The sequence below is a fragment of the Ptychodera flava genome, chromosome 6 (genome assembly GCF_041260155.1).
Source record: "Ptychodera flava strain L36383 chromosome 6, AS_Pfla_20210202, whole genome shotgun sequence".
NCBI classification, from domain to species: Eukaryota; Metazoa; Hemichordata; class Enteropneusta; family Ptychoderidae; genus Ptychodera; species Ptychodera flava.
Window position 1 is genome coordinate 24,909,841 of NC_091933.1, and position 72,089 is coordinate 24,981,929.

A 72,089-nucleotide genomic window follows, 5' to 3' on the forward strand; every position below is an offset into this window, starting at 1 on the left:
CACCGCACCGGCGCAGGTGATCTGCGACCTACCCTACCTGCGATCTACTCTTCCACTCATGAATAATTAATTAGATTTATGCAAATATTGCTACTTATGCATGACAGCGAGTTCTATTCAGACTACACTGCCTATTTCAAAGTGGAGTCTGGTAAATACGAAAATGTAATGGGAGAAAGGTGGTTTTTACGATCACTCAATCACAGAGAGGTTATGCTTACGGATGTGATGAACTTCTTGTCCATGTTTAGTAACCTTTCCAATGTTAGAAAGGAGAAGAATTCTATTATTTTAGGCCGCCGTGGCGCCTGTCAATAGACAGAATCCGGCTATTGACAGGCGCCTGTCAACAGACAAAAGTTGGCTATTGACACGCGGGAGGTTTTTCGTCAAAATTCACCATATTTAAGCCTAATAAACTGTCCAATGCTTGTTAGAATGCTTGATAAAGCCTTTGTACACTCAATTATGGACAAAGTCGCTGCAATCTTATGTAATTGTAGACTTTACCGTGTACGATACGTTGCACCAACGCCGCGCCTGTCAATAGCCAGGATGTGGCTATTGACACGCGGGAGATTTTTCGCCAAAATACACCATATTTAAGCCTAATAAACTGTCCAATGCTTGTTAGAATGCTTGATAAAGCCTTTTTACACTCAATTATGAATAAAGTCGTAATTTTGAGTAATTGTAGAAGTTTACCGCGTACGATTGCACCTTGCAACGCCGCGCCTGTCAATAGGCTATTGACATGCGGGACTCGCTGTCCAATTTTAATGGATTTTTTATCGAAACATATATAGATGGCAATTGGAGTATAGATGGCAATGGGAGTATAGATGGCAATGGGAAAATAGATGACCTGCATAAGAGACGACGTCAAAAGTTCAAAATTTCTGACCCAACACCCAAACGCCCACCTCCATTGAACCTTAATTAATCAGAGGTTCCCATTTAATCTTCACTGTGATAATTCCAATCATACTTAAAACATTACCAGGACGGAAAGTTGCAAATAACGACAATGTTCTAATGAAAAAAAACCCATTTATTTCTGTTAAAAAGCTCATCAGTAAGATAAGTCCCTGTAATATAAGCAGGTAAATATAAGCTTATAAATGTCTTTCAGACAAATCAAACAAGAATATCGTTTTTGCAGGATGAAACTTTTTTGGGTTAAACCCCCTCACCACAAAACCCTCCCCGCCCCAAACTTAAAGAATTCGGATTTTTATCTTTTGACGTGGTCTCGAAGGGAAGTGTTATGGTTACCAGCTCAAGCTATACCTGCGAACTACACTCCCCGGCCCGGCGACCATTAACACTGGCTGCACTGAAGAGCTGTGACCCCGGGGCTGTGACGCCTGTGACTATTATGTCGTGAGGTTTTTGGCATCGATAACCAACCCCTTATTATTGTTTAAGAATGGCTTAGTATTGACTGGAGTCTATAAATTAAACGAAATCAGCAAATGAATTTGGGAAGCGTAGATCACAAGGGAAGTATAGATCGCAGAGGTATCGGCCAGGTAAACTTCCTGCGACCATTAACACTGCATGTCTTCTCCGCGGCGATGGATGTGAATTTTATGTTGCAGGGTTTGTGGTATCGAAAATTATTTGATCCTGTGTAATTGTTTTCGAACGTTTAGTATTAAGTTTGAATTATCAATCGAACGAAACAATTAAATGCTTCTGGGAAGCGTTGATCGCAAAGGGAAGTATAGATCGCAGGGGAAGTATAGATCGCAGAATTACCTGCGAGCTATACTTCCTGCAATCAACAATGGCTGCCATTGTGGTGATACTACTTAGTGAATCGTATGTTGCGATCTTTGTGGCATCGAGATCGATCAACGGTCACGGATAAATTGTTTTGGTGTGATTTAGTATTAATCGAATTTATAAATTGAACGGTAATAATAAAATACGTTGGAGAAGCGTACATAGCAAAGGGAAGTAGAGATCGCAGAGATACCTGCGAGCTAAACTTCCTGACACTACAATGGATCCCGGATAATTGTTTTGGTATGACTTGATATTACATCGAATTTATCAACTGAATAGTAATAATAAGATAGGTTGGAGAAGCATAGATAGCGGAGGGAAGTATAGATCGCAAGGGAGGTATAGATCGCAGAGCAGAGTCACCTGCGAGCTATACTTCCTGCGATCAACACTGGCTGCTATTGTGATGATAACAGTGAATCGTATTTTGCGAGGTTTGTGCCATCGACATCGATAATCGGTCCCAGATAATTGTTTTAGTGTGATTTAGTTTTACATCGAATTTATCAACTGATTAGTAATAATAAAATACGTTTGAGAAGCCTACAGAGGTAAAGGGAAGTATAGATCGCAAGGGAAGTATAGATTGCAGAGTCAACTGCGAGCTATACTTCCTGCGATCAACACTGGCTGCCATGTGCATGCCATTGTGGTGATGCCAACTAATCGTATATTGCGAGGCTTGTTGCATAGGCAATCGATCCCGGATAATTGTTTAGGTCTGATTTAATATTACATCGTTATCAACTGAATAGTAATAATAAAATAGGTTGGAGAAGCATAGATAGCAAAGGGAAGCGTTGATCACAAGGGAAGGATAGATCGCAGAGTAACCTGCGAGCTATACTTCCTGCGATCAACACTGGCTGCTATTGTGGTGATGCTAGTGAATCGTATTTTGCGAGGTTTGTGCCATCAACATCGATCAACGATCCCGGATAATTGTTTTAGTATGATTTAATATTAACTTGAGTTTATAAATTGAACTGTAATGATATAGTACGTTTGAGAAGCGTAGGTGGCAGAGAGAAGTATAGATGGGGGGGGGTCGCAAGGGAAGTATAGATCGCAGAGTTGAGCTATACTCTCTGCGATCACCACCGGCTGCCATTGTGGTGATGCCAGTGAATCGTATCTTGCGAAGCTTGTGACATCGATAATCGGTCCTGGATAATTGTATTTTGTATGATTTAATATTACATCAAATTTATCAATTGAACGGTAAAAATAAAATATATTTGAGAAGCGTAGCTCGCAGAGGGAAGTATTGATCCCAGTCACCTGCGTCTAAGATTATGATCATTGTTCCGCGATCAGACCGACACTGCCTTTAGATAGGCCGACTTCATTTATTAAAGTTAGATGTTGCGACATTCGCGGTACGTATCGAGGTGTGGCAGTTAGCTTGTGGCAATTCTTCTGTGAACCGAAAGAACAGATATGCGTGCTGTAAAGTAATTTGTTGGAGTGGCGTAGAAGGGAAGTATTGATCGCAGGTGTGTTTGACAGAAAACCATGCGATCTACCCAACTCTATCTTGTAGTAATTTGATCTATACTTGTAGGCCTACCGATTGGATGAATATTTTATTTATTTGATTTATTAAAGGATGGATGTGTCGATTATGCTTACATCTTCAACTTTGTCAGGACATTATTTATTCCGTCATGAGTTTCTTACGTTCACATCGCAAGTAATTACAACCATCTCACCATGGCTAATTTCTTACACCAAATAGTAAACAATACACATGATAAAACATGAATATTAATAATGCCGAAATAATACACAATCAAACCATACCACATGTACGAAACATTAAAATACACTAATGAGAATTGTGGAGCAACCTTCCTCTATTTTACTCAGACATTAGTATAGAGTTTTTGACACAATGCAAGGAAGTGATGATGGCTAGATGAAATTTTCAAATATCCCATTTTGAAGGTTTGCAGTCGTCATAACAAAATTACTGGCTGCAAACAGATTACAGCGAAACAGTGATTAGCGAAAAGCACGCAAAGTTTGCCGAATTTGTAGTTTGCTCCTAACGACGCTCGCGCTCGCTATAAGGATCTGAAGTAGAAAATGAAATATAAATCAGCTGAAGACCTCCACCGGGGGCCTCAATTACATCATGCACCGTAAACGGACCGAATGTACGGCTACATTTGGTTGAAAATCTGCAATCGTGGAGCGTAGATCGCAAGGCATTGCTCGCAAGTCAGCATAGATCGCAGTTTTTACCTGCGATCTATTCACCCATCTTTCACGGGCGCACAGGAAATTTGCATAAAACTACATTTTTGCATAAACCTAATTAATTATTCATGAGTGGAAGAGTAGATCGCAGGTAGGGTAGGTCGCAGATCACCGGCATGCGTTGGCTGCACGTTAAAGCAGCTCAACTTTCCAAGATCAAACGGTCAGTATCTCTTGAAAACAGCGACATTGCAATGAAAATTGTTTTAGTGTGTGCTTTTAATCAAATGAAAATGCATGTGGCCTCGGTTTTCAATTTCAACGGCCTAGGTCCGATGTTTCCTCTCGTCTGATCATCGTCGTAATCACGCGCCTCTTTACGGCAACAACTCAGCGCTACCCGTCAAGCGATTGATTTTTGCGTAGGTCAGCGGAGCGAAATTATTGCTCTGGCTCGCGAGAATGTCGTCTGATATACATTTCCGTGCGTTGTCGCCTCCGTATGTATCTATTGCGTTTTTTACCGTACATGTAGGCATTTGTAATCTGTGGACTGCCTTGCTTTTAGTTGTATATGGTGTTTACTGCTAGCAGCCCTAACTATGTAGGCCTACGTGCTTGAATATTAAAATCCAAAGCACTCTTTCATTCTGCACCTATCTTTGTCACACATTCTCTTGTTTCTTCCGCTGCTCTGGTCTCTGGAACTTCGCTTTTGCTTGCAAATGCTTTCTAGTTTTCATTTATTCCTACTCGGTCACTTTTACTTAGATACACACTTTTTATATTTTCGTTTACCTGTATCGTGCCGATGATCTGGATCAAAACAAGGATGATTTTCCTCAATTTTCATCATTCTTTCCTCCATATCAAAGTTAACTGACCGCTTCAATGCATTTACTAAACAGGTCGATGCTCTCTTATCAAAGAAATTGTGACCAAATCAAACCAGGTCGAATAAAATACAGCCCCCACCTACTGGTAGCAGGACAGTAGCTGTGTCATTCAGCTTTCTGTTCATGCGAAGTTTTCTTCCTACGTCATTTAATGTCCAGCAATGAATCCCTTTGATGATTCTTTTAGCTTGACCTTTAGCTTGACCTTTGAAAATATGACTAGAAACCCAATCACCCAATTCGTAAACAAGTTTCGCTTCCTCAACGGCTTCTAAAGGATCGACCATTCAATCTTTAGGGCGGAATAGGGTTAAGGAAGACGAAAAATGGTCAAACCCCCTGGAGCTTGAAAATTTGAATGTCGGCATTCTGACAACCCTCCGGAGAGTTGACGCATTCATTTATTCCAACTTGAGGAAAAGATGGAGATGGACTTGCGAACATCCAAGTTTGCCGTCGTCGTTTTCATGATAACTGTCAGTGGTGGCATTGTTAGATCTCAGGGGACCAGTGGTTCTGAACAGGTATTCAACATTCTTTTCTTTCATCATTATTAATATTAAGCAGCAAATATATCTGGAACGACAGATAAAAAAACCCGGGTGGCATGCGTACCATTCTGATGTAAACTCCAGAGGAGAACGCCCATTTTGATATTGTCTAAGTTTCCGTTTAAATTTCGTTAGTTGGGAATCATTTTCGAACACGAGACTTTGTAAGAGTTCAAAACAGACTACAGAAAACTGAGACAAATGAGACTGTGACTGAGTGTATGACAGAATATGATCTAATCACGATGATGTATTCCTAATTCCTCTAATCTCTTTCCACTGAAAACTTTGTTCTCAAATCCAGGTTTTTTTTCGTAGCCTGCCTCCTCCCCCCCCTCTCTCTCTCTCTCTCTCTCTCTCTCTCCTCCTCTCTCTCTCTCTCTCTCTCTCTCTCCTCTCTCCTCTCTCTCTCTCTCTCTGCAGCCTGCCAAATGTGTTTATACAAGGTACTTTGAAAAGACATTCGAGTTTTCATCTTGCCCTTGATTTTTGGCGATTTCCCTTTTATTGTATTGTTTTCGCCGGGCGAAACAGCAACAGTAAATATCTCCATTTTTATTTTGATTTCAGTCTCGTTCTCAAAGCTGTCCAGCCCCCGCTGGTATCCCGGGAATTCCTGGAACACCCGGAAGTCCAGGTCGTGACGGTCGCGATGGGTTCAGGGGTGAAAAGGGTGAACCTGGCCAAACAGGTCAAAAAGGGGAAGTCGGAGAGAGGGGCGAAGACGCCCTCCCCCGGAATATCAAGCAATGTGCTTGGGATAAAATAAGCGACGGTCGAGAAAATGGAATCATCAAGGTACACTCATATGTTGTCTTGAAATACTGTTTCCGTTTTGAAAAAAAAATAATGATGTTTGATCAATGTAAGGGAGAAGATATCTGTTTCCTTAGTCCTGAAACATTTATCTGCTGGCTCTCTGTATACTATGTACTGTACGATACAGTACAGTAGCAGCATCTAGTACGTTGAAGAATGATTGTGAATATAATTTTTTTAGGCCACCGAAACACTATCAAAGTGGATTATTACGAAAGAAAGACAGTGCTTAGTAGATAAATGAATGAACGAACGAAATATCCGTCGTAACGTAACTTTCAGAAATACAATGTAAGATGGTTAGGTCATTGAATGCTTTTTCAAGTGTTTTTTGCTCTGATTCCTGTGGTAAATTATATCCATTTAGGCAGAAATTTGTAAAACGGAACCATAGACTCTTGAACAAGACTAAAGAGCCGTAGGACAAGACAAAATGAAAAAGCAGACATTTTTAGGGGGATGGTGTCCTTATATCCGAATGGCGGTTTTAAATTTTTTAACGATAGACTTGTAAGGGATGGACCATTAGATCTTGGGAGGGGTGGTCAAAAACAGAAAAAAAAATTTCAGAGCAGAAAGTTAGGAAAAAAATCTTCAAACTAGTTTGCAAAATAAATAAAAAAATAAATAAGAAGACAAATGCGTAAAAAAATCTGCAAAAGTCTTTAAAATCTTGAATTTGTTTTAGATTTTACCGACAGGAAGCAGCTTTCTGTATTTTTAGTACATCCTCCAGGCACATTTTTAATTTTATTTATACATTTAGAGTGACTGTATCCCTTATACTGGAAGTTGTGATCATCTTATCTTTTCAGGACTTTTGTATTCTGATCATTTGAAAATTATAAAATTATAGAGCCTGTTTTCTACTTGTTTCCTGCGTACAAACCAAGCAGGTACACTAGGTAAACATTGAAACTATGGTATGGTTGTCAAGACAGAAAGTTATATTTGCCTTTTAAGATCAAGGTGAACAGATGCAGGCCACATCAGGTTCATTTTTTCACAGCATTTTATTGCAATGATGAATGCAAGAATGGGTGAACAAGTAGAAACACGTCAATAATGATAAAACAACATATCAAGTCATTATGTATTATTTTGCTTTTAAAAAGGCATTTTCAATTCTTTTTTCTCAAAAAACAGCCTCAAAAAACAACAGCAACACATTTTTTAACATTCAACAATACACTACGTAAAATGCCATCTATCCAACAAATCAAAACACAAAAACACACAAAAGGGTTGAACTTTGAAAGTTTCTCGATAACAAATACTGAATAAATCTGCATGAATAATCGTTTGTGTGTAGCAAATGCTGAATGACAATTATCTGAAGAATTTTTCCACCACAAAAAGAGCATGATTTAAACAAATCTTAAGGGACTTATGTAGCAAATTTCAAAGAAATTGGACAAGCCCTTTCAGAGAATACAGATTTTTTGACCATGAATGGCATAAATTGCCCTAAAAAGACAAATATTGAAATTTCACCACATCTATACACATCCAATCAATTTGGACATGCTGCTACAGAGAAATAGATGTTTGATCAAAAAGGGCAACAATTGCTCTAAAAACACAAATATGCAAATTTCACTATATTTTGCAAACAGCTTCTCAGCTTGTCAAAATCAATTGTAAATCATGAGATATGCATGATGTTTGGTAGGGTGAATGTAGGCATTTCACCACGCAGTAGAAAGGGAAGCCAGGAAACCAAAATAGTCAATTTTCAAAACTATAGAAAGCTACTGAGGAGCAAGAAGACCATGTTTCAGAGGAAGATGTGTAATCTGAAAAAAATGCTCCCCAAGTGCCACCAAATAACACCATTTTAATCTCTATTTTTCAAAAGCTCCAACGGCAGGAGGGGGGTGTCCCCCCTCCTGACCTCCCCCCGCAAAAATACTCCCCAAATGCCACCAAATAACACCATTTTAATCTCTATTTTTCAAAAGCTCCAACGACAGGAGGGGGGACAACCCCCTCCTGCCCTCCCCCCGTGACCACTTGCGCGGTCGCTTGTGGTGCTTCGCACCACATCTTTGCCCTCTTTATCCTCAGACAGCGACGAACTAAAAATAATTATAAATCTGAAAATTTACTCTGAAAAAAAAAAATTGCACAGCTAATCTCAATTGCAAAAAAAAATTTAGAAATTTACAATAGTAAAAAAACATTTTTCACATTTCATTGTGACCACCCCCCCTCCCAAGATCTAATGGTCCATCCCTAAGCATGCATGTTTATCAGGGTCGACGAGTTTAATCTTTGATTGGTCCAATTGCCTGAAGCGACGTACGTTCTTTACATTGCACCAATTCATCGTATGAGTCATATTATCGACCAATCATTTCTCTCGTCTAATCGATCAGAGATGGTCCGAACGGGCAGGTCTGACCGGTCACTGATAGGTCAATACTTTGCAGAAGGGACAAATTTTGATATGATTGTTACTATAATTAGATTTTTAGAGATTTCAAACAAAGGTAAATAGGGGAAATGAAGGTAATCAGGAGGAAAGAAAATATTACACACAATACAAAATTTGTTTTGATTTAACTTTCAGGAGTGTCAGTTTCACAAGTTATCGAGCACCACTGCACTGCGTGTCCTATGGAATGGTAACATCCGTGCCTTGTCATCCGGAGGAAGCTGCACTCGTTGGTATTTCACGTTTGATGGCGCTGAGTGCAGCGACCCTTTCCCAATCGATACGGTCCTTCATGTCCATAACGACTACAACATGCTTTTTGGAACATCAGGTTTGTACCTCAAATTCTTAACTTTCACGTGTATCCGGATCACGTGGTATCTGTCATACAACACGAAGGGTGCTGATTTCATTTCCGGTGGATGAGCAGTTTAGAATAAAGCCAATCAGTTTGGGTTCGCTGCACGGGCAACAAAACAGACCAACTAAGTTTTATGCGGATCAGCATGTTAATATCACTTGCAAAGCGATTCCACCATTATAATAATTGTCATATCATACCAGTATAATGATGGCGCAAATACTGCGATTTGACTGGTCGAGACGTAAATTTAACCGTGCTACATTCGCAGTATAGCACGGTTTGAGCAGGCATGAGCTCTCAGCCAGAGAAAAATTACATTGTTGTCGTTTCACGGCAGAATTTCAATTTAATATTATGATATAATTGCAATAATTCACTCCAGCAACGGGTATGCCACTCGATCTTGACCAGTTTACTACTTATATGTATTCGCTATCGCTCAAGCACCTATGTCATGACTGCTCAAAATATCGTGGCATACCGTCGTAGGATTCAATGGTAACTTGACATAAATTAATGACGTCGCGGGCCGCGTAGTCATCATTTCACTGAAAGTAACCCGGAACGATTTTCGACCCGACAACTTCGTAAATTAGAAATGATCAAATTACACATTTCTTGTCAGCTAAATATACGTGTTTTGTCTTTTGTTCATTTCAGTTGAAGGGCTGTGCTTTGGTATCGGAGCAGGGCGAGTTGACATCGAGTTTCGGGTAGCAACCGGTTGTTATGGTTACCAAGAAGCAAATGTCCACACCGGCTGGAATTCTGTCAGTAGAATGATTATCGAAGAAGTGTCAATGCGTAGCTAACCGAAACTATTCAGGCTTGATGTTGGTCTGAAGGGTTTGATAACACTGGCATGACCTTCCAAACTTCGACAAGGATCAGAATATCAGAGATACAGAAGTACATAATTTGACCAACGAGGTGCGCTGAGGGTGCCCACGGGGCACGAAACTATTAACCAAGCAGTTACTTGAAAGGGATACAGTCGTCGGAACTGCGCTCACAGGTCGTATAGGATCTATAAGACCAACGTAAATACATGTCTGTCATAATCGACATCGTATAACATAAATGTTGAAGCTATGATGATGAGGCGCATCTAGATATCGTGCACGAAATACATTGTTCGTAAACAAGAAACTCGCACAGGCGCAGTCCCGACGACCGTTCCCTTTAAATATTTGTAGCTCGTTGCATATATGTTAACCAAGTCATGTGGTACTGCAATGCATTGTGTACTCGTTAGTGGATGATTTTGAATCAGTTTTCATACATAAAGTATACCTTTTGCCAGATAATCGAGCTTTTAAAGGAACAAAGTCGCCCATTTTCCATTAATTCTGTTTGATATGAGATACTACTTAATTTTTTTTTGCATTTTGGAAGATACTGAATGAATGAGTGACCATACAATATATATTTGATCCCGATTTTAGACAAATTAAATGAAACCATCGCAAAAATGAATTAATGATCATGACCATTAATTCATTTTCGCCATGGTTTCATGTAATTTGCATGTCTAAAACGGGGGTCGAATATGTGTATGGTCACCCATTCATTTAGTATCTCTCAACATGTCAAACAATATGCTAGTAAGTAGTATCTCGTATCAAACAAAATCAATGAAAAATGGGTGACTTTGTTCCTTTAAGCGAAATCTACAAGTTGTCATTACAATTCATAAGTCGTTCTGAATCGAACTTACCGGAATGTAAAATTTGTAAATTCCAGAGTAAATAAAGATTTCTATTACGACTTAGTAACCGAGGTATGGTTCAAATTTCATTCTCACCCCCTCTTTTATATCCCCTGGCCAATATTACGGTCAACAATCTAGAAACTCTGAAAATACATGAAACACTGGTCTGGTCATTCTGCGGTGAAATGTCCATCCTCTCACAACACCAGAGTAGACTTTCAGGAGACCTCAGATCATTTTAATACATTTGCCTTCAAGTCGGATGAAAAAGGAAATTAAACACCCTCTCCTCCTCCAATGATCTCTTATCGAGACAATTCTTTCGTACAATTGAAGACGGAGCTGTCGCTAAATGCTTCTGAAGTGTTATTGAGGAGAACCTAGTCTCAGAGACTAAGACATTGCTTTATGGATTACGTCCAGCGCCGGTGGATTTCGGTTATATGAAGGTATCACATAACTTTAATTGGTGGAAGTGTGAGTATATCTCAACAGATTCGCAGTGACAAGTACTACTGTGAGAAATCCTAACCATGTGTCAATCTTTCTGGCTAGACCATGTGTAAGTTTTGGTGTAAATGTATATTCAATATCCGCGATTCGGGAAAGGTGAAGTTCCTACCATCTTTGGCAGGAACAAGTTCTGTGCTCAATGTATCATTTGCGTTGATGACCCGGATGATTTTCACATTTGATGTGTAAAAGATGGAAATATTACGGTGCAGAATGTATGTATTTCAGTTTCTCTCTACGATTGTTTAGGGGCCCAAGCCTTAAAAGATACAGTATTCTTGTATAGCAGGTTACTATGATAACAGTAATAGATATTAAACTGTATAAGTGTAATCATGGTAATTATATGTAGTGTACTTTGTAACACACCTCGTCCGAACTCTACGTTGTTGTGATTTATTTAATTTACGGTCACGTGGTATGTATCATTTTGACGCTGATACGTGCAAAGAGCAAGTTATGGGTTAACAGTTTCCAAAACTGTTAACATCATGCAAAGACGCCATGCCAACCGATTTGTGAACACCGTGGTACTATACATCACACATCAATCATTTCCTTGCATCTGGCACATTCCTTTCTAGCTTCAAAACTGCTCTTGTCAAACCACCATTGAAGAAAAAATCTCTCGACCCAAACTACCAACCTCTTCCAAACCTGTCTTTTTTGTCTAAAATACATGAAAGAATAATTCTATCACAATGAAGCGTTCATCTCATTTTACGAAACCCTTTGAACCCTCTTCAATCTGCATACAAACCACATCACGGCACTGAAACGGCACTATCGAAAATCGTCAATGACATGGCATCCTTCTCCCCCGTTCTGAACACACTTTTGGAATCTCAGGAACCTGGTTTCAATGTTACCTTTCAGGCAGAACTCAAATTTTAATTAATGACATGCGATCAACTCCATCATCTATCTCTCTTGGTGCCCCGTAAGGCTCAGCATTCAACCCTTTCCTATCTGTTTTGTACACTGACCCGTACACTGACTCTCTTTACAACCTGGTCAGAAAATACTCATTACAGTAAATCACTACGTCTTTGCCGATGACAACCAATTATAGAAGGATCAGCTTAAGCCAACCATAGAATCTGCTCAATCCAACCATAGAATCTGCTCAAAGTTGTATCACTGATATCAGACAGTGGCATCTAATAAACTCCAGTTGAATGACAGTAAGACAGAGGTAATACTAATATCATCACCAGACAAGCTGCGAAATCATCTCTTCGTTCGTCCGTCCATAAATCTGAGCGATTTGATACAATTTTCGCCTCCTGTGTCAAAACCTTTGGAGTCACAATCGACTCTAACTTGAATATTTGTTAACACGTGCAGAATATTTGCAAAGCTGCATGCATTCAGTGGCTCTATTCGTCACTTCCTATCTTCACAAGCTACTAAAACCTTTGTCTCCGCAATTGTACTTCTTGGGCTATTGTAACTGTCTCCTTTCTGGTTTCCCTAAACAAAGAGAAGAGTGCAAAATGCTGCCGCTCGTTTCGTCTGTAATGCTAAAACACAGGGGCTCACAAGTGGCTATTTAAGTCAATATTACAGCGTTTTTCTTTCTTTTCAATGTTACAAATAAAGCTGAAGAGCACAACATTTGTGTAGCTGTCTTTTGTGTAGCTTGTATTGGCATGTATAGTGCGCCCTCAATGGGGAATGTGATCATATGTAAATACGACCTTTAGTTCCGTGACCTCTAGCCAATTCCTCTGGCCATGCCTTCTGGACACGTGTACAGACGTCGCCGTGTTTACTGTACTATAAGTACAGTAAGCATAGTGAGGGCAGGGCAGGAAGTAGGCATGGCTAGAGCCGGGCCTAGAGGTCACGGAACTAAAGGTCACATTTACGAGGACTAAACTATACATGCCAATACACGCTACACAAAAGACAGCTACACAAGTGTTGTGCTTTTCAGTTGGATTATTTGTAACATTGAAAAAGAAAGAAAAACGCTGTAATATTGACTTGAGGGCAGGGCAGGAAGTAGGCATGGCTAGAGCCGGGCCTAGAGGTCACGGAACTAAAGGTCACATTTACGAGGACTAACTATACATGCCAATACACGCTACACAAAAGACAGCTACACAAGTGTTGTGCTTTTCAGTTGGATTATTTGTAACATTGAAAAAGAAAGAAAAACGCTGTAATATTGACTTAAATAGGCACTTATGCGGCCCTGTGGCTAAAAGTACGATGATGTCCAACCACTTTTGCAAAAGCTATGCTGGCTGCGTATTAGTTCTCGCATTCACTACAAAGTTGTATCTACTTGCTTCAATTCAGTTATGGGTACAGGACCGCAATATCTCTCTGAGCTTCTACATCAAACACTCCAAAGAGACAACTCCGCTCTTCCTCAGATTCTCGACTTCTCAGTATTCTAAGAGTTTCACAAAGACTTTTGGCTAGAGATCTTTCTCTTACATTGGCCCTTCATCATGAAATAAACTTCCCTCTGACCTTGGTCACTCAAACTCTGCCATTTCCTTCCGCCGTTCCCTTTAAGACTTATATCTTAAGACAATAGTTTAACATTTTTCGTTCGCCCAGTCTCCAGTCGAAGTGTTTCAATATTTCCTTTTACATAATGTACCTTGTCGTTTTTGCGTCTCGAGCTCTGTTCTCAGAGGTTAGGCGCATTACAAGCGCACTTCATATTATTTATTATCAACAGTTCGGAACAACTTTGGGCTGGGAAAATTTGAAAGTGCTGTCTACGCATGCGCACAATCTAGAACGTGCGAAGAAGAAGCACGGTCGCCTCGCGCCTGCGACCGAGACGAGTGGTGAAAGCTGATGAAATTCTAGATTTCTCAGGGAGAAAATTGGATAGGGAGTGTTATAAAGCACATATTGACTGGTCATATTCAGGAAACAGCATGCTTTTGTGTTCACTCGGGCCTGAGAGTCGCCATAAACTGTTTTCCTCGACCTACATCCCAGTGAGACTAGACTGCTTTGGGGTGACTCTCGGTCTTAGGCCCTAGGCCAGCAAACGTATGTTGTTACCCTGATGGCCAGTGTAAATGTGTATCTTAAAAAGGTCGTAATACAAAGAAACACTTACCCCAATGGAAGACCATACAAAACAATAACTGTCGTTCATTTTCAAATTCTGTACGATGATATGACATTGAGTCAAAATTTTTCACTCGATTTTGTGCAACTGAACTGCTTGGCACAAGTGTGTGTTTCTGTGCGCATTCCAGAACCATGAAATGCTTTCTACAGGGACTGAGCCCGAATATACTCTGACTTTTTTGATCGCTAACTTCGTCACGATAAGTTTGTGACGAAATTAAATATTTGAAGCATAGAAACTGCACAATAAATTGATAGTATAATTCCCCTTCTATCGGATACATCCACCAAGTGATTTCTTTGGGATGGGAAACCGAGATTAAAATATAATTAATTACAAATATGTGAATATGTACATTGTGAGATGAGTGCATCGAATCTATCAAAACTCTCCTGAAGTTTTATTAGTGCCTTCGTTAGAAGAAATGGCGTGAGGTTGTTGATCAATAAAAATCAGATGATCTTTCAAATTGGAGAACATGGATAGTTTTCGAAACGAAATCTCATCCGGCGGTGAGGCGTGTGGGGACATTTCAAAGCTAGAATACTACGTGCATTTTAGACAATATTACTCGAAAGTGTTTTCTGTGTCAATTTTTCAGAATAGGTAACATCTATGAATCTCTAGTTAATAACGTCTGATGCTCCACTGTTAAATTTAGTTTACAACAGTCTGACAAGCAGCCGACCTTTCTTCAAGAAGTGCAATTCTGATATGCATCCGGTTGTTGCTACATTCCAGAATGTTTGGTTTTGGTCTGTTCCCTTACCGATGGCCTACTTTTGGATGAGTTATACTTACTTCAAATCATGATCCCAGAAGGGTGATCACAATCAATGCTATAGTTATTTATTGTAGGTTTATAGCACACAGTCGCTTGTTGATATGTCCACGGCGGAGGCCCCGGTAACAGCTTAGAAAAGGGGGCTTTTCTTTGCCGTTGCAGTGTTCTTCGCCTGGTAGCTATTCACAAGCGACTGTGGGCATACACATTTTTTGAAACGATATCTTTTCAACCCACTGCGAAATAAGTCCGAGAATGATACATTCACTTGAGTCAACCTGTTTTGACTTCAGTATAGTCTTTGTTTTCCCCTTTTAACGTGAGAGGGGCAACCTTGTTCTGTATAAGAAGCTTTCTTCCTAGGTCATTGAATGACCAATAATGAATCCTGGGGGCATTAATTGGCTGTGCACGTGGCCATTCCAACCATACCATGATTCTGTAAACCAAACATATAAATTTGTAAACAACAGCGTCGTTTCCCCGGGGAAGTTCCTGGGGATGGACTCCTAGATAAGGAGAAGCTAATAAAATATTAAAAAACTACGATACTACAAAGCGCAGCCTTGCTTCTCTGACAAACATGTTAGACTCTCGTACAGAAGTGCAGAAGCCAAGGAAATTCAGCAAAAATTGTTATTGCTTGAAACATGGAAAATTTGCCTTGGATGTCGGCATTGCGACACCCCCTCCAAAGATCTAAGTGCGCATTCCTAGATTCTTAGTCGAGGGAAAGATGGAGATGTGCTTGCGGACATCCACGTTGGGCGCTTTAGTCATCTTGATAACGATCAGTGGCGGGCTTGTTAGATCGCAGGGGACCAGTGGTTCTGAACAGGTATTCAACTTTATTTCCTTTCGCTACAACTGCAACTGTTTTTTTTTATATCGTAAAATTCCGTTATCCCAAATCGAGGAAAACAAGTGGATGGAATGCATACAATTTGTAATGTTCTCTCTAAAGACAAACACCTATTTTGACATCTATCTGCCAGGCCTGTGTTAGTATTGTCGGAATGTTCGGCGAATGGACTGATACTCTTCAATAAATATATCCTGATGAATCCTTTATTGCTCGCTTGTACATTTAGATGTTCTGAGAGAGTAAATTAAATAACAGAGGGGGTGAGGGAAGATGATTGAATGACCAGTAAATCAAGGGGCCTAAAACTCTATTCTCAATCCACAGGCCTTGGTTATATATATATATATATATATATATATATATATATATATATATATATATATATATATATATATATATATATATATATATATATATATATATATATATATTGCTTTAGAGAACATTGTTGAGTAGGAGCAGCGGCGTGTAAGATACCCTGAGCGCTGGCGATTTTAAAGACATTCAGCTTGTTATTTTATTTGTTCATTTTAGCCTCGCTCACATAGTTGTCCAGCCCCTGCAGGTGTCCCAGGAATCCCTGGTACAGCCGGAAGTCCAGGTCGTGACGGTCGCGATGGGTTCAAAGGTGAAAAGGGTGAACCTGGCCAGATGGGTCAAAGAGGGGAAGTTGGAGCCAGGGGCGAAGACGCCCTCCCCCGGAATATAAAGCAGTGTGCTTGGGATAAAATCAACGACGATCGAGACAACGGAATCATCAAGGTGCACAACTAAGATATCGTAAAATGATGTTTTGTGGGGTTTTTTTCATAGAAATAGAAAAAAAACTGAAACATTCATTTTTTCAAATGATCTTCTTAAGGTAGACCGCGTCTCGGGGACAGATATTCAGACTCTCAAACTTTTACAATTTTTTATGAAATACCACTTGTGGGGGTTCATTTTAATGCTTTTGGTGTAAGAAAAAATTTCACCCCCTTAGTTTTTTTCAAAATTCGAAAATTTTATTTTTCTCCATAGAGTTAACACAGGGATGCGGCCATTTTGAATTTCAAATAGTGGTAAATCTTTGGTTCATTTTCACTTAAAACATTTATCTAGTCATTGGAGTCTCGTTGAAATGCGACTGTTAATATCTAAGCTTCAAGCCAACAAAAACTATCGAATGTCAAACATTCTTGATAAATAAAGAAATAGATAAATAGAAATAAACAAATTATTCGTTCCTCCTGACTCACCTTCAGAAATACTAAGAAGGTATTGTTTTTATTTCTTTGAATGCATTGCCCCAAACGTCTTTTTGCTCTTCATGTTCTGAGCAATTATATAATTATATTTTTGCGATGCAACTGCATTTGAGTCCTGACCGAGAATACTCTGAAAAAGAAGACATTTGAAGGGCATCATGTCCTCGAAAGCCCCATGGGACTGCCGTTTTGTCAATATACGTCATAGATTTGCTAATAGCGATCACAGGCGTACGGAATGTTTCCTAGATCGTCGTCGGATGGGAAGTGACTGACACTGCACTGTGAGGCCGAAGGCCGAACCTCGGTACAGTACCGAGGTTCGGCCTTCGGCCTCACAGTACAGTGTCAGTCACTTCCCATCCGACGACGATCTAGGAAACATTCCGTACGCCTGTGATAGCGATCATGCATGGGTATGCATGGGTATAGTTTAACCTTTTTCGTTTACGTAGTCTCCAGTCCCGGTGGTTCAACATTTCTCTGTTATATTGTATTGTCACTATTGCGCCTAGAGCTATGTTAAGAGATTAGGCGCACTACAAATGTACTTTATTATTATTATAGTCGACAGGTTTGAACTGGGATAGGCCAATAATACGTGAAGCATTAGACCGACGTCTTTTTCTTACTCATATCGGCTCGTCGTATGAATCACATGACGATCAATTATTTTATTTTTATTTAATATTTACATTTATTTTAAGTGATGATCTTAAAGGCCTGAAGATCTAGAACTAGTACAAATAGCTCAATTCTTTGCCAAAAGACGAATTATATTTTTGCTGGCGGGCAGTAGATATAGTTGAGACTTCTAAATACGGCAATAGTTGAAAATAAAGGTCATGAGGAGGTAGGCAATATCACATAAAACACAAAATAATTTTTTTCAACTTTCAGGAGTGTCAGTTCCACAAGTTATCAAGCACCACTGCACTGCGTGTCCTGTGGAATGGTAACATCCGTGCCTTGTCATCCGGAGGAAGCTGCACTCGTTGGTATTTCACGTTTGATGGCGCTGAGTGCAGCGACCCATTCCCAATCGATACGGTCCTTCATGTCCATAACAGTTACAACATGCATTTCGGCACATCAGGTTTGTACATTGCTATGTAGACTATTTCATGAATCCGGATCACGTGGTACCATGCGACACTATGGATACTGATTTCACCGAAAGCGGTGGACATAACTTCTGACAGGAGGCTGTGTAACCAACAGGCGCCCGTAGGCTACGTAGTCTGCGTGATCAATCGCTTGTCTGCTCGATCTATCTATCGGTCGCGAACTCTTCAGGTGCAGCCAACGAACAATGCACTTTTAAAAAGGTCCTTACTATGATAAGATATATTGTGCATGACAAATAATGTGAATTGACTAATTTTAAGTCAAGAGGGTAATTAACTAGCTGTTCATAATTTGCCCTCCCACAGAACATTTTTCGACTTACCCTCCCACACTCAAACTTCATTTTTACCCACTCCCCACTTATTTTTGCCTGTTTCCCCTCCCCACTGTGAATTTTTGAAGCTCCCCCGCCCTGTGGCGAAAAAAAACTTGCCAATTTCCCCTGCCCTGGAAACAATTCCCCTCAAAAAGTTTTTCGCCAAGCCCTGTCCCCATGACAATCAACCGATATCCGCCCTGCCCTACAAAAAAAACTAAAATTTGCTCCCCTACCACCTAAAAACATGTCCCCTGCCCTAGCAAAATTAAAATTTCCCCTGCCCTCAAAAATTGCTCCTGGAATAGCTTTTTCGATGAATAGCTCCGTTGGCTGCACCTGACTCTTAGCTCTCCCCCCTCCTGTAACTAAAATACCCAAGATATAAATACGAATCACTCAATCTGCATACGGCCCGATTTTTCAACTGGCCGTGCGCTCACGCAATACATACACATACAGAATTACACTTCAACATACCTTGTTGGATCACAAATTTACCTATCTTCTTGAAAATCATGCCGACGAACGTTTAACCCGCATCGTCTTGAAGAAATTGGCCGTGTTTGAAGCAATATGTGGTGAAGCACGGTCTCCAGAACGATTCTACCATAGATAACGTGATTTATACAAATACCTGACTGCTATTGGTTGATCATCTAATATGGGCAGCGCCTCTGTCGACAAATCGAGAGGGACGATTGCTTTTTGCTTTTAAACAAAGTTCGATCACGCGTACGGTCCCTCAAAAAGGGACCATGGTTAAATTCTAGTCCAATGGATCCACCATTCATATTACAATCATTTTCAAGCCATTTCATCTTACTGTAACAATGATTTGCTTACAACAGCGGCAAGTTCACGAAGAAATTCGTGACATGACGGACCAGCTTAAGACAATCTGTAGAGCTGGCTTGCTTGTGCTCATTGCATGGGACAGTTCCTAGGCTGTGGTATGGTCATTCCACGTAGGAAACTGATGAAGTATCTTAATTGACAGTATGACAGCTCAATATTTGTATAAAGACTGCGCGCATCCGGAAAAAATCAAAACATTCAATTTCATAACTCACACTCAATGAGATCTTAGTCTCGTATAGTTCGTGTTTCTGAATAATATTCATTGCTCCCCTATACTATGTTATCTTTTTCAGCCTCAGTTGCGTCTGGTTTAGCATACGGCTATCCCTGTTGTTTAATATTCTTAAATTATAAAATTCACAAAATTTTACAAAAAATGTGAGTCCCTTGCCAGCTATAATAAGATTGAGTAAATAAACTATGCTTTCATTTATACCCCCCCCCCCCCCCCAGTTGCAATGCCAGTGTTTTGACTTTACACATAATTATGTTAATGGGAATAAAAACAATCGCCGATAAATTTGAGATGCTACGTACTGCGCAGCATTGACAGCGGAACAGCGAAATGTGCCATGCCAATTCTTGCAAAGAACGTTTGCTTCAAACTAACGCTCAAAATTGTCGTTTTTATACCTCTTTCTTCATTCCTAAAAAGATGTTGATCCCCTACACAACTTCAGGCTGTCTACTTATTGCCTTCGGCAATATCACAGTGTTATTACAGAAATTGACAGGAATTGATAAGTACTGATTTCAATTATTCTCTGCCTAACTCAGAGTTTAAAGTTTGCAATCAGTTTAAAGGTACATACATTATTATTACGCAATTCTTGTACAAATCGTCTTTCTACTATAATGTTTGTTCAACCTGAAAAGTCAAAAGATACAGCGAACGAATCTCAGCTAGTTTTCACTCCCGGTCTTTTAAATGAAAAATACATTTTTCTTTCATTTCAGTTGAAGGATTGTGTTATGGCATCGGTGCTGGGCGAGTTGACGTCGAGTTTCGGGTAGCAAGAGCTTGCGATGGTCGAGCAGCAGATGCGTATACTGGCTGGCATTCTGTCAGCAGAATTATTATAGAAGAAGTACCAGTGTCCAACTAAACACAACTATCTTAGTTAGATGTTTAATATGATCTGAAAGATTCGATCTCACTGGCGCACGCATCTTTCCCAGTGGCCACCAAGTGTCAGAGATGACGGAACATGTGAAAGTGTTTGACCTACAGGGCGCAAGGAGCGCGCCGCCAGGGGACGAATCTTACAAACTAACAAAATCAACATGGCTTTTTTTTTGCGTCAAGGTCACATTTACCAAAGATATTCAGCAAAAACCATAAAAAACTTTCACTGAAGGATTTTTTATGGTATCCAGTGCGTCATTCATTTTTCTCCACAAACTCTGAAACTGTTCTTTCCTACACAAATAGATAGCCTACTAGTATTGGGTGATCTTGAATCATTGAATAGTTAATCCAACTTTGAACAGGTTAACAATATGACAAGTATACGCCGTGATATTTGCTCGAACCAGGAATGTGATCTACTTACTATTGTGCAAACAATATGTTGCATTCTGCCTCAATGAATTTCGTTGGTCGTTTTGAATTATAATTATTGGAACGCACGATACGGAAATCAAAAGTTTGTAGTGTAATGTATCTTGTAGTCAGTAAACCTGTAGCATGATATAGTATGCAAGTCTGGCTCCACTGTCATTTTTGTTCTGACCCTATCCCATGAGTCTCCCAGACCCTAACCCATCATGTGTGAAGTGATGAATGCAGCTTTTACAACACCTCATTACTAAGTAGAGACTACTATGTTTACGCTTGGACAGACACATGGGAGGCAAGGGTAATGACAAGGTATACATTTATAGAGACAAGAAGGGCATACTCGTTTGGCCTGCTAATGTACCAAGGGCCTTCAAAGCATCGGCACATGCAGGCACAAGTCCTTTTTCTCTTGTCAGACCAACTTTATTTCACACTATGCATATGACCAAACTCCTTGGCAACCACATGCTTCTGTGATTCAGTGTGTGTGCGTGTGTGTGTGTGTGTGTGTGTATGAGAGAGAGAGAGAGAGAGAGAGAGAGAGAGAGAGAGAGAGAGAGAGTGTGTGTGTGGGATTGTTTACGAAGCAGGATCTTTTGAGTTCAAGTGATGGAAACAGAGGCTTCGACTGTATTTCTTCAAACTTTATTACTACAGCTACGATGAACTACTGCTACAATAACATGATGTATCAATGGGTGGAAAAGTGACGACCTGATCCAGTGGTGAGCGATGCGCTCTGAGTATACGCACACACATACACTATACTGTGCATAAACATATACTAAAGTAAAGATCTAATTCAGGCTGTGATATAGCCGATTTTGGCGAGAAAGTAGAACGCGTCTTTGACTTTGATTGGTTAGAGATGAGTCACACGTCAGAAAGAATTAAAACTATGTGTAAACACAGGATGTTGGAAGGAACTGAAGAGATTACAATCTGTCTTCATTGTCAAGGAATTAAGAAGTAGCTATCTTTGTATAACGTTTCTCGACAAGAGAGAGAGAGAGAGAGAGAGAGAGAGAGAGAGATGTGACAGAGACAAAGAAAAATAGGCAGAGAGGTATTTTTGAAGCACGTTTTTAAAACTCCATTAGCAGCTATCATTGATGTTTTCCAATATTTTGTTCTGCATATAAAATTTTTTGTTCAAGCCCCATGTCAAAATGCCCCAATTTTCAATTTGTAAATGCAACTGTTAATTCTCTATGATTATTACCTTCAAAGGATTTCACATATTTCCATGCAACTAAAACACATTACCTAAATCACCCATTTATGCATGACAGTGCATTGGTCACCATGCTGCAGATTCATGCCACAAAATACCATTTCTTCCGCAATCATTGATTTATATATTTGATGTGAGTGCCTGAATGAAGTCGTTTAGTTCCACAAATGGTATCAGGGCATTTTATTGGCTATTTTAGAAATCTTGTTCATTAGCAATGATCACAAAGTCATGATTGACAAACACCATGACCTTCATGCACTAGAAGTCTACTTATCATGAGGAGTCGCTGCTCTGGAAAGAAAGAATGATAAAGGACACTGTAAACAACAAAGAACATTGCCTTACACACTGGCAGGTCTCAGTCAAGCTAGCAGGTCTCAGTCACAATGACAGGTGTCAATCACACTGGTAGGTTGGTTTCAGTCACGCTGGTGGGTGGTTCTCAGTCACAGTGGTAAGTGGGTGTCAATCACACTGGTAGGTTGGTCTCAGTCACGCTTGTAGGTGGGTTTCAGTCACACTGGTAGAAGTAGGTGGGTTTCAGCCACACTGGTAGGTGGGTCTCAGTCATGCTGGTGAGTGGGTTTCAGCCACACTGGTAGGTGGGTCTCAGTCATGCTGGTGGGTAGGTTTCAGTCACACTGGTAGGTGGGTCTCAACACTGAAGTTCAGCTGCACTGTTGGGTCACTTTTGACACGCAAGATGACTCTTTCAATTGAACAACAACGAGAACTTTTTTCATTTTTCAATCTTGAAGAACAAAAACACACTGTTACCATCCAAATATGTCAAATCAGATGGGAAGACACCCAAACTGTTGATTGCACATGCTGCTGTTTATGAAGAGCCATTGTGCACCTCACTTAAGACATAGGAATGTATGAAGCATGTGAGAAAACAGATACCAAACTGTCAATTGTCTGTCGTTCTTAATCTTAGTGAAATGAAACGACACATCATACCAGAAAACTTGTTTATTTTCTTCATTTCTTTTCAGAGGAGGTGATGATAACATTGTTACTGTGTTAAAATGTCTTCAGCTGTGATGGCAGTATACCGAAAGTTCCTTGTCCTTTTCTATACTTCCATGTACTTCAGTTCTAAAATAGTTCCCATTCCCAACTCTATCCCTAATAGCAGATAGGTTCGTATGTCTAGGAGATAATAATCCTTATATTTGTACATTTTAAACTATTCATGATGTGAACAGTAAAGTTGAGAATTTTTTAACTCTCATCCCATCCCTGACACATTTAATGGACTATATCATGCCAAACCTAGGCCATACACAGTCCTTGTGTCTTCCAAGGCTAATTGTATGTGCCTCATCCTACGAAGTTCATGTTTCAGGTCAAGTCGTTAAAAATCAAAGAGGCATAACATCTTCAGTATGTTGAATTTTAACGAATACTTGAACGTTTGAAGGCCCACCATGAAAACATAGATACTGTGAACATGATTTTTACCGACTATATAACATACATGCCAAGTATGTGAAAATATGTGCAGGTCTTAGCTAAATACAACTTTTCACAGATTATTAAGGTAGTATACCCCTCAGAAGTGAAAGACTTAAACTTCTGCTCAAACTTTCTTCTATGAAACTTTTAACAATACTCCTACCAAATCAAGAATAAAAAATCTGGGCTCACCATGCAAAGTTTGGTACTAGGGGCACAAACTACAAAACATTTACCAATATTTGCAATTCAAAGAGGCCGCTATCCCTGTGTTAATTTTATGAAGCAAATTTTACAATCTTCAAAAATCTAAGACAGTGAAAATTTTTCTTCCTCCAAGAGCTTTCAAATGAGTCCCAACAAGTTGTAGATCAGACAAGAATTGTAAAACTTTGAGAGTCTGGAAATCTGTCCCTCAGGTGCATTTCACCTTACAGCAGATGGGGAAGTGATATGGCTGGAAGTTTAAAGGCTATAGCCCTGGGCCTGTGTAGAATAAAAATGTGTAAAATGTGCCTTGCCCACCAGGCACATTCTGAAAATTCCCAGTTAATACAAACAATTCATAACCCCAGCACACAACATACATAACATCTGAAAACTACCCGGACCATAACAGAAGTCAATGGTGATCTTGCCCTGGGGCAGTTGCATTACCTACAAGACTCTATGATTTACATAATATGTGTATGATGTATGCATGGAGGTTCCATCACATGGTCTAAGAGTAGGACTTCTCTAAACCATGCGATTTCATTAAACTGATGTGGTGAAATGGTTTCCTCTGAAGCACTGAAGCGTCCGAGAGACAACATTTTGCACAATGGCTATTAAACTTCAGTGTAACATGGCTTGCTGGTAGTCAAGTTGATAATAATGATACTTTTGTATCTTCACATATCTCTGATCAGCTAATGTATGAGAAGACATCTCCAAACACACCAGTGCCACAAAAACTGCTACATGACATGACTGGACATTGGATCTTGTAAAGTACACAACATCCAACAAAGACAATTCATCCCTAAAAGTTACACAGATAGGTCTGTGACATCAAATTTATAACTTCAGAAAAATCTTCACATGATGTTGGGATGTATTAGACATTTCAATTGGAAATAAAGTTGTCCGTGAACAAACCCGTCTTTGAACAAGTACAAGGTGATGAATTTGTGGTGAAAGTTTGTGAATGAAAGAAACATCTGTGGAATAAAAAACAAAACAAAAAAATACAACAAAAAAAGCTAAGAACAAAAACAGTTCCTGACTTTCGTAACTGCTATAAAGAGACTAAATGCTGCTGTAAGACCTGAGCTGTCAAAACAGTTATAGACTGACAAGTTTTGTCTGATCTCTTATACATGTTTTTTCACTCAGACCAGCAGATTTTGTCTCAGGCAGTCATGCTATCTAGAATTCGACTTCACCTTTTTTTTATGAAACACTTTGAGTCAAGTATACAATAAATTTGCTGTGACCAAGTGACAGCCTGAGATACGGTGAGAGAGTTCATCTACTTTGGGTGTGATTTTTCTGTTACGTGAAGTAGTAGGGCTTCTTGACGTTTATGCCGTATTCCATCAGTGCTGGAGTGAGGTCTTCCATTGTCAGCGTGTACCTCTTGTCCTGAGAAAATGACGGAAGAAATGAGATCGATTGACGGAGGTAAGACTCTGAGTGATGTCAGAGATAAAAATAAAGTGGAAATAAAATAACATCGTGAAAATCTTTTTTTTTCAGTGAGAAAGTGAGCCGCATAGTTGGCAAAAACCTATCAATGTGATCCAAAATGACATCTTATCATGACCCACGGAATGTTTTGCCTGATTCTACGGAAACTCCTGCCACACTGCCAGGAACCGATAGATGAAATTGTAAAAAACATGTTCTGCGTGAATCAACATGCTCTTGCATGGTTTGTTGTGTTTGCTTACTTACCTTGCCTGCTTTGCGGGAACTTTGACCCGAACCCCTCATTTTGCAGTGTTGTAGGGCATCATTCACAATGTCTGATATGAACTTTTGTGCAGCCAGGGAAATCATTCTCACACTGCAAGAAAAGCAAACGATAATTTTGCTTTCTCCATTGTAAAGCGCAATTCACAATTAAACAGGAACTTCTCCTATAAAAGCCGGATTACCACAAATCTATGCAAATGTTAAAAAAAGCCACACCACTGATCGGACGTGTCGTGTTTGGTCTCAGAATCCCATAATTTTGCCATGTTTCAGGCGTCATTGTCATTGAATCTTGCATATGATATCTATGAATATGTAGTCAAATATAAACTGAAAAAATGTTCCGTTTATTGTTAGAGAACGCATACGTTTCAAAATGTGCTCCCTGTACAACCATTTGACACCCTTTGCATATTTCATAAAAGTGCCCATCATGATTATTCAAATTTATCACACGGTCAAAGCGATGCTATGAGAATTCAAAAACTCCCACCCAGTGTATGCAAACAGCTGCGTCAGCAGTAATCTCCCTATTGTGCGCACACGGTCCCGTAACTTCCCATTTAATTGAGTAACTCCAGACTTGAAACACAACTCTGTTTTAATGGTGTATTACATGTAAATTAATGGACGTAACCACCAGATATAACTGTGATATTGATTATAAGTTGCCTACCAAAGACCAGTTTGACAAAGTAAACGTGCTCTGGCAATTTCCTCACATATGGTAGACTCAGTATAACTCTACTCTGATTGCAGTAAAACCAAACAATACAAATTATTTCCACCTGTCTATTGGGCAGGTATAGATTGTCACACTGCACCTGGCTGGCGAAAAATTTACCTGCCCCGGGCAGTCAGTATTTCCTACTCTGCTAATACTGCAAACAGGTCTTCCACGACAAAAGAATTAACTTTAAAGTTGTACATTGACTAAATCTTCGAATGCTTTAAACCAGTTCTTTCATTTTGTCATTTAAATCACCATAATAATCTGGACGGGCATTACAAGTAAACATTGGGGTAGGAATGGTTGAAATATTAAGATGCAGTCAAAAAAGTTAAAGTACAGGATGGGGTGGGGATGGGAGAGAGTGAGAAACATAAACAAAATTTGTTGATTCATACTGGTCTGAGTTAGTTTGCTGCTGGTGTGTTCAAATAACCCATTCAAAACTAACGCTATCTGATTATGAAACCTGCTCATAAATGTTTTGTACAAGACAAAGAACTGTAGAATTGTTAGATAGGCTGTTACATACAAGTTGTCCAGGCAACCAAACATCACCAAGTACCTCATACAGAAATCATACATTTGTATCAGGTTTCAAACCAATAATATTTATTGTACTAAATTTTCCCAATCAGTTTAAGTAAATAAATATATATATATATATATATATATATATATATATATATATATATATATATATATATATATATATATATATCACTTGTCTCAATTTTTATTTAGTTTATACTTGGCTTGGCCGTGATTCATTCTCCTCCCACAAGAAGTGCATTGAAGCCCAATTTGAATTGTAAAAATTCTAGTCCACAGACAAGCCAACGTATTTTCCAGAACGTACTTTCTTGAAATAGTGCACTAGTACTGTTTGTACTTCACAAATCTTTTTTTCCTGTGGGGTGTAATGTCCTTGGAAGAGGGATAATTTCAGCAAATTGACAAGATTGATTTAATTGTACATGATTTTGTTCATATGGGGAGGAACTGCTCAGAGTCACCAGGTTCCAAAGTAGAGAAACCAGAAGCAGGCACTCATCATTCATAACAAATCACAATGGCACAACCAATGAGAAAACACACTAAGTCTGATCATCAAATGACAAATAACAATCTTTGTCCCCATCTTTAAATCGGGTTCCAGACATGTGCTGAAAACTATAGACCTATATCTGTCCTTCCAGTTTTATCTAAAATTTTGGAGAGACATATCCATACTCATTTTTATAAATTCCTGACAGATTTTGAACTGCTGTTTCCCGGACAGTCCGGTTTTCGCCATGGGCATTCATGTCAGAGCTCTTTACTCAAATTGCTTGATCAATGGCGTTCAGCCATTGATAATGGCAAATTAGTTGGTTCAGTATTTATTGATCTACGGAAGGCCTTCGACCTTGTAGATCATGGTGTTCTTCTGCGCAAATTAAACTACTATCGCTGTTCTGAGGAAACCATGTCGTTTTTCACGTCGTATCTCCATGACCGAAAACAAACCGTAAATGTCCATGGAACGACCAGCAGTTCCCAGTCTGTTCTATGCGGGGTACCACAGGGTTCCATATTAGGGCCCTTGTTCTTTCTTATCTTTGTAAATGACTTGCCGTTATATTTGCAGAACAATATTGACATGTATGCAGATGACTCGACCTTGCACACGTCAAGGGAAACAATCATCGAGCTTGAGTCTGCTTTAACAGCCGACCTTGCTCATTTGTCATCTTGGTGTAATTCAAACAGGATGCTAGTTAACTCAGCAAAAACAAAAACTATGTTGATTACTTCTCATCAGAAACAATCACGCTTACCTAAATCATACCTGGATTTATCTTTAAATAATGATCCATTGTCAAATGTTAGCGACGAAAAACTCCTAGGAGTAATTCTGAATTGCAATCTTTCATGGAGCGCTCATGTGAATTCCTTGCGTGGTAAACTATCTAGTCAATTGGCTTTGTTACGACGAATACGACATCTCTTGCCCTTACGGGCACGGAGATTGTTCTATACATGTTATATTGAATCAACCTTCGACTACTGTTCGGTTGTTTGGGGAAATTGTGATCAATCCTACTGTAACAAACTTTTTCAGTTGCAAAAACAGGCTATTCGTTTAGTTGTGGGGCTAAATGGGATCAACCAACTGGTCCATTGTTTAAAACTTTGGGCCTACTTCCACTTGGTAGTCGCTTGATTTATCAAAAAGGGGTCCAGATGTTTCCAAATTGTCAATGGCTTGTGTCCAAATTATTTGAGTAATCTTTTCCAGCCTGCTAACGTTCATTCATCCAGGTCTCTGCGCTCAACTTCAACAAACAATTTGTACTTGCCAAAAATTAGAACGGAAATAATGAGAAAAAGCCTTTCATATTCTGGTGCTGTCCTTTGGAATGAACTCCCCTCATCTTTGAAAAACAGCCCAAATCTGAGATCTTTCAAGTTGCAATTGTATAAATTTCTCATGGATCGGGTGTGATATGTTCTTGCCTTTTGTTGTAGGGTTAGTTGTCTTATTGTCCTAATTGCTGTTTTTTTTTTCTTGACCTGATATTTTACTGGTTTGTTGCTTGTATTAGTATTTGTATTTTTTTTTTCCTCTGTCATTCTGTAAATTTTTTAATGTCGACCTTGTGGAAGATCGGCCTTATTGGCCGAACATGTTATCGACAGTAAATAAAGTTAAATAAATAAATAAATAAATAACTTAATCTAATCACTGATGAGAAAACACACAGACAGTCCAATAGTCAATGATAAATCACAATATAACTACTGATGAGAAAACACATAGTCTAATCATTGACGACATCCAAATCTAATCATTGATGAGAACTCACACAGACAATCTAATCATTGATGAGAGTGCACACACATATATACCGTTTAATTGTTGATGGCAAACCCTTTTCTTGTCACTGATGAGAAGACACACTTATAGTCTGATTACTGCTGAGGATACACACAGATACAGGCCAATAGAAATCATAGATGAAAACACATTCATATACAGTCTGATCATTGAAGACATAACATGTATGAGAATAAAAACGCACATGCTCCAATCATACAGCTCATGACATATCTCAGTCTAGTCACTAATGGGAACACACTCTCATCACTGGTGGCAAATCAGTCTCATTTCTGATGATAAGAAACTCTCTACTCTGATGATTATCAAGAAGTCACTCACTTCTCTAATAAATGGCAAAAGGATAAAACTCACACTCTAGGGTCTGATGCATCAAAACCAGAGCGGTTCAGATAATATCCTGTCACCGCATCAGGAATCTGAAAGACACAAAGGAAATCACTTGAAATTAAGATACGTTTTCTGGTTTGAGACTTGTCAGCATGGCATGACGGCATTTAAGCAGTAAACAGTTGAAAATGTGCTCCTGCAGCTCACATGATTAATCTCTTGTGCAGTTTCAAGTATTGTTGAGGGCCAAGACAGAGGCATGTTTTAACTGATCTAAGTCTCCGAGACTATACAAATTTTGCATAAGGCAGAACAGGGTCATTCGTTGATTTAATTTGTCAAACTACTTGAGTAAATAAGTTTGCTTCTGGGAATTTAATAAGATGCCACTTGGCAAACCTGAAAATGGTTAGCACAGATCACTTGGCCCTTCTTGACATCAAGCACTTGGGCCAAAAAAATAATTGGTTTGTTTCCCATATCTGATCCAGGGTTTTACATGACGCGCATTTCTGCGTCCTTTACGCATAAAACCGGACGCAGGACCCCTCAAAAACTAAACCACGCGTCCCTTGGGACACAGCAATATCTGTTGCTGGTGTACACCTCGCGAAGCTGCTGAACACGTAAAACACATCCTAGTAAACCTTACCGACCCCGTACTTTAATGGAATGCTCCATAGTGCATTGGCCTCCACTGTTTCATAACCAATGGTAACCGCGGAAACAAATTCTATTGCTGTAAAAAGTTACTTTCAAAATGTAAACTGATTCTTAATTGGTCGATTTCTTGTTTGTGTTGATTAACATATGTTCATGCATCAGGGCGGGTCGTGTCAAAACAGGCCGATCTGCGAAAGTTTTCGGCGGCCGCAGCAACCAGCACCATGCAGGTTTGGTCGAGGCCGAAACGGCAGCTACGCCATGCGATACTGATAATCAGGTCCCCCGACCAAGTCAGCAAAATTACGAACATTCAACAGAAGTTGACTCAATAGATTTACTATAAATGGCTTCGATATTCTGAAGAGCGAAACGTCATGGAGTGCGGTGTATGTTTGAAAGCAAATGTTACATGCCCGTTCATGGAAGGTTTTTGTAATTTTCAACATTCAACTCTCACTCGTCATCAGGACTCGAAAGTCGTCTCACAAGCGTTAAAATCCTAAGCATGAGGACCGGCAGTTGCAGGGTAAGAGCACAGTTACGAGTGGAGTGATACGTAGCGGTAAGAGTAACGAACTCGAGGCGTACGCTGCACAATTACGTACTGTTTACCTGATCGCTAAACGTGACCTTCCATGCGATGTATTCACTGACATCATTCATCTGCAGAATCTGAACGGCTTAGACATTGAATATTAAAACGTCCTCAGATAGTTATGGAGTTTGAAGAGTGTATTCAACGTGCGATCGAGAAGTCCCTGATTGATAGCATACATGCAAGTGACGTCATCGGTATAATGTTGGATGAGACTTGTGTTGTGACATTTCATTCATAAGAAACTTGCAATATATGTTCGATATATTCAGAATGGCGAGGCGAATGTTTCTTTCCTCTGTAACCAGTAAATTACAGATGCCACTGCTGCAGAGATCGAAAACGCCTTGATTGAATTTTTGACTAGGAAAGAAATCTGTGACGAGCCGTGAACAAAATATATGGACTAGGAACAGACGGGGCGGCCGTAATGACCGGCCGTTTGAACGGGTTGGGTGCAAAATTAAAAGCCAGAAATCCCAACCTTGTTCAAGTGCATTGTGTTGCACATCGATTGAATCTTGCTGCTTCCCAAGCAGGCAGAGATATTGAATATTGCAAAGAATATCATAATATAATCCATTCATTGTATAAATACTTCATTGACTCTAGTGTGAGATATGACAAACTTAGGGAAATTCAAACTCTGTTGAATGGGAAAGCAAAACGAATTACTGAGGCTACATCTGTTCGCTGGCTGTCGGTCGAATCAGCTGTCAAGATGGTTTTCATCAGTTTTGAGCCAATTGCCTTGGCACTTGCAAGTGACAAAAAAGGGGAAAGGCTGATGAGCTGTTGAAATTTATCTCTAATTCATTGTGTCTGCTATTCACTGCCTTATTGATTGATGTTCTTACTGTCATTGGAATTTTGAGCCTTACATTTCAGAAAGATTCTGTCACCTCTTATATCAAAAAAAGTGTTCAGTCTACTAGGGACACATTGAATAGAATGACTAATGATTCACACACTGTCAGAGACGTCTTTAATGATTTGGGTGATGTTCCTGTGAACTAGAATTTTCATGTAGGAATTATTTTAAGAAATATGCAACTATTTGCTGTGTGTTTTAACCCTTTTCCTGCCAGACAGTATTAAGACTATTACTTCCCCATCAGCCAAGTCAGTAAAAAGCGGTATTGAGCCAAAACATTACGTATTTTCACCCGCTTGGCTTGGTATGTTATAGCATCTTTAGTCCAAAAAAATCAAGTTTACAGTATTTATGTTTTCAATAGCCTTAAAATGTACAGTATTATGTTAAAATACACCATATGGAATATGTTGTGTTTCATTAATTTTAACCATCTTGACCTGATGGTGAAATATGGACTTGGCAGGAAAAGGGTTAATACTAATTGAACACAGTGAAGACCATGGCATTGATAAACTATAAAATATTTTTGTGAAATAAATTGGGACCCCCATATTTTGATGTAGGACTCCCATTTTCTAACACCAGGAGTCCCAGGGACTCTCAAAAGTAAAAGTGATGTAAAACCCTGCTGATCTGTTACAAAAATGATATGGCAAAGTTTTGTGTTTTACCTTATTGTTACTTTGTGAGCTGACCAGATTAAAACACTGACATGAAAATAATATATGACTGTTTGAATGCAGTAGAAATTCTGACATGCAGCAGGATCACAAGTACAGAGATCAGAACTGTACACTATGTGTGATCCAACAGAGACTGACATTTACTATCATGCATAGGCACAGTCTGTTGATTCTCTGTTACATTTTTCATAACAATTCAAAGTAATCTCTCACTTACTTCTCTCGCTGGTCTAGATCAACATACATAGACCTCAGGATGAGAACAAAGCCCCTTTCTTTATGTTTTTGCCCTTAAAGTTCTGACACTTTCCAACCACAAGTCTACGTGACTTCATGGCATGATTTGGCACAATAACTAACCAGTGTATGTGATGATGCAATCATGGAAACAAGACACAGGAAGACGGACACGGCAAGCTGGCCTAGCAGTGATGCAGAATGAACATAGCAAGTTACAATAGTACAGTATGCTCAGAGTGGGGATTATGGTATGGATGCCTTAGGTTGCTTTGTCATTTTCTGAAATTTTCTTGACACATGTCACTTGTTCTTACCGTGGGTGTATAATCCTCTAGCTGTTGAAGGAATTCTGCAAGTGGTGTCCCAGCTGGTGTAGCATCTGTTCCATTGGTGATGGTCGGTGTGGTTGTACCACTTGAGGCTGACGAATTGTTGGAGTTTGTATTGGACGTAGCCATACCTATAACATACATATTTCAAGATTGAAATGAAAGTACATGTATATGAAATTCATACAGTGTCACGGTGCCCTCCCTTACTCTTGAACATAAAATGCAGAACAAGGCCCACAGGACAATGTTTTGGATACTCGAGATGCTGTGAATCAAATGTTCATTGATAGTTTTGCAGAAAACTTAGGAAAAGATATTACGGACAAGGCAGTTTTGCAGAAAAGTTAAGGACCTCAGAGGCCAGTCATGTCAACAGTGACCTAATATTATAATCAGTGCTACACATCACTTTGATTAAACTCAGTATAACAGACTATTTATTACCATGATATTGTTTCCTCGCCTATCACCTAGGATTAGGAATTCAATAGAATTTATCGCGTTTACATACTTTCAATTATATGATTGTGATTTTATTTCTGTATGGGCGCTGAGCATTAAAGCTATCGTGTCATTATCACCCATGTGTGTACCAAGCGCCATATCCAGACACGACTGTGTATGCACGAACGAACACGGCTCTGCGTGGAAGGGCTGTGTGTTACCGGCTACAGGCCTCCCAGTAGGTGAGAGGCCTGTAGCCGGTAACACACAACCCTTCTATGCTGAGCTACAACGAACGAAGATGATTGTTGATCAAAGGGAATCACGAATCTGAAGTTGGACGATGGACGCACAAAGGACGGGGCTAATAAACACTCCCGCTAAATTTAGCGGCGCTAAATGAGGGAAAGGTGCATCATGTAACATTTGCACGTCGCGTCTAGCGAGTACATCTTGAGAAATTTAGTTGTAAACTAGTACAATATACGTTCTTATACTTACTGCACATCAGAGTCCTCAGAGTCCCAGTCCTTGCATTTGTTTTTCCCGAAACAGCGTTCCGGATATGTTGATAATCCTAGACGCCTGATTCGCCGTAGAACCGACTCAACGTGTTTAGTACGAGTGGGGCTACGAAGAGATATACGTCTCAGTAGGTGTTGAATAATAAAATTTAGAATATCTATATAAAAAACTTGTAGTTGTAACTTTTTAAATCTCGTACTCGTATTTTATAGGAATAAGACGAACGACATTCTGCTAACAACGCGAAAAAACGACAGCAATGTACTACTGGCTGTATGCGGGCGCACAAACCAACCCTCGATGATTCACAGAAGTTGGCCAAATGAAAATGATAATATGGTTTTTATTAATTTCTTTTATCTTTAAGTTTTGCAATTGTTCGACATAATTCAGCGATGAGTAGTTCCTTCACAACACATTTTCAGATTGGACAGTGTCGAATATCAGAACATAAGGACAACTTGTTTGAATGCCATACCGAACTGAGTCGAGTCATCCGACAATTCTTTAACTGAACAGTTTATCATTGACCAATGTCTAGATTTTAGTAGATGAATTTATAATTCACTCATATTAATTTTATCACATTCACGTGAATAGGAATAAACAATTGACATAAGCCCTGCTGCAATAATTGTAGCCCTTGGTTGGTGGGGATTGGGCTTCTGTCGTGCGGCTCCCGCCCTGCCCCCCCCCGGTTGGGGGAAGGCGCGGGCCGCACGACAGAAGCCCAGTCCCCACCAACCAAGGGCTACAATTATTGCAGCTAACATAAGCCCTGCTTGTATGAAGCCAATTATTTAGTTTTAGATGATTTCTTTGAAAATGCTGCCTGCAATGATCTGTGTAGGCCTATAAGTCCGAAACGGAATTCAAAAATCGACGACCGTATGGCTGGATCGATCTGATATGTAAAGTTGCGGCTGATTGACCAAGTATGGATCTAGCAGAGCGATGCAGCGATGGTAGTAGTAGGCTTACTAGTATGTGTGAAAGGATAAAGAGGGAAATTAGTTCTGATAAGGGGTGTCCATGGAATGAGAAACTATTACAAAGCATTATGGTCGGTAAAGTTGTCACTTTTCAGATCGAAGAAACTGACACAGAAGGTAAAAAGAATGTAACATTGAAATAAATATTTATTCTTGTCAAACTATACACTGGAGCAGGGTCTTTGATATTCACTATTGTACTGACTTGACTGTTTTGAGTTTTTTTGATCAGTGATGCAGAAACACACACAACAACAACGACGACGACAACAACAACAACAACAACAACAACAACAACAACTTTTCATAATATTAAAGGTCTGGTGAAATGCCCATGTTGCAAAATCACAGAAATACAGTTGATGGTCTATAAAACAGTTACATTCATTTCTTTTTTCGTTTAGCGCGCGTGATTATGAAATATGGCAAAAGAAAAATGCAATGTGGGCGTGTCCCCCGAGCCTCTCCAGTCGACTTTTTTCGGCTTTCCGAAGTTTGCCCGACGCCGTATCTCATAACGGGAAGAAAAGTAATTCACACCTCCGTAAGCTCCTTACGGGGGGTAACTTCTAGAGTTTCCGCTTACATGATCAGGACACGGTGTCCTCCTTCACTATGGGAGAACGTTGTTCTTTTGGTGGCTGTCACAGCGGCAAGAACATGAACGGCTCAACTGTAAACTTTTTCAAGTTCCCGTCAAGTGTTGAGTGTTTGAACCATAATGTGCTGCTGGTTCGTACGATCGGCCACGGTCCCTCGGCTGAGCCTGCCTCGCTACTCGCTACACAGAAGGTTGGGACCGCAATGCAAATCAACAGCATGAACAGCAACACTGAATGAGACTACCATTAAAACGAACAACAACACGGAACGTTGAGATCGCGATACAAATCGTGGAGGTAGAGTCCTCCATGATACAAATCGACAGCAACACGGAACGCGTCGTTGGGACGGCAATTAAATTGAAGAACAACGGGGAATGCCGGACAACGAGGACCGCGATGCAAATCGACCGCAACATGGAATGTTGAAGACCGTGATTAAAATGCACAACACAGAACATCTAGACCCCAATGTAAATCAACTGCAACACCGAACCTTGTTGCCTCGATTAAAATGCGTATGTCTGCTATGTATAGCAAAAGTTTTAATTCTCACGAGCGAGCGTTCCTATGCCCGCTGTACACTAGACAAAATGACGTCAAATTTATCGCGAGGGCTCGATTGCGTGTGTGTAAGTTTCACTTCTCGCGAGAGCTACATGTTGTATTTATGCATGCTGTACACCACTAGACTAAATGACGTCAAATCTCTCGCGAGACTTGGCTCGATTGCAAATACGTACGACGGAAAGAACGCAATGATATACACGTAAGTAGACACAGTTTTTGGGAATCGCCGAGAGAGAAGCGCAGATTAAACAAAAGATTAAAAAACCCACGCGTTTTCTTTATTTTACCATATTTTTTAAACAAAAATCAGTGTCGCCGCTGTGGCGAATTAGGATCGATTTTTTTTTCGCCACTTCGGATTTCGATGCGAACGTGGCAAATGGGCAGCGCGAACAGTGTTTTGTTAGCGGATACCGGGCAGAGATAAGGCGGCGTTGGACCGCTATTCGATGTAAATGAACACACCAGTGACGTCACAGACGGCCAACCATTATCCCCGCTATGGGCGTGACCTGAGTGTTGCAAAATGACCCCATGAAAGCCGCGCATAGAAATATCAAAAAAATTAACACTTGCGCGTACTTTTAGGTTGCAATTCTGTTGCGAGTGTAATAGTATTGACCCCCTGGAAGATATTCAGTCACACGAACGGGACCATTTCACCAGACCTTTAAAGTATGTACTGAAGAACTTCATTTTAGTTTTGTGGGTAGTATTAATCAATATTATGTCCTTTTAGCCAAAATGGCACACTGCAAAACACAGATCGTCCAGGAACATGAAATGCGTTTATGTTTATATTGTTAAATTCCCTCTTACCTTCTCGCAATCCCTCACAACTAAAGTGAACATATTTTACGTATGCCTCACTTATATGCTGCTATTGCAACACTGGGTGGAGGGACTGTGACTGACATTAGTCTGCTCACAGTCCCTCCACCCACGTGGAGGTCTGCTGCACTTAGAGCCACGGCCTAGCAACCCAGGCAGCAACATAGCTAGCACATTCAACACAAACAAAGTGGGTTGTACAATAAGAAAAACCGGGATGACGTTCCTCTAAGATTTGTTCAAAAGTCCGCTTGTCATTACATGTAACAGCAGCCAGAAAGCGGCGTAAGATATTTTTGGTTCCCATTTAGAGTTTATTTGCCGAATGAAATTGATTACACGTTATAGATATCGCTAACTGCCATGTTGGTCCGTTCAGAGTGCAGCAAAGAATATCACTGAAGCCTTACCTATCGTTACGGTGGCAGTCGTACAAAGTCGTTGAGTCGTAAAATATATGGGGTTATCTTTTCTGTAAACTCACACAAACACGTATTCGGGTTATAAAATAGGAACTCTGTATGTCACTCTTTTATCGATCATGATCAGGACGCCATTCAAAAGGGAAATTACATAAACCCTTCTTCAAAGTGTGATTTCTACTTCGTTCAATTTTGCACTTCTCAAAAACAACCAGGGGGCTTTTAGAATGAAATATAGCATTGACTAGATGCAGGTGCAGCCAACGAACAATGCACTTTTAAAGGGTCTTTACTATGATAAGATATATTGTGCATGGCAAGAAATGTGAACGGACTTACTAGTATTTTAAGTCAAGAGGGTAATTAGTTAGCTGTTCATAAGTTGCCCTCCCACTGAAAACTTTTCAACTTACCCTGCCACACTCAAACTTCATTTTTACCCACTCCCCACATATTTTTGCCTGTTTCCCCTCCCCACTGTAAATGTTTGAAGCTCCCCTGCCTTTGGCGAAAAAAAAAAACTTGCCAATTTCCCCTGCCCTGGAAAAAATTCCCCTCAAAACTTAGTCATTCCATTTCCCCCGCAGACATGAAGCTGCCCTACACTGTAACAAAAAAGACCTGTCGATTTTCCCCTGCCCTGAGAAAAAAATTCCCCAGGAAATTAACATTCCCATGCAGACACATACTGCAGTGGCCTTGTATTTGGTTTCCATCTCGCAGTACATAGAGTGAGATGTGGGGTCAATCGATAGGCTAAGTAGTCTGGGTAACCTTTAAAAGGTATAAGTACTTGCCCTGTGTCCCCATCCCCGGAAACACCATGGCTGGAATTCCCCTGTCCCCGTTTTAAAGTAGCTTCCCCTCTCCTCGTTTTTCGCCAAGCTCTGTCCCCAGGACAATCAACCAATATCTGCCCTGCCCGACAAAAAAACTAAAATTTGCTCCCCTGCCACCTAAAAATATGTCCCCTGCCCTAGCAAAATTAAAATTTCCCCTGCCCTCAAAAATTGCTTCCGGAATAGCTTTTCGATGAACAGCTCCGTTGGCCGCACCTGTAGATGCCATAGGTATTCTCGGATTTCAAGTCGGTTGTCAGGGATCACCAATTACCCAATAGAGCAACGGAGGAATTACTTTAGCCTGCAGCAGAGGTAAAAAATCGTTTTCGTAGACCAGTATAAGTATTTTCAAGGACACGTGCACTTTACCACGATACAACCTTTTGAACATTATGTGTCATTGGTCATCAGGTGGAGGGTTAGGGTTCAAAGGTTAATTGCAGGAAAGACTTTTTCAAACGTCAGTTTGTATGGTTTTAGGGTCACTTCCAGGACAACGACCTTTTCGTTACATGCGTGGCTATTTACAGAAGTACATGTATTATAAAGAGAATGAGCTGTGATTATAGGTCGCCAAGAAATGCTTGTTGCACTGTACAAGATTTCACATCTTTCAAACATGTGGGGTGTACTCTTGACTGTAGTATATGTATTGTTATAATGTTCTCTGCCTAGGCAAAATGATTGCCTCGATCTGAGGAAGAACTTCAAAACACTGACAAAAAGTATCTCAGAGTATTGATGTAAATACATTTCTTTGCGTGACGTCAAATTCTATTGTTGTGACGTCCTCTCCCCTGCCGCAACTGTTGTATCAAAATGCAATAAAGTGGACTAAGTTGTTTCTCGATGAAGGCGTGTATAGTGAAAGACTCTCTAGTGGCTAAATTAATGTGCATCACTCCTTCAGTAAGAGGGATTCACACTGAAACACTCCCATCCATCCATCCATCCATCCATCCATCCATCCACCCACCCATCCATCCATCCATCCATCCATCCATCCATCCATCCACACACCCATCCACCATCCATCCATCCATCCATCCATCCATCCATCATCCATCCATCCATCCATCCATCCATCCACCCATCCTTCCATCCATCCATCCACACACCCATCCATCCATCCATCCATCCATCCATCCATCCATCCATCCATCCATCCATCCATCCATCCATCCACACACCCATCCATCCATCCATCCATCCATCCATCCATCACACACCATCCATCCATCCATCCATCCACACACCCATCATCCATCCATCCATCCATCCATCCATCCACACACCCATCCATCCATCCATCCATCCATCCATCCATCCATCCACACACCCATCCATCCATCCATCCATCCATCCATCCATCCATCCATCCACACACCCATCATCCATCCATCAATCCATCCATCCATCCATCCACACACCCATCCACCCACCCACCCACCCACCCATCCATCCATCCATCCATCCATCCACCCATCCATCCATCCATGCGTATATGATATACATGCATGATATAAGACAAGGTGAATATAGATGTGGTCAATATTTACAACCGTATGCTAATACACAGTAACTACTGTGTGTGGACTAAAACATAACGTTTCTCATAACAGTTCTGAAAGAAAGACATTTTCATTCGCCCCGAATGTTAAAACTCAGATTAGTTTTCTATGGAACTCGTAATGGAAAGTCTTACATCTCAGGGTCTCGCGAAAAATGTTTGTCCTTTTTTACCCAACATACTGCATTATGTATACTGTCAACTTACAAACATTACTTGTAAAATCTGCATGAATGCACCTTTGAAATTGTCTGTTACATGTAAGACTACTGGTATAAAAACTGAACCCAGTAAAATATCGAAACTCGGAGCAAAGCATAGCACACTTCACATTGTAACACAACGAAGCATTTCATAATTAGACAAATATTAAAGTATTTCATACCACAAAATATAACTGGGATCTTTCGTTGTGCATTAAATGTAGGTCATTGCACCATATGTTGTCATTTTCCGCTAAAGCTTGACCAAAGTTTAGCAACCTTTCTAACATGTCTGCCCTCCGTGCTATGTCAAGTCTAAAAGGACTGTAAACTTGTCAACGTTGCCGCATAGAAATGTACGTATTTGAAGATCCTTCGTGTTCACTTATCACTAATTATACCTGGTTCATGGAAATGTTCTATTCGTAGGTAAAGTTAATGTCGTTTTTTTTAAATTTCTCCGAGATTTCACGATCAAACATTTCACTTTGAGCAACTGTGAAGTGATTTTTCCAATCTCCGATGCCACCTCTGCGGATAAAATTCTTCACTTCCTGGCTTTCCACAACTTTTCTGCCGGCTTTTCTCATACTTTCAACTGAAGTTTCTTCGACTACTTGTCTGATTCTTGATGCCGTCAACGGCCTACAAAGAAAGTCGGCAAGCTTTTCGACCACCTTCGCCAAGTCGTGTTTCATTTCTTCGTAATCGATGTGAAAGACATTGTCGTTTTCTCCGAGTTTGCGCCAGGAAATCACGTGGTTGAGGAACGGCCCCGCCGTTACTGTTCCTTTGATAAACCGATGTATCGTATCTTCACAAGTAGTATGCCATGACCCCGACGCGAAATCCTTCACATAGTGGTAGTATGATACGCATGTGTCTTTTGGATTTCGAGATATATAGATAACCTTCACCTTTTTATCTTGAAGTGCCTTCTGCGGGAATATTTCGTATGGCAGGTGGGTTCTGAACAACCTTGGAGAAGGTATGGAGTCTGTGTTCAGCTGTTCTCGGAAAACACGTCTCCACTCGGGACGGATGCCCTCGACTTCTGGTTTAATTACGGGCCATTCTAGGCACGAAGCATCTCGTTCGTCGCGCAGCGTGCAAAGACCCCAGTCATCGTACATTGCCAGTAAGACGTGCTTCAACCATGTTGTACCTGTCTTCATGAAACCGTCGATGACGACGTCACCATCTTTGAACGGGAAGGTCTCAAGTACACCAGCTTCTAGTTTTTCTCTAGAGAACTCTTCAGGGTAGAAATACCCTTTATACCAGAATCCAGGCACGTCTGCCATAGCTCATTGCATGAAAGTATTCGAAGTAGGAGTGCCCCTGCACGATGCAGTCGGTTGGAGACCTGCGTCGGACGATGTTTTACATGTAATTGGGTATTGGGTTGTTGCACTCTCGAACCAGAGTTCTTATCGCGCGCACGCTAATAAGTATCTCTGGCACAGGCAGATTAATATTCATGTGACCTCGAGGTCATTGGAACGTCAATGAACTACTTTTTCTACCTGTCGCGCACTGTATCTATGGTATTGCCACAGTAACGCGCGGCAGTTGGAATTCGTTCCAGCACGCGCACAGTTATCTACAAATTCAAAAAAACGCCATTTTCTCTTTTCAGTGTTTATTTATTGTTCTTTCTTGAGTATTCATATATACGGCCATGATAAATAACTTCGAGTGCAGGAGGGGTCACAATTCAAGAAAATACATCACCTAACCAGCAGACGATACAGGGGATTCGCCCAAAAGGTCAGAAAAGGTCAAAGCCTTGTTTCTTCCCGAATAATTACACTATTTAAAAGAAGTTCCAATGGTAATTATATTTTTCCAGTTCGTGTTTTGCTATAAACTTATAGTAATTAGTTTTCAAACCGATGAACATTTTTGCAGGGAGGATGGACTTTGTATTTTCAGCACGTTAGTCACAGTGTCGGTTTTCGAGCTGACTTCCGGTTTGCGGATCAGTATGTGGTGATTTACCACGTAAACAGGACACCTGTGGCAGAGTCACTTATCGCCGAATCGAACACATCAGGAATTGTGGGTAATACGCGATAAGATGACTCTGCCCTGGAGATTGGGTTGTTGTTCGCCCTTCGTTCTTTTACGTCAATGTAGATAGGGTCATCACACGCGGGCGCTCGGCGCGGCTCATAGCCCCGTGATTGCTGTTATGAGAACTCAGCAGTCACTGACGGTCGACAACATATTTTACAGTAGATCGAGAGATGCTCTGATGAAACTTCAGCTCTCTGTGCTTTCTAAGGCAAGTATTCAAAGTGTCACCATTTTGCCCATAAAAAACCTTTTGGCCACTCCTGTACTTCTCTGTATATTTTCATCGGTACCGAGCACCGGTTTTGCAAAGATTTTTTTCTCCTTCACTGTGTCTTATCACTATATTGCTTCTATTATCTGATGCGTTTGATTGCCTAATGCTCCAAAGCAAGCAAAAGTAATAGGCCTATAAGTTACTAATCTGTGGACGCTTTCACCAGATATCACCAGATTAACTTTGACAAACTCAACAACGAACAAACCAGCAAGGGTATAACAGTATACCCTCGCGTGTGCGTTCGTTGTTGACTTTGTCCAAGTTGATAATCTGGTGACAGCGTCCACAGATTAGTAACTTACACTTGCTTGCTTAAGCCATCGGACAATCACACTCGTGATAAAACAGCGTAAGATTATCACAGGACAAATATATGACACTATGCATGCAGTCATAGCCTGTAGAGAAAAATATGGTCTATGATACAATAAAGAGAACAACTTCAACAAGAAATCTTCCAAAAACCAGTTAAGGAGAATACACTTTAGGTTGATAGCATAAATCTTGATTGGCAATACATATCATACTCCAACGTATAAAAATAAACGATAACAACAAAAACCTGTGCTGAGACCAATACATACCTACCCTCCCCCACCCCTGGGGACGGACATGACAACTGTTCCCTACGTATACGACTTAACTGAAGAATCTCCGTTCATAGTATCAATTCTGTGTTATTTTCCGATCATACATCCTTAAGCAAACAATATTACAAACGTACAGTGTTGATACCTTTTGCTTTTTATATCCACTCCAATCTCTTGTTTTTTAATCTTAGGCCAAAGTAATTAAATTCTTTGTTTTGCGTCCCCACCCGCTTAGGGTTTTAGGTTTTCATGAAAAACACACACAGTGTATTTGAATAGGAAATTTTACGGCATGACCGCTTAGCTTTTCTGAACTAAAATTTTGTTACAATTTTTTACTTGCTGCAATCAAATTACATTGTGTTAATTTTCTTGTGTGTGTTTTCAGCCGCTTAGACGCGTACCTTTTCCCATTTAGAGTGTACGCAAAACAAAGAATTTAATTACTTTGGCCTTATCAGATACAGTATTCAACTCATCAACACAATCTGGATATGTGTTATGTACACTTACATTGCTTTCACTTGCATTTCAATCAAGGCATAACTTGAATGTTAGTATATTACAACACTGCAGTATATTTGCAGTATATTCATACTCCGGCTGTGTAAACAAACTTAAATCATTTCAACATGGTTAAAAAAAACTACAAAAATGAAAATGATGTTGATACACAATACAGTATTGAGAAAAAATATCTACTCTCTATGGACAATGCATTCACTACAAACTGACAAATACATGTGGCACACCTGTCAAATCTTCTCATGTCTTCCACGTGTTGCTCTCCGGTCTAATCTTGTTGACAAGTAAGTTAACTGTCATGAGCGTTGTATGACCCAAACTGAGACTTCTTCAACTACATCAGAGTCAGAGTTGTCTCGGTCACTGTCTCTGTCACTGCCTGTATCATGTAGTGACAGTGACACTGCCAATAGACAGTAGTATGACAGTAGCTGTATTAACCATGATAATGTTGTTAATATTTTGTTCAGTTTACATGAGTTTATCACTGCGTTCTTGTTCTTCTCCCCACAGTAGGTTGAACTGTCAAGTATTCAATTTGCTAACATAACCTGTGTATGTGTAATGTGCATTTGTATCATTAACAAATGAATTTTCGCCTGGAATCTAATATTGTTTACATATACAAGCTTTGTTGACAAGCTGAATATTATGTGTTTCAACATGCTGTAGGGAGACAGCAAGAAACTGTATTTGATACACTGCATTAAACTATTGAACAAATTATCAACAGTTGTAGCTTCTACTCAGTTACTAGGTGTGTTTGTTGTTTTTCCTTCTAAAAATCCATTGGCATTCACACTATTTTAGCTTTTTTTAAATAAAAGTCATGAAATGCTATAAAATTGTTCCAGAGTTTGTTTATAATTACTACTAACATTAGAACCATTGGATGACACAAAATGGCATTCATTTTTTATTGAATTACCTAACATACTATGGAATCTGAAAATGTAAAGAAATTAGGGAACCAAAATATTTTCAGATCCCCCCTTTATACCGAGAGCAAAACCATCAAGTCCCCCTTCTATTACCCCCCGAGTTTTCAAATCCTTCCTGTAATTTCTTGGTCTCCAGAGCCCCCTTCCAATATTTGTGAATGCAGCCTAAGTATGTCAATAAATACATAAGTGCCTTTAAGAATGTTTCCAATGGTAAAGGGAAGAACACCAAATCGGCTTTTTGTAACAGCATTACCAGGTAGGAAGACTTGTCTTGTCTAGGGTCACTATTTATTCGTGAAACAGTTTAGGGAGGGTCACTATTTATTCGTGAAACAGTTTAGGGAGGGTCACTATTTATTCGTGAAACAGTTTAGGGAGGGTCACTATTTATTCGTGAAACAGTTTAGGGAGGGTCACTATTTATTCGTGAAACAGTTTAGGGAGGGTCACTATTTATTCGTGAAACAGTTTAGGGAGGGTCACTATTTATTCGTGAAACAGTTTAGGGAGGGTCACTATTTATTCGTGAAACAGTTTAGGGAGGGTCACTATTTATTCGTGAAACAGTTTAGGGAGGGTCACTATTTATTCGTGAAACAGTTTAGGAGGGTCACTATTTATTCGTGAAACAGTTTAGGGAGGGTCACTATTTATCGTGAAACAGTTTAGGGAGGGTCACTATTTATTCGTGAAACAGTTTAGGGAGGGTCACTATTTATTCGTGAAACAGTTTAGGGAGGGTCACTATTTATTCGTGAAACAGTTTAGGAAGGTCACTATTTATTCGTGAAACAGTTTAGGAAGGGTCACCTTCATATCATGCATGAATCAAGTTGAGGGTCACTACTTTCCGCGAAAGAAAAGGAGTGGAGGGCATAATTAATTAGCATTTAGAAACACTACGCTGAAGTTCGAGTGTATCAATTTCCTTGAGTGTGAGCGTGAGTGTAAATTAAAAACATTCACTAAACACTTATGCAAATACATGTAGAGCTTACAAAATACTGAACTACCAAATATAATTCTCTGTATGACAGTTCAAAAAAAAAAGCATACATTATGTATGTAAAACATACATAATGTGTATGTATTTAAAAGAATCAATGTATTTCGTCGGTGATTTGCTATTGACGAAATATCCTATTTGTGCAAAATACGGGGCAGATTAGTATTAATTTATGCAAATTATGCAAATTATATTAATGAGCATTCAGCATTTCGACGACAGAGGGCGAGATTTCCCACGACTACTTCTACACGAGTGTTGTGCCCCAATTTTGCATCCATACACATGTGAATTCACCGAAATCTTTAATGCAAAATAAACACAATGTGTGCACACATGCATGCATGCATGAATGTTATGCATGCATGCATATATGCATATGTGCATGTATGTATGTATGTATGTATGTATGTATGTATGTATGTATGTATGTATGTATGTATGTATGTATGTATGTATGTATGTATGTATGTGTATGTATGTATGTATGTATGTATGCATGTATGTATGTATGTATGTATGTATGTATGTATGTATGTATGTATGTATGTATGTATGTATGTATGTATGTATGTATGTATGTGTATATGCATAGTATGTATGTATGTATGTATGTATGTATGTATGTATGTATGTATGTATGTATGTATGTATGTATGTATGTATTATGTATGTATGTATGTATGTATGTATGTATGCATGCATGCATATATGTATGTATGTATGTATGTATGTATGTATGTATGTATGTATGCACATTACCTGAAGAACGAAGTGTGACAAACCAAATGTTAGAGGGCGGTTCTGCTATTTCGATACCTTTTGAAGTCATGTTATCACTAAACTCCCAAATCATGTGAGTCGTACACAAACTGAGTTCTATTATTTACATTTGGGAATGTGTCAAACTAAATATTCAAGAGTTATCTTTTCTGCCTTCTAAAGTGTTTTTTCGATAAGAAATACGCAAATGATTGATGAGGCTACTCTCGGAGATCTGGTAAATTCAGTCGAAAAATCGGCAATTTCTCAATGGGATTCGAACTCATACAGTGTACGGCACCAAGTCAACTAGCAAAGACACTGTGCATGCACAGTCGAACTAAATCCCTGTACCTAGGGTAGTATGCGCCTCGAAAGTGAAAGACTTACACTAAGGAATCTTTTAACCATCATCTTGTCAAAATCAGGAATAAAAATCGGGGGTCACCGTGCAAATTTTGGAAATAGCGAAATAATCTAAGATTAATCGATATTTAAAATTCAAAATGGCCTCCATCCCTGTGTTAACTCTATGGAGAAACATAAAATTTTCGAATTTCGAAAAACAAAGCCGTCGAAGTTTTCTTACACCAAAAACTTTAAAATGAACCCCTACAAGTGGTGGATCAGAGAAGAATTGTAAAAGTTTGAGAGTCTGATGAATATCTTTCCTCGAGGCCAGTTCTACCTTAATAACACAGTGGTTCAATAACCGAAATGTCGTATTCCAAGATTGGTTGGCCTACAATTACATCGGGAAGACAAAACACGCTAAATCGCTCGACTTTAAACTTTTTATATATGACTTTATTTCTTCAAAATAAATTGTTAAAGACATATAAAGAACGTTTGACGATGCAAGTCATAACTTACATAATGTTATAACAGTACTACGAAGTTCATATGAGAAAAAAAACACGATACAAGCAGAACATGTATATGTAAAAGTGAGTTAATGCAAGCAGAAGTGTTGACCTGTGAAATTGACATAATACCTGCTATTTTGTCAATGTAATGTGTAGTCGATTATCACCGACATTAAATAACTCGTAAATTTCATTATACTGGTGACTCGAAGCTTTGCTTAAAGTCACGGACAAACGCAAGCAGTAACACTGAACTCATACTCACGAGATCATGACATTCACCGCTATCACATTTTGGACAATTTGGAGGAGTCTGTGACGCTATGACACAGACCAAAGGCGCATGAAGACAACTGAACATCTGATTGATGTCAGAGATAATGACATGAGTTGAATGCTGCCAGTCATGACAAAAGATGCTGTCACATGTCACAGCAGCTGTGTCAATCATCAGAATATCTGAGTGTTAATTCCCCCTCCCCGGGGCGAGGAAGGCCATTTTAGCGCCGTCGAATAAAGGACTGTGATGCGAAACCGGCCAGGTGAGTAGAACACCAATTCCAGAACTTGAAGGCTATATGTAACACTGCAGTGTAGAATGTTCGTTCGTCGAGTAAAGGACTGTGATGCAAAACCGGCCAGGTAAATAGAATACCAATTCCAGAAGTTGAAGGCTATATGTAACACTGCAGTGTAAAATGTTCGTTTTCCGACCACTAACTCAGTTCATGGCAACAAAACATTACGCTGTAGTTATTGGACCGGCTCACCACCATACAATACAAGTTTCTAAAATACACGTATTTCCTTTTTTGGCTAATGTATTAACCCCATAGCTTTACACTGTGTATATCAGATGGGTTTTCTATCTTTGAGAACGTCAACGGCGGTGAATCAAAACAAGTACAAGTATTGCAAACAATGTACTCCAATGCTGATGTTCACCGGTAAATGGTCTGAAAATACCGGAAGGTATTGGCTAAATCAAATGGGTAAAGTGCTCCTGACAATACTACCGAGAGAATTCAGCATTGGTTGACACGACAATAGCACCGGACACTCACTCGATTTCGGACACCTCAAATCACCACACAAGACTTGGCAGTTAGGTGCAAGCATGCTCTTCGCTCAGCACAAGGGACACACGGCCACACAACCATTCATTAAATACTTACACATACAAACATACATACATACACGGAAGAGGTAAATGCTCAAGGTCCATTGCACACAATGGAAACCACACGAAACAAATTAATACTAACTATACAGGTGTGTCAGCAGCGAAGAAGCCGAAAGTAACACAGAAATTACTGGGTGTCCAATATGGATAAAATTCAAACTTCAAAAGGAAGCGCTCGAAAATGTCTGAAAACGTGTCTCCACTGTTGACATTCAACAGTCTACGCAATCTCTATAAACCGCGTACAAAAGCACTGAAAAGCTCAGAAAGTTGCAGCAATATAAACTACAGAAATAAATTATTGACAAATCCTACGCAAATTGCTTTCTTGCAGAATAAACTATGCCTTCAAAGGCCCTTCTTTTTCCGATTGTTATACTACGTCACCGAGAAACAAATGACATTATTCGTTTGAAATAAAGTATCCTTAAACAAGTTGAAAATTCACAACTTTGACATCACAATATACTTATTCTTCTTTCAAGCAATACGTACACACTGGAGATGTGAGTACGTCCTTGTGCGACAAAACTATGGATATACATATCAAAAAACAAATCGACTCGACGTGTCCATACGTCAGTTACTATCTGAGGTATACACGTTGTACTCCAGCATCAAATTTCATCTCAATAGTGTCCCGAAAAACAACCTGTAAATGATTTTAGTTCTCATCCGAGGTCATTATGCGGTCACCCGCTCTCCTTTTCTCTCCTCTAAATACCCCTCCCCCCAAAAAACATAAATATTGGACGAGATGCTGACAGTAGCACACTCATGCTGGCAATGCGAAATGTTCGATGAACTGCGGTTTGACTGAACAGAACATGACGATGAAGTTACCACTACACGTATCAAGAACCCGACAACAATGCTTTTCGTTCATGGTTTCTCAACCTATCTGTAGCTTCAGCAGATGAAACAACATAAAGTGGACCCTTTTTCCTTTCAAAAGTTCAAAAGTTGTGACTAATGTTCACGGTTGTTCTGTGTTCTTCGAAATGCGGCGGGTCATCTTGGAGCTAGTCCCGCCGCGCACGATAGGCGAAGAGCCATAACAGTTGGATGTCCGTCGAAATGTTCAAACACAAAATCACATTGGTCGGTTCCTCTACACGGTGGTGATGACGAGTTGTACTATTTCAGACTTCTCGGCGTCGATTGTTATTTCTGGTACAGCTTCGAGTTGTTTTTCCTTCTGTTGTTGTTTTTTGTCCGCTCTTCTGCTGAAGTACGGGACAAGGAGAATGAGAACGGCTGCACAAAACAGCCATACTCCGGCAAGGTAGAAGGCGCTGTCGTAGATCCCTGTGATGTCTCGCATCCAACCTATAAGACACAAGCAATGATTGAAGAAGGAATATTATTTTTGTTGAATGAATAAGTGAAAACTGTCTGTCAGCTTGTATATATTTTGCAATATGCCCGAATGCACGGATAGGTCGTTGAAAAGAGACGAATATATTGCAATATCAAATCTCCAGGCACCAGAAACAAATGTTTACCCATTTTTGAAGTCTCCGCATATAAGTGTATAAACATTGCAGTATTAAAATTGGCAATGAACGTGCAACTCTACAAATACGCATTTACTCTACTCATCGAAAAATATCATACACGATTGGGAGCTTTCATAGGTAGCCCGACAAACAAGACCATGGTGAAACGAGAGTGCGTTACTGACCTCCGAGCGGAGAGCCGATGATGTGACCGACGCCTTGGATCTGGAAGCAGAAAGCTGAAGTGGTTCTGAACTTCTCGGGACCGAAGTATTTGGCACAAATGACGGGTATCATGGTGATGTACGAGCCCATGAAGAGACCGAAGATTGTCGATGTGACCATTTGTCCTGCAAGCAAACGGAAACGAGGCTCAGCACAAACAAAGGCAATGGTACGATTTGCAAGCCCATTATCCACCGCTATTGGAGTGCGACCAATCTCGGAGAAAATAATCAGTCATCCTGTAAGAAAAACTTTGTCTCCGTCCCCTGGACTCCCTTCAAGGAGACGTGCTGGTTTCTGCTTGGTTTTCTTCGGTATCGCCTTCCAACAAATAGAGCTTATATCCGAGATTGGTCCTACTGCAGTTCTGTAGTTTACAGGTGGTGTATGTATCGGGCGACTAGCTGCTAAACACATACGCTCGAATGCTTCATGACTTATAAACATTCACTATGTCTCTGTATACGAGCAATGTTTAGCTTCTACAATGCAAGTGATGAAATTATGATAATTATCTACAGACGGATGATTTCTGAGGAGCCATTGACAGAACCGATTTGTGAAATCGTCGAGTTTTGGATCTTTCGCACCTGCAACTGTTTTTTGCCGCAAAAGCCAATGTTAACTCTTGTATTCTTGCGAATGACGCTACATAGTATAAGTAAAGTCTATAGTTTGACCACGTGAACTCTTATTGTTCCGTTGTTTCCTTTTTTATAAATTTGAGATTTTTTTGTGAAAACCACACCGTCAAACGCTCCTAGCTAGAAGGATTTTTTGTCTAATGAGTCTCAAAGATGAAGATTTAAAACATTCTTGGAAGTTATTTCGGAACGTTTCAATTTGCTGATTTCATTCTAATTACACGGGTACATTCTTCGTTTGATTATTTGCTCTGTAACAAATAATGACTCTGTATTGTACTGTTTGATCGGGTTTGGAACGGCTCAGAGACCATCCGTCCATATACCACTCTAACCCTGAAAGGCAACGAGTTTAAAACGCACATACACCACGAAGTTACTGAAAAGTGATGGAAATATACCTTTAGTATTGATGTGGATTAATCCCATCTATGCTGAAATAACTTTGTTGTTCTTACAGGTTAGTGTGTAGTAAAACATGAGTAATTGAACCTTGTAAATTACTATATTTACCATGATTCTAAACTAGGCCGCCACAGGATATCTAGCTCCGAGGAAAATGGTATAAGGTGTGTTATGTGACATTCCTACCTGGGTAACTAGAGAGATAGATACTGACAATTGCGCACACTCCACAAACGGAAGTTGAGGCGCTGTATAAGAGTAAAGGGCTTACACCGTGAAGGTTGCCTATGCCTCCGAACAGCACTCTTCCAATGCTCTGCGTAATGCCCATGAAAGCTACAAGCATAGCGCCATCTGAGTCGGGAATGCCGTAGTCACGTGCCCGCTTCACCTGCAAGTACAACAAACAAACATTGGCCAAAGCAGCTAGGTAAGTGATAAAAGTAGAGTTCGGTCGTAAAAAACCACAAAGTAAAAACACAGTATATCATAATGATTAATGTGGCTAGCATGGATACAAAAAAGTTTCTATATTGGTAAAAATAAGTACGAGTCAATGCAAGACATCTACAATAGAAAGTCCATTCAGTGATAAATGAACGCCATTACTGATCGTCCCATAGGGGGTCCAATCTCCGATGATGACGATGATGATGATTAAATATTTAAAAATGAAGATAAATAAACATATATTTGGACTCAGTAAATTTGTTGTTATTGCTGTTGTTATTGTTGTTGTCGTTGTTGATACTATTTGCAGAAAAGAACAAAGTATGCGCTGCAAATTTCAACACAGCCTAACTATACATGTGCGTCGCAAATTCAATACAGCCTAACTATACATGTGCGTTGCAAATTCAATACGCCTAACTATACATGTGCGTTGCTGCCTAACTATACATGTGCGTTGCAAATTCAATACAGCCTAACTATACATGTGCGTTGCTGCCTAACTATACATGTGCGTTGCAAATTCAATACAGCCTAACATTACCCAAGGGGTGTCACTTCATTGCCACACACTTTTTTTCGATCGCCAAAAATGCACCTAGCATGCATCGAAATCGGTAAAATTCGACGTAGGGTCAAAGCACATTAGTCCTTCTCAATAATACTCCAACATTTTTACCTCTTACCGATGAAAAGTCGAGAAATCAGCAAGTTTTTCAGCGTATCTGGACGTCTCTTACATTTCAGATTTAAAAGGCGAGGCAGTGTATTGAGTCACGTGGGCGCTTTTCAAATCGAACCAATAGCAGAGCTCGCCAAAATGCACCCAGCAAGCATCGAGAGCGGTAAAATTCGATGTAGGGTCAGAGCCCGTACTGAACGAATGGGCCCAGCGTGAAAACCCGGCAGTAACGTAAGTTTCTCACGTCTTTGGAAGACTATGGGTGACACTGTCTGCGTGCGTCTGCATACGAAATTCTGGTAACTTTAACAGTTCCAGTTCACCCGCAGCAAGAGATCGTTCTTTCCAAAGATGTGAGAAACTTACGTTGCCTCCGGGTTTTCACGCTGGTCCATTCAGCTCTGCTATTGGTTCGATTTGAAAAGCGCCCACGTGACTCAATACACTGCCTCGCCTTTTAAATCTGAAATGTAAGAGACGTCCAGATACGCTGAAAAACTTGCTGATTTCTCGACTTTTCATCGGTAAGAGGTAAAAATGTTAGAGTATTATTGAGAAGGACTAATGTGCTTTGACCCTACGTCGAATTTTACCGATTTCGATGCATGCTAGGTGCATTTTTGGCGATCGAAAAAAAGTGTGTGGCAATGAAGTGACACCCCTTGGGTAATGTTAGGCTGTATTGAATTTGCAACGCACATGTATAGTTAGGCAGCAACGCACATGTATAGTTAGGCTGTATTGAATTTGCAACGCACATGTATAGTTAGGCAGCAACGCACATGTATAGTTAGGCTGTATTGAATTTGCAACGCACATGTATAGTTAGGCTGTATTGAATTTGCGACGCACATGTATAGTTAGGCTGTGTTGAAATTTGCAGCGCATACTTTGTTCTTTTCTGCAAATAGTATCAACAACGACAACAACAATAACAACAACAACAATAACAACAAATTTACTGAGTCCAAATATATGTTTATTTATCTTCATTTTTAAATATTTAATCATCATCATCGTCATCATCGGAGATTGGACCCCTATGATCGTCCATGCCTGTCGGAGCTAACAATAGCTCTGACCAGTACCTGAACACAGTAATAGCAAGTTAGGTTGCGGTATATGTTCGGGTGTCGCGCAGAAGACATACTATGCTAGTATGTTTACTGGTCATTTCAAAACATGTTAATGTTATCGCAAATGCATAACTCGCAAGACGAGGAGTTTCATCCTCAGAGATTACTGGAGATGAAGAAAGAAAGACATTCGCGTTACAATAATACTACGTAAGAGAGCGATTTCAGTGGGATGGAAGAAAGGATAATCACAAAGGCATCGTCCTGAGCCGTCGATATTTTTTTTTACCTCGAACTAGCAACTGTTCATTAAATCGTCAATACGAGATGGTCACGGCAGAATGTGGAATTCTAGCTCGGCTCGCAACGGATAGAAAAGTGGTAGGCAGCTTCCCAGGAAGTCACCAATGGCGCGTAACTCCCACTTCTACTCAGAATCTGCACGGGGAATCTGCAAGTGATCTCGGGTCCAGCGCCCTCTCGCGGCTGATTCTTGGAAATACTTTTGAATACTGCAGGGTGCAAAACTTGACCACTCCAAGGGGTATCTGTGCACATGATGCTGCGGATTTTACACTGGACACTTTGAGAAAGAGAGAAAGATCAAAACTATAAAACATGGATTCATAATGTATAGCTAGAAAGGAAAATGGTTAGTATTTGTTTACCAAAGGTTAGGCAGGAGTCATGCTGTTGTCCAGCTAAGTATACGTACCAGATGAGAGGTAACGATGGAGTGTCCACAGTAATGGCAAAGGAAGCACACTTGGATGACGACAAAGACTGGCTCCTTCCAGAGACTGAAGTCCATGACTTTATTCCACATTTTCAACCCCTTCCGAAGTCCACCCTTGAATTTTCCGAAACCAACTACCAAACTGTGCCTCCTCTTGTTCGCAGAGGGCGTTTCTTCCAGGACTTCTGGCTGCTTCTCCTCAAGGTCTCCCTTGTCCTCGGACGTAATTTTCTCCGGCGAACACTTCTCTTCGTTGTCGCTGTCACTCTCGCTTTCCGTCGATTCTTCGACCGGTGGTGGCATCCACAGGAAGCCCGATCCGTAAGAAAGTTCGGCCATAGCCAGAAGCGTTGACTGAGCCAGCGTCTCCTCTTCTTCGTCGTCCGAAGACTCTATGCTGCTCTCGCTGTGATGCCGCCAAACGTCGTCGCACGCGGTCGTCAGAGGCATGTAATGTCCGTTGTTGTAATTGTTGAGGCACACCATTGTGTCGATTTTGTGGGTCGAGTCTCCGACGGCAGCGTCGCCCAACCTGTAAGTGTTCTTTGTGTTTCTGTAGTAGTTGAGTGAATTCATCACGCTAAGGGAATGGTCTTTGCCAGGCGGCGTCGATTCGAACACCGCCCCGTCGTCCAAGAACACATCATCATTTAGATGTTCCTTCTTCTTCTTCTCCTTCTTCTTCCTCTTCTTTTTCACGATTTTTAAAGGCCGCAGGAGGGCGGCGGCGACGCACAGATTCAGCGTCACGCCACTCATAATCATGAAGGTGCCGCGCCACCCGTAAGTTACTTTCAGTTGTTGGATGATAAACGCCATGGCGCACTGCCCGATCCCGGTTCCTGCCAGCGCTATGCCCATAGCGATCGAGAGTTTCTTGCGAAAGTATCTGCCGACCATGACGTACGACGGGAGATGGGCGAAACTGTAGCCTATACCTGATAAAATAAAGAAACGGAGAGCGTACAGAAGTCAGATATAACATGTGCGATATTTTAACGAAGTTGTTCAACTGAGCAGTTCAAGAAATACAATGATACAGGTTTTTGGACTTCCATTAGTGTAACATTAGTAGTCTTTTAATGGTGAATGCAGCAGATGCCCCAAAGCGTACCCCGTCATCCTTTTTCGGGTATCGTTTCATTAAGGGTGGAGTCCATACCCACAATACGAAATCTTGTTTTCGTTTCGGTAAAAGCTTTCAGGTATTCGATCGCGGAACATATAGCTAGGCCTACACATGCACGCCAATTTTTACAGAAGGCTCACCTAACAACACGCCGTACGTCAAATACATCTGACCAAGGCTATTGGTGAAAGAGCTAGCCAAGAGTGCAAGCGACGCAACTACGCCACCTATCATGGCTATTCTTCTGTGACCAAATCGCTCAGCCAGGTAAGCTGAGAAAGGGTTGGTTGACACTGTAACCATGAGAACCAGCGAGCCTACCCAAGCTATTGAAAAAATGAGAGATAAGAAAACGAAACAAATAAGTATCGGCGTTGACGATACAACAATATATATCTTGTAAAGTGTATATATATATATATATATATATATATATATATATATATATATATATATATATATATATATATATATATATATATATATATATTGCTTTACAAGACATACGAATAGTATAGGTTTTACGTGTTTAGCATAAAGTAACTTACCCAATTGGTTGGCATCTGTCGATCTAGATAGACTCGAAAAGAATAAAAGAAAACACTTACTATGTGTGAACAACACGGGGAAAGTCGTGAAAAATCAATGTTCATGAGCATGGCAAAGAAGAGGACTTATTGTGCAAAGTTCGATGACGTGTATGAGACAATGAGCATGATTAAGAGGGAGAGTATCAAGATACTTAAATTTCAAAATGTCAACTTGTACATGTTATATATGGTTGTGTACGGTCAGACAGTCGAATGATCGCGCGCCCGCGGGAGAGGTTCATATTTTTTGTGCTCCGGTAGTGATAGCCCATGTACGAAGTGTACTCCTTATATTGTGATGTAGCTTCGACAATGTAACCGTTCTGTTAGCGGCGTTACAAGTACCTTATATTAACGATTTAATGGCCGTTACAAACTCATCAATACATATTTCCTACAAACTCAACTAATAATGAGTTTTATTTGTCTTCTGTTAGAGGTATAAGATGTTTACATCACATCGCTACGATTACAAATTACAATTCTTAAAAAAGAGATGTATAAACTTCTATGTTACACATTACGACCATGTTTAACCACATACTACGTGGTCAGTTACACCTCCCAACTTGGGCTAGTCTTACCCAGCTGGGTACTTAACTACAGCGGGAAAATGTTTAATTGGGAAATAAATATCTTTCACACACAAAGTTTCATCATGGAGGCATACCTGTTTCCGTCGTTGTGCCAACTATATACTTACTATTTCCTGGCTCCAGGAATTTTTACCGTTTTTTCACTTCGTAAAATTTACAGGACTTGCCCGTAGAGGTACACTAGGTTGACACTTGGTGGCGTGATTCGTATAACATAGGTGGCACAGGAAACGAGTTCCTCGGATAGGGCCCCTAAAATAGTGAAATACTAGGTTATATCTAGGTTGTCATCGACATCTCAAGAGAATCTTGATTTATCATGTCTTAATATTTGCACACTTAGCGACCTCGTCTGTTGGTAACCACTTATCTTTCATTTCTCACGACACCGCGACGAGCTACTCCCGTGAGCTCGTAAGCAAGGTAGAATCAAGGTGAGCGTGGTTCCCCCGTACAAAATAGCAAGTTGTTCGCGTAATGCCAATCACACAATCTCGTATTATCATATCATGCGGTATCTCCGACTCAAGATTCGACCACAGTTTTAGATACGATCTTCTTTGCTATCAGCGGTGTGGCACCATCAAGTAACGTCTACATCGTCCCACATCCATAGAATAAGTGGGTTCCGCCTTTCTCATATATAGATTATTTTTCCGTCTACAGAGAATTGCAAAACTAGTCTATTTTCAAAAATATATAAAAGTACTAAAATCTGTGCTGTGTGGACTAACAACCAAAGTCAAAATGTGATTGTCTTTCAAGGTGAAAGTTGACAAAATAAGACGACTTGGTTCACTTAGAATTCGCCCCCCTTGTTTTTTTTTTCAGACAGAAAATTTATGAAGAACTTATTGTCTGATACAAAAACAGATTAACAAATTTTAGAGAACAAATGAACGCCCACTTTTTGAAATATTACACGCTGACATGATGATGGCGTTGACCGCTGTTGGTCAACGAGGAAGCTAGGGAGTCACAATCATAGAGTGCATTGTCTACCCAATTTGCGTTGAATGTTAGTCCACCCAGCACAGAGTTAATTGTCACGATTGTATACCCGAAAATCTACACTGGTCCGGGTCTCCGATATCAGCTTGAAACCATTACACACAAACAGCACAACTCCTGTTCAGAGAAGGATAAATGTAAGGTGGTGTCCGACTTGACCCTAGTAATACCCTCTGATCGTGTTGAATTCGTGCAAATAATCAAGTTTATAGATATACATATCATTAGAAACTCGAGGAACTAAAATCGATCTAGATTTCATTCACAGTAGAAGAAACAAACACTTGTAGAGCTTGCCTTCGTTAAAGATGGAAAAATCATTAACTTTTAGACTGTAGTCAAAACGTTAACTCACACAATCGCTGTTCGCCATGAGGAAACGTACTTTTTCCAAAGACCATATAAATTACGGTAATCTAGTTAAAGCCAATGTGAGCCAAAAAGGTGCTTTTAAAAGCCCATTAGGATAAGTCACTATCTTTAAATTTTAAATTAAGGTATAAAAGTGACATTTCAGTATCTGCGGAGCTTATATACCTCGTTGTTGCGTCCTCGGTCTTATTACTGCTCAGTCTCTTTTCAAGTATTAGAAAGTGTTATACCGTTATACATACTTACCGGGAACAAAAACTCTGAAATTCATCACATTCTTACGAAAAAGAATGAAACTCAACAAACGATATTACGATTTAAAAGAGCTCATAGTGAGCTATTCTAACATTCTATAGTCACCCACCCTCCCCCTCCCCCCCCCACCCCCCATGATGGATGATTTGACAGTACACAAAGTAGGTGCCCCTGCCGCGTAAGGCTAAAACGGTAAAAACAAGTCTTGAACTATAACAATTATAGCACACAACTTCCAAGGACGGAGTCAATCGATTATTTCTGTTTAATACAGTTAAGTATCGATATGCATCGCTCAATGCCTGCATCACCCGGTTATGGCATTCACTTCTGTCAACCGTCTGATTTGCGGGCATTGTTCATCAAGGGCGCATGCGCAGTAAGTACTTATGAGTCACACAATAGGAAACCGGTTATCCCCAATCGGAACAGCTGATCGCGGCGCTATTGAGAGCAGGCGAGCCGAGGGGATAGAATGGTCGGCCGGTGCCGATAGTTATGTGCAGGAAAGAGCCAATAGCTAACGCAGAAATCTTTGTACGTACGAAAATGGTCAATTACTCTAAAACCTTCACCAATCGTACATTATGACAATAATTTTCGTGCATAAATACTCTTACCTTCTCCTTTACGGAAAAAATTGCCAAAGAATGTAAATTTATCTCCGCAGTTGAAAAGCATACGCATTTCATCGCAAAATAATTATGACGCAAAATCGTACATTTAAAAAAAACTTTCAAGATTACGATCAGGTTATCGATATTTTTGAATCCTATATTTCATTGCCTGGTAAAATGAAATAGACTAAATCAATCTACTAGCGTTATTTTTTCCAAAGTCCACACGAATATCTAAATAACTTTTTTTTTTCAAATGAACTGACAGCCTTACCTGTTTCTGCTTGTGATCCTCCGAAGGCATCAAGCAATGCCACATAGAGAACGCCGAAGGAGAAAAATCCCCCAGCGACCAGCATAAAGACGAGAAACATCGCAAAGACGACAAACCATCCAAAGCCGCCATCTGGAACTCTTGTGTGTCGCGAATCATGATGATGGTGATGCTTTCCTGCTGTTGCCATAATGCACTGCACTCCGATAATGTTCTAAAAGCAATATATGGAATTTGGCCGAGGCTATCGCTGACTGCAAAGCGATGCTATTTTTTTTCTAAAGATAAGAATTTAGGAGAAAGGGCGCTGGCATGTCATTCTCACCGTTGCAAGTGCCAACTGAAATGCTGCCCACTTTCGCAATCCCCCTTTGATCAGCTGCAATGGGAAAAACTGGTTTGCGCTGGTTCAAACGTGAAAAAGGTTGTTTACGTCGATCAGCTGAGCAGGGCTGGACCAATACGCATGCGTATTAGAGTACCGCAGGATTAATACTACGATGACAAAGGGCGGTACCATTGTGGCTTGTAGGGTGGGAGACGATGACCACAGTTGATGATGCAATCTATCGGAGGACTGGCGAACATCTGGATTGTGAAAATCACTATGATCGAGACACTATTCTTCACGTCTGACAAACACAGGCCCATATTTTTCAAATTTCAAAAAAAAAATTTTCTGCCGCAGAAAGCAAAAATGACACAAAAGCCAAGCTTCCCACTTTTGTATGCCTTGGATGTCAAAAACTAAGGATTTACTTTTTTATTTGAGTGAGACATTCCTCGTTGCTATGGGTTTGAAAATGACGTTTCATGTTGGGTAACCTTGTCTTTACCAAAGACTTATACCTCATACTAGTATTGACATTGAATGGCGACGCTTGCCTTTGTCCAACACGAATTGTCCGTGATATTATCGGACACATTTATCAAAATGCCAGGGCTAGCCCGACTATGGCGAGGTTACGGCGTCCAGAGGTGGGAGACGTTTTTTGCAGGCGAACTGTGTAGTGGGCGGTTGAAATGGACATTCGTCGAAATATTGCGCAATCTTCATATTCTGTTTGAATAACAAGAAATACGCATTGAATGATATAATTTGCGTGGGGGCCAAATTAGTCCATTGTTGTTTTTATATAGTGGCGCTTATCGAGACTTTTTGATTGTGGTGATTTTAAATTTAAAATAATAAGATCAAAGAACAAGACAGAGTTTGGCGGCAACAATGCCAGACACAATGCTGCCTGGGTCCATATCGAAATGGGGTCAGTCTCGGTTCAATGCTCTTGAAACGCCGTAAAGTAGGGCCTCGGAGTATATGGCGAATAATGTGTATAGGCCTACATGCCTTGTGCGGACGATAGGTGACTTACTAGTATGTCACCGGTCCACGGGTAAACTGTTCAAAGCAGGGGCACAGTTATTCAAAAGAAGATGGAAGACGGGTTCTATGATTTGAAAGTGCAATGCCATTGGTATGGTGCTCTCCGTGGTGTTAGTCATTCATGTCATTGGGCTGAGAATTGGCGGTGACTATGTAGATCAGGGCCCCACTGTGCTGTACTATTAGACGACGTCACAATGTCAAGGTGTGGCGGTCACAATGCACATGGATATCACAAAGCTTGAAGCCCTGGTCTCAAGCTTAGTATTCGACCGCGCTGCCACATTCCAATACCTGTTTGGTGGCATAGTGTTTTGTCAAGGTAAACTCAATTACAGATGAGTAAAAAACACTTTTAAACGGCGATCGCTCGTCGCCGGCGGGCGCAGTGTACGTACGTATATGAACGGATAGTGTTCTGTCGTATCTGCACTGTAGGTCACCGAGGTGTCCGAGTCTGTAGTCGCGTCTACCGCTGACAGCCGACAAACATCCTGACAGACAACGTTATGCTTCGGACAGACAAATGCAGCTACTACAACGTTACCATAACCATGGATCTCTTCCTACCTCCATGCCATAACATTAAAAACGAGAAGAACAACGGTATCCACAATACACGAAACCATATTTTAATATCTCGCCCCGCAGGTCAGTGATATCACAGAATCAGGAAAACAGGTTATCGGTTGTCAAAACTAACCAAATAAACGATTTCGAGTCACACTATGTGCTGCATATATAATACACAGTGAATATGATTTATGTAACGCCCTTGTGAGAACAAAAGACAAATTTGCGATCTTGCACCACTTCCTATCTCCGTATCTCCGGGTGCGCCAGAACAATAACCGTGCCGGCGTTTCAAAAATTTAGGCGCGGCGCCAAACCGCAATAACTTCTGAGAAGCATAGGCCAGACGAATCTGACTATTATTAAACACAATAGAAACTGGAAACTGATCGCACTGCACAAACTATGAGTCATCGTCAGACGAAGATTTCCGCATTGCGGGCGTCGACACGCTGGCACTTTGGTCTGACTGTCAGACTGAGATCCCGGACTGAGATCAGCCTCGAACTGGTTTGTTCTAGGGTCAGCTGGTTTCCACCGGCAAACTTGCTTATAGTGAAAAATATTGCCATTTTTAGCGTTATATCTTAAACAAGGTAATTATCCTCTAGGCGTTATATCTTAAACAAGGTAATTATCCTTTAGGCTAAGTTCTCGGAATAAAACTTTGTCGATAAATGTATGTTTCGGCGCTGTGTTGCGCCTTAGACCCTAAACAAACGTGTATGATTGTGCCCAAGGTAAAAAACAATCTTTATCATTCTAGGCAATTCAATATCTGTACCACTGTCTAGCTTGAAAACAAACACATTACTCTCTAACTTGAATGAAATCTCATAAACGTTCAAGGGCGATGTATTTGTGGATTTGTAGGCACGATCGACTTCAAGGTTGCCATATTGATTCGCATCGGTTTCTCCCGCCTTGGACAGAAGTTTGAAGTCATCTTAGGCAACCGATAACTCAGTTCTTCATCTGTGTCTGACGAGACTAACCAGTTAACTGATAATCCTAATTTTATCACTGTCCCAGCAAGAAATTACGGTCTAATCAGCGACAAGTTCTGTAAACGTAGAGAGCGTTGTCTTAAGGAAAGACACAGCTTAAAATCATGGAATTAAGTCGAAAAACTCCTCCGTTTTTAGTATAGCCAGCGTTTTTGTACGGTCGGTTTTTTCACTAATATCACGGAATACTTGTTTTTTACTACTTTCTCATTGTAAATTGTCATCCATACGCACGGACATTTTAAAAAAAGTACAAACAAATGAAAAAAATGGTGTTTAATTAAAAATAGCTCAGTGTTGTTCGCGTTGCCATACGTACACTGCAGTTTCATGTAAATTCAATATGGAAACTTTTATTCAGTTACAACCGTTGAGTTGTCCCTCAACGGCTATCCGTCCATCCGTGCTCTGTTCCATATCAATGTGGTCGCTAATGTCGCAACCTAGAAACTGTTCCAGCTCCATGGTGAACCGTAAGGGAACCCTTGCGAGTCATTTCAGCGTAGCGTAGAAGATGTACTGATTAAAATTACTTGGCAATCTGTCGGCGCCCATAGATTTTGCTTGATTAACTCAAAGTAGCCCCTAGTAACAATTAAACGTGGTCGTGAACTTGAAGCTCCGTTGGTCTCTGATCTTGCAAACTGGTCTCACCTTCAACGTAGATTAGTATAATGTCCAAGTATTGTACACCAATGATGCCATCAGGATGTTAACTGTATACTAGAAAAACGTGTACGCCGGTGGACATATTTATTTTAATATTTCACTTGTGCTGCCATGTTCTTTTTATTCAATGTCGCTTTTAAGAAACCACAGGACTTTATTTCATGGCACACATAGGCTAGCTCTTTTTCATATATATCCTGACTGGGTAACGTAAGGTCAGGTGAAGGGTGTGTGTTTCCAGGAACATGACCCGTTCTATTTAGTAGCCACCAACTTTTAATTTGTTTGACGTATTTCGTAATTCCAGCGTGAGTGTAATGTTTCCCATCCATATGTTCTACATGTGTTGTTCGTTTGCCTTCGGCAGTGACCAATAAAAACCAAATGAAAGTTTCTGATCAGCTCAAAAGGCACGTCAACGGAAATATAACTTTTTAAAATTGGCCGAAAGAGACCTGTCTTCTGTTCATCCAGTATATGAGGCCTATGCCTACGAACGATTTCGCTGGTAGGTGCAATGGTAGAGATTTTACAAAACCTGAAAGTCTTCGATTTGAGGAAGCCTGGACACTCTGCGTTATCGGCGCATGCAACAAAAATGCTGCACAGTTCAATATGGATTAAACAAACGTGAAACTGGTGACAGTTATGTAAACTATAGACCCTCGAAAGGGTGCGACATCAAATAAATAACGAAAGTAATTGGAAGTTCAAGAGAGGATGAGCTACCCATCGTTTATTTTCGAATCACTGCCAAATGAAGTTAACAATGAACTGTATTGATCGGGTTAGCTGCTTTCGTACGGACCGTGCCGTGGTTCGGATTGTGACCCAAAATGATGTCGCGTGACCTTGTATTTTATTGTGGGGGTATTTGCATATCCGCTTACGCAACAACAAAGACACGGTGACCTCCGCGCAATGAACCGCGTTCAATACCGGCTTATTCTACCATACTGCTCGTTTCTACCATCCTGTAACTCAATGTTCGGTATTCGTTCAGTTTTGCAAATAGAAACGGGTGATTGGCGAAAAGCCTGACACCACCCTATATGAAAAGTGAACATTGTATATAATTACTCGCATTTATAAACGTTATAATGTACAAATTTTGTCAACAATTGATTTCAAAAGTAGTGTTTCTGCCCATTTCATTTGACGAACTACAGTTTTCGGTATCTTCGAATGGCTCGGCAACGTCAAACCGTGCCGATAATAGGTAAACCATTGAGTTAGTCTCGCCTCTACCTCCATGAGTCAACGAAATGCCGAGCAGAAAGCACAAGTCCACTGCCAACGTAAATGGAAGTGGGGTCCATTGTATGCAAATCAGGATAAAAGGGCTGTTTCAGAATCAATCATTATGTAAATGAGTCCAACATGTTTGTTTTAGAGCGATTGTAATTTTGACCTCGAATAATTGTTTGGTTGTAGTAGTTGCCATGTCGTGGGATGCCTCCTGATCAGCTCTTGAAATAGACACTACAAATTATGCATGTTTTTACGAATACATACAATACATGTTTTCCCAGTTATGTCCCGCCTATTGTGTCCTGAAGCGTCGTCCCATTGTAATAATTCCATGGATGTAAAAAACAATTAAATCATTGATAATTCCCATTTTAATAATTCTCAGACGATGTAGTGTGTCTGTACACGCTTTCCGATATGGGACCAAATTACTATTCAAGGTCACGTGCACATCTCTCTACCCAGAGCATATGATTGTATCGAATTTCATTGACCCAGACTTGGAAGTTTGCCCATGCACAGTTCTTCTGGTCCTTGCAAAAGGAATGTCGTTGTTGAAACTACTCCACTGCCACACAATGAAAGTTGATCGGGAGTCTCGCACTTCAGGGGAGAGGAGATAGATAGAGAGAGAGAGAGAGAGAGAGAGAGAGAGAGAGAGAGAGAGAGAGAGAGAGAGAGAGAGGGAGAGAGAGAGAGAGAGAGAGAGAAGAGAGAGAGAGAGGGGGGGGGAGAGAGAGAGAGAGAGAGAGAGAGAGAGACAGACAGACAGACAGACAGACAGACAGACAGACGGCAAGTGCAATGTGTGTATTGGGATAGAGGCGGGGTTGTTGTCTCGCAGCCTAAATACAATGTTTTCGTCGACTGTCAGCAACAATAGCAGCCTTTTCCTCATTTTTCTTGTTCATTTACATCCTAGTATGAACATGACAAAACAACAATAGAATATGGAAACAACAAGTGAAAAACATCCTTTACATGCACATAATAGGACAATAGAGGGGCATCGCGTTATCTACCTGGATAAATATCCAGGTACTGAGTATCTCTGCACGGACCCTGGCTTCTTTCGCTGAAAACAATTCCCAAGTGCGACAAAGTACTCTAACGATTTATCGTGATGATTGCCTAGACCCTACACGTCGCTTACGGCCTCCGTGAGGACGGAGGCACGGACGTAAGGACGTGTAGGGTCTAGGCAATCGTGATGACGGAAACAAGACAACGTAGCGTTAGTCACGATGTGATGTGCAGAAGTAACATCAGATCATAGACAGATGGGGACCTCTCTCCTACTGTTTATTGTCAGACACATGAGGATACTTTATATCTTATATTTAATTCGTCAAAATGTCATGTTATTTCTTTCGCGTATTTAATCACTCTAAAGTTTACTATGAACTTAAACCATTATGTATACTGGTAGCAGCTTCTTCTGTCGATGCCGTAACAAGTTAATTGACTTTCCTTCGCGTTCTCTTCAGTTTCCCTCACAGAGGTGGTCATAACATCAGCCTTGAAGACTACAATCTTGTTTATTTATTGATTATTTTTCTATATTTATCCTTAAAAACTATCTACTGTTGATTGACCAATCAGAGTGCTCAATTCAGGGTGTTTTATCTACTCGTAAAGCCTTGGTCACCAAATTCCAGAAACGAATGACAGCGCCGCAGTAAAGTACTGTCCAATCAAAAGTGAACATGTCATATTCTGTAGATATCTGGTACGTTTTAATATTCAAATTTGGTAACACAGCGGAAACCAGCTGCAACACAAAATCTGCTGTGCCCTAGGGCATTTATATAATGTGCCCTAGGGCATTTATAGGATGTTCCATTACATTGGAAGGCTATTTCACAAATAAAAGTTTTAATTCATATCCTAAACATGTTACATTGACAAAGGGGACGGTTGACGTAAACACATTGTAAACGAAAATATATCAGTTAGGGGCGATAGTTTTTAAGTCGGATAAAACCCTCGTACTCGGACTCTTCTGGTATATAAAGTCCAACCCTACGATAAAATGTCTCGGCCTGCGGCCTCGACATTTTATCGTTGGGTTGGACTTTATATACCAGAAGAGCCCTCGTACTCGGGCTTTATCCTATACTTCACGAGCATAAACAGTCTGGTCGATGGGCGGTTGTCAATCCCTAACGCAGGTTCACCTGCTTCCGATTTGTATGTGTAAACACCCCCAAAACCATGCGTGGTAAGCACGTGACACGTCTATATTTGGACTACGATTTCACGCATGACCGTGGGCATTGAATGTTTGCTGCTTTGACACAAAGAATCACAATAAAGACCAGACTCTGCTGGGCAATGGTAATATACAATATGACATTATTCAATCACGGGATGGTTGTTTTTATGAGTAAAGCAAATAATGATAGAGGCACTGAGGAGACGAGGACAAACACTAATCTGCCCCAGTACGGACGTAAAAACGCAGATTTTATCAAAACAGGGGTTTCACTGATTGAAGATCGAGTGAAAATCGATCAAATCCGGACATTGTTTGCAGAATAATTCAGGAAGTCGGTACATGGTGACGTCAAGGTCGTAATCTTGACTTTACAGTTGATGGATTGTACAAACACACAAGTAGGCGAAAGGTATCTTGTATTGATTTGATAACATGTTTTCTTTCACGAGGATATAAATATTAGCATCGATGACCTTTAACTACGGTTAAACATACGTGTTTATTCAATGTAGTTTTTTCTTCCTCATTTCCAAAATCAACGAAAGACGATAGCATCTCAATCGATGGCCTGGGTTCAAGGAATATATTTCAAATTCCTTGAGAGTAGATACTAAAAAGTGAAGGTTAGGCTGCAGTTTCAAAGTTGAAAATCTACGATTGTGACGTTTCGATTTTTCAAATCATTATTGTGTCCTTTCGTGCAGTGAACAAATCCTATCACGTTTGACAATCAAAACACAATTTATTATCATCATAGCATAACATGTCTACATCAAAGTGGACCGCGCCCGGAGAGAGATATACAGTACTATTTTGGTCAGCACTTGTTGGGGTTCATTTTGAAGTTCGTTTTTCACCGGCTCATGTTGGGAAAATCGAAAAGAGAGTTTACGCCACAGAGTTAACACAGATTAGCGGACATTTTGAAATGAAAGAGTCGGAAAATATCAGATTATTTGTTTCCAAAGTACAAATTTTTGCATGGCTACCCCTGATTTTTATTCTTGATTAAATTCGAATTGAAAGAGAATGATTTACAATTTCCAAGCGGAAAGTTTGAGCCAAAGTGAAAATCTTTCAATTTTGAGGCCCGTACTACCTTAAATAGACTGTCGTCCGGCACAAAACATGTTTTCAATTTTTTTTTTTTTTGGGGGGGGAGGAGGGTGGTTCAATTTTTTGGTTGATAAGAATTTATGTGTGTATACCTGTTGGTAATGATCTTAATTTAAATATCACACTTGCACAGAGTTCAACGCAGTTTACTTCATGTTTACCAACTAACTGTTATCTCCTAATAGTTCTAATTCATTGACGGGATCGTAACGGATGTCTTATCTTATCAACCAGGGGACCTTTACTGCTAGACAAGTTAATAATATGTTTGCGGGATTTCTGTGGTTTTAGAGGTTTACCTTTGCTCTAGATTATCAAAATTCAAGAATAGCCCTGAATCTGAATCAAGCGCGATGGATCAATTTATCATATCTGACATGGAAAAGGTTCATGGGCAAACGACGAGTGACATACTGCTGCTGATGTGCTGTGGCTATGAAAGATTTTGCAGTTTGTTCATTAACATAATAATCAATAATCATACGGATCACCGAAGAAGTCTCCTTCCTGCCTGATTCAAAGGAAAAACAGCCTTCAGCTTTGATAAGTTTCCAATATTCTCTTCCAGAAAACGATTCGTTTTTCTTGTTCTTACCACTCAAGTATGTTGCAATACAAAACTATCAGCTTTGCAAGCAAAACGCGCTGAAATTGCTCAACGGAGCTTTTCTGAGAAAATGCGCAGTTTTATTGTCGTCGAATGAATTCTCATGTAGACTATACTTGTGATTTAGTCGTCAACAGTTACAAAATTTGATTTTTCACGCGTACGGCGGCGTTGGCAGGTTCAAGTTGAACATTAGGTACTCCGAAAGGATTGTGTGAATAGAACAAAATTCAAACCAATATATCTTACAAAGAGAACAAACATACAGCAAAAGTTTCAGGGAGGGGAGCCTTGAATGAATCGTCCATAAACATTCTATGTGTGTATGTCTCCCCCTCTCTAAATTTCCTATCCCATTACCGCTAGGGCAAGTACAAGGACTATTTTGCCACATAGGTATCTATGTTCCGCACAAATACGCTTCCAGCTGAGATTACAAATGTTTTTATATTGCGTGTCGTCTGCTGTTATTTTACAAACTTAATGCTGTATGTTCACAAATACTGGGGAGGGGGCTAGAGGAATTCAAAGGGGGGCTTGTATTTTGGGCAGTGAAGGGGTATATATTGAAAAGTTTGAGGTGTGTACTTGGGGATCTGAAAATTTTTGGTCCCTGTTTTTTCAAAATTTCAGATTCCACAATTTGGTAGGTAATTCTATAAAAATTAATGAATAACATTATAATTTTAAAAGTAATTTCTTTGTGTCGGCTCAGTGCAGTCTTGTTACTACCTTTTGAAGCGTGCCAGAACTCTACATGTGTTGCCTGTTATCACAGCGTACACAGAAAGAAATTATATAATCGTTGACAGTTGAATTTAAGAACATATCTTCCATGCTTTTGTTCTGCTTATAAACCAGTTTCTTGTTCTACTCCTATGTATTGAAACACCAAGTATTCGCTTCAAATATCATATTGCCAGGTCAATAATTTGATTGCAGTCAAGGCTAGTGTTGACTACATGTATATAACACTTAACTGTTGACAAGCCAAATACTCGTTTTCAGGGAGTAAAAGCAAGAAACTGTTGACACACGAAGTTAGAAAATGTCATCAAAAATTGCAGCTACTATCCTTTTTTACATGTAAAACAAACATCGTAAAGACTGTGTTCGTCGAGGTGAATACATGAACATTTCAGCATGGTTTATGCTATTGGGAGAAAGTTAGTTTTTGAAGTATATGTAATTGTTACACAGAACAAGCTGCAATCTGCAACAGTCATCACAGCCAAGACAACAGAGAAAACTAATTAAAACCATGACTAAAACAACAGGATGACTTGGAAAGAAAAATAGGAATCATACTTTCTGAAAGATACTTATGGCAGACTGTAATGGTTAGGAAATCGGTTTTTACATGTAAAAATCTGAACGGTAGATTTTGCAACAAAATACATTGACCATAGAGAATAATCAAGATGTGAATAATCGGTAGCTATATTAACCTTGATTTCTCTCTCAATTTTTTTATTCTGTGTATCAATATCATTTTCTTGCATTTAACATCATAAAATTAATAATGAAATGCTTATAGTATTGGCATTTCAATTCATGGCTGGACTGAAATGCAACTGCCGGCAAAAGAACTGTACAAAACACATATAAGACGGCTGTATTGATAGGCTGAATATTTCAACGTGGTAGGGTGTAAAACAAAGGATTGGAGTTTATACAAAGAGCAAAACTTGTAAAATATCAACATTTTAGTTTAATATTGTTAGTTTAATATTGGCTCTTAAATGTTTGGCAATACTATAGTGAGGGGGGGCATTTGAAAAATTTTGATCATGGAGAGGGGTGATTTTAAATTTTTGAGGGTATTGAGGGCGGTCTATAAAATGTCAATACCGATTCCTTCAGTCTCTAGTCAGTATTTGTGAAAGCAGCCTAAGCTTTATTTATTCAGACGCCATCCATATCCTACGAGCGTTTTCTGAACTTCTTTCGATTTCATCGTTGGCGAGGTTACTTCAATTAGTCTGCATTCCAAGGCAAGTTTTGCCCGAAGCTCGGGGGTTTTTTGTGCCGTGCCACGAATTCGAAATGGATGGATTTGCTGTTCAGATGTAGATCTAATCACAAAGAAAGTATCGCAAAATGAACGACGTTAAATACACAGCTAGCAAGCCTGGAGCAATTTCCTCATAGATGAAGCGTAACACGAAACTTGACCAAAAAGGTCTGTGAATCACACCAAACGTGAGCGTTCAGAACTCCTCGATCAGCGTACAAAGTCGCACTCCATGAAGGCCCTACCTCCCCATTGCCAAATGGTGCCATCTTTGGTGACGTTGACTGACATGTCTGAGAGCCGATATCCGATCTGTTCAATAAACTTACGGCAAAAGGTCTTATGAAGAGTACCAGGAACACGATTGGAACTACTTTGGGATAATTGGATGAAGTAATGCCGATTTAATCTACAAATGTAATCTCATATGCTTTTCTTTTTACATTACACACTTGTTTTATGAGTAATTTGCAATATTGCAACATTAAGCTATACTGCACCTAACACTTTTGAGAAATTTCGGAATGATGGAGGAAAGTATTGCTCCTCTACGCCTGAGCAAGAATGAATTTGGTGTGGACATGGTAAATTAAATATAGTCGCTACGAGGCGATCATCAGTTAAGCAATGTTGTTTCCTTGTGACACTTCACACATTTAGCTGTACAGGTGTGTGAATCGTGATATATATATATATATATATATATATATATATATAATATATATATATATATATATATATATATATATATATATATATATATATGTATGTATATATATGAAGTTGCACATCTGCAGATTACCTCTCTCGTTCAAGGGCACAACATGACTGTGACGTAGATGGCCGTCCATCTGGTGTTTTGGCTAAAAATAGTAACTTTTCAAGTGGTTCATCTTGACAATGCACCACACTCGTCACCACACTCGTATCTGTGTGTTTGGACAGAAATATGTTTTGGAGAGAGCATTAATTCAGAAAATTTGCAGAACTTAGAAATCTATGTACAAAAAGAAAAAAAATGGTCAGTCTTATCAGCAACGCTAAGGTCCAGCTTGTCGAACAACAGGTGGTCAAACAAACCTATTGACAGCTTGCAAACTTAACGCGGAGAACGGCAATTTAAAACCGTGATTAGCGAGGTATTTGAAATGAATTTTTGTGTTGTGTCCTTCAAATTATTCACGTGTCTGCGTTGATCGGATCGAACTGGACCGACGGTGACTGACCTCATATCATATATTTCTCTAGGCCGTTTTGTGCAGTGTGAGTGGTGGCGTGATACCAATAAACTTCTTTTACGCCTAGATGTATTCAGAGCTTTTTGTTGAACTGGAATATGCTCGTCTCGGTCGTAAATATTTAGACGTGGTGTCTTCAGCATTAAATGACAGACAGGACAAGTATTTCCATTAATTTTACACTTGCTAAACGGTGGATTAAATGCAATCGTAACAAACACCGAATTTTACGTAGGCGACATTGGCGCTCTACGCAGCACAGGTGTTATCGATTCCATTCAATATTTTACACACATATTATAAGTATCACCGCAATGGTACGACTTGGCACTATATTTTGTATTTTTTTTCTCGTTTCGGTGTTTCAAGAGTCTTGTAGTTGCTCAAACTACAGAATCTTCGTCCATTGTCGCGATAAACGTCGGGACTGAAGTTTTAACATGGTGGATTCGACATAAGTGCGCATGCCTGGAACGCGCAGTAGTCCTGGCATGTCGGAACGGACCCCGAGCCAATGCTGAATTAAAGCCGAGAGTAAATTTGATATATATGCAGTAACTATAGTGTATTCCGATTCCTTACGTTTTGGTTGTTTGTGATGGGAGTGAGCGTTGAGCTTCTACGCTTAGTACCGAACTAGGCTGAGTATTCGATACTGAGTATACTGATATTGGTACCGATATGTCTGAAATTCGCAATTCGTTAACTTCCAACTTTTCGGGCGGTCTTTTACGTAGTCTTTTACGTGCCTGTATTTTACGTTACGTTTTAATTCGCCACCAGAGACATTTATCCGAGACACGACATTTCTGCAACTCCCGGGTCACATATCTTCTCGCCACAACACAGGCGAAACACACAACAAGGCGAACTGCAGCCCCCAGACACGACCAGCAGACAGAATGCCCCACTTCTCGGTGTCGTCTGTGCAGGTCTGACAGGTTTTGGCAAAATGCCATTTTGGTGCTCCCAATGTCTGACCTTTGGCGGATCTAGATTCTGTCTTGTCAAGGTTATGCAGAACCTCGCATTGTGCGTTGGTTGTGCGCAGGGCGGTTAATACGGATTTGACACA

The 72,089-nt window shown here is 40.1% G+C and overlaps 5 protein-coding genes across 8 annotated transcripts; 2 read left to right on the forward strand and 3 right to left on the reverse strand.

Annotated features, from left to right (window-relative positions):
• Window positions 1-5,311: 5,311 nt before the first annotated feature.
• Window positions 5,312-10,410, forward strand: LOC139134403 (collagen triple helix repeat-containing protein 1-like). The gene is made up of 4 exons (XM_070701265.1): window positions 5,312-5,413; window positions 6,011-6,238; window positions 8,832-9,027; window positions 9,721-10,410. Exons 1-4 carry the CDS (start codon window positions 5,312-5,314, stop codon window positions 9,870-9,872), a joined length of 678 nt encoding a protein of 225 aa, XP_070557366.1. The 3' UTR covers window positions 9,873-10,410.
• A 5,453-nt stretch (window positions 10,411-15,863) lies between these two features.
• Window positions 15,864-21,289, forward strand: LOC139135292 (collagen triple helix repeat-containing protein 1-like). Its single transcript, XM_070702612.1, has 4 exons — window positions 15,864-16,012; window positions 16,574-16,801; window positions 18,187-18,382; window positions 20,549-21,289. The coding sequence occupies exons 1-4, from the start codon at window positions 15,911-15,913 to the stop codon at window positions 20,695-20,697; spliced, it is 675 nt and encodes a 224-aa protein (XP_070558713.1). The 5' UTR covers window positions 15,864-15,910; the 3' UTR covers window positions 20,698-21,289.
• A 3,582-nt stretch (window positions 21,290-24,871) lies between these two features.
• LOC139135293 (transcription initiation factor TFIID subunit 10-like) lies at window positions 24,872-34,159 on the reverse strand. Its single transcript, XM_070702613.1, has 5 exons — window positions 34,089-34,159; window positions 33,126-33,271; window positions 29,775-29,839; window positions 25,789-25,900; window positions 24,872-25,476 (listed from the first exon to the last, which is right to left on the reverse strand). The coding sequence occupies exons 1-5, from the start codon at window positions 34,093-34,095 to the stop codon at window positions 25,387-25,389; spliced, it is 420 nt and encodes a 139-aa protein (XP_070558714.1). The 5' UTR covers window positions 34,096-34,159; the 3' UTR covers window positions 24,872-25,386.
• Window positions 34,160-40,563: 6,404 nt separating this feature from the next.
• On the reverse strand, window positions 40,564-41,448 carry LOC139134404 (sulfotransferase 2A1-like). Its single transcript, XM_070701266.1, has one exon. The coding sequence runs from the start codon at window positions 41,446-41,448 to the stop codon at window positions 40,564-40,566; it is 885 nt and encodes a 294-aa protein (XP_070557367.1).
• Window positions 41,449-47,112: 5,664 nt separating this feature from the next.
• LOC139135301 (monocarboxylate transporter 12-like) lies at window positions 47,113-59,326 on the reverse strand. 4 transcript variants are annotated; one of them, XM_070702642.1, is made up of 9 exons: window positions 58,938-59,326; window positions 57,469-57,536; window positions 56,516-56,660; window positions 55,771-55,802; window positions 55,363-55,548; window positions 54,073-55,031; window positions 51,336-51,540; window positions 50,061-50,225; window positions 47,113-49,705 (listed from the first exon to the last, which is right to left on the reverse strand). In XM_070702642.1, exons 5-9 carry the CDS (start codon window positions 55,523-55,525, stop codon window positions 49,488-49,490), a joined length of 1,710 nt encoding a protein of 569 aa, XP_070558743.1. In that variant the 5' UTR covers window positions 55,526-55,548; window positions 55,771-55,802; window positions 56,516-56,660; window positions 57,469-57,536; window positions 58,938-59,326; the 3' UTR covers window positions 47,113-49,487. The 4 variants fall into 4 exon arrangements, with proteins under 4 accessions (XP_070558743.1, XP_070558742.1, XP_070558741.1 ...); XM_070702641.1 differs by lacking the exon at window positions 55,771-55,802 and having other exon boundaries at window positions 58,938-59,324; XM_070702640.1 differs by having other exon boundaries at window positions 55,363-56,660; window positions 58,938-59,110.
• Window positions 59,327-72,089: the final 12,763 nt, after the last annotated feature.

What these genes read in the sequence shown, in the direction of transcription:
- LOC139134403 (XM_070701265.1), top strand. Translation starts at nt 5,312, where the DNA reads ATGGAGATGGACTTGCGAACATCCAAGTTTGCCGTCGTCGTTTTCATG. An exon ending in GAGAAAATGGAATCATCAAG is followed by an intron (nt 6,239 to 8,831) that starts GTACACTCATAT and finishes TTTAACTTTCAG; the next exon opens with GAGTGTCAGTTTCACAAGTT. An exon ending in CATGCTTTTTGGAACATCAG is followed by an intron (nt 9,028 to 9,720) that starts GTTTGTACCTCA and finishes TGTTCATTTCAG; the next exon opens with TTGAAGGGCTGTGCTTTGGT.
- LOC139135292 (XM_070702612.1), top strand. Translation starts at nt 15,911, where the DNA reads ATGGAGATGTGCTTGCGGACATCCACGTTGGGCGCTTTAGTCATCTTG. An exon ending in GAGACAACGGAATCATCAAG is followed by an intron (nt 16,802 to 18,186) that starts GTGCACAACTAA and finishes TTCAACTTTCAG; the next exon opens with GAGTGTCAGTTCCACAAGTT. An exon ending in CATGCATTTCGGCACATCAG is followed by an intron (nt 18,383 to 20,548) that starts GTTTGTACATTG and finishes CTTTCATTTCAG; the next exon opens with TTGAAGGATTGTGTTATGGC.
- LOC139135293 (XM_070702613.1), bottom strand. An exon ending in GATGCATCAGACCCTAGAGT is followed by an intron (nt 25,901 to 29,774) that starts GTGAGTTTTATC and finishes CTTTTCTTGCAG; the next exon opens with TGTGAGAATGATTTCCCTGG. An exon ending in GTTCCCGCAAAGCAGGCAAG is followed by an intron (nt 25,477 to 25,788) that starts GTAAGTAAGCAA and finishes TCATTTTCTCAG; the next exon opens with GACAAGAGGTACACGCTGAC.
- LOC139134404 (XM_070701266.1), bottom strand. Translation starts at nt 41,448, where the DNA reads ATGGCAGACGTGCCTGGATTCTGGTATAAAGGGTATTTCTACCCTGAA.
- LOC139135301 (XM_070702639.1), bottom strand. Translation starts at nt 59,127, where the DNA reads ATGGCAACAGCAGGAAAGCATCACCATCATCATGATTCGCGACACACA. An exon ending in AGGATCACAAGCAGAAACAG is followed by an intron (nt 55,549 to 58,937) that starts GTAAGGCTGTCA and finishes TTTTTTCAATAG; the next exon opens with CTTGGGTAGGCTCGCTGGTT. An exon ending in CATCGGCTCTCCGCTCGGAG is followed by an intron (nt 49,706 to 50,060) that starts GTCAGTAACGCA and finishes TGTGTCTTATAG; the next exon opens with GTTGGATGCGAGACATCACA.